The 72,089-nt window shown below is 37.9% G+C and overlaps 1 protein-coding gene and 1 pseudogene across 1 annotated transcript; both read left to right on the top strand.

Annotated features, from left to right (window-relative positions):
* Positions 1 to 17,239: 17,239 nt before the first annotated feature.
* DMP1 (dentin matrix acidic phosphoprotein 1) lies at positions 17,240 to 30,207 on the top strand. Its single transcript, XM_036096724.2, has 6 exons — positions 17,240 to 17,323; positions 22,493 to 22,567; positions 23,235 to 23,282; positions 25,666 to 25,698; positions 25,886 to 25,933; positions 27,806 to 30,207. The coding sequence occupies exons 2-6, from the start codon at positions 22,514 to 22,516 to the stop codon at positions 29,171 to 29,173; spliced, it is 1,551 nt and encodes a 516-aa protein (XP_035952617.2). The 5' UTR covers positions 17,240 to 17,323; positions 22,493 to 22,513; the 3' UTR covers positions 29,174 to 30,207.
* Positions 30,208 to 64,890: 34,683 nt separating this feature from the next.
* LOC118538657 (large ribosomal subunit protein uL30 pseudogene) lies at positions 64,891 to 65,635 on the top strand (annotated as a pseudogene).
* The last annotated feature ends 6,454 nt before the right edge of the window (positions 65,636 to 72,089 follow it).

Consider the following 72,089-nt stretch of genomic DNA (forward strand, 5'->3'; position numbering starts at 1 on the left):
TTTGCCTGGTTTGGGGATTAAGGTAATGCTGGCCTCATAGAATGAGTTTGGAAGTTTTCCTTCTGTTTCTAATTTTTGAAACAGCTTCAGTAGAATGGGTATTATTTCTTCTTTGAATGTTTGGTAGCATTCCCCAGGGAATCCATCAGGCCCTGGACTCTTGTTTTTTGGGGGGTTTTTGATCACTGCTTCAATCTCGTTACTGGTTATTGGCCTATTCAGGTTGTCAATTTCTTCCTGTTTCAGTCTTGGCAGCTTATAGGTTTCCAGGAAGGCCCCCATTTCATCCAGATTGCTCAGTTTATTGGCATATAGTTGTTGATAATAATTTCTAATAATTGTTTCGATTTCCTTGGTGTTAGTCGTGATCTCTCCCCTTTCATTCATAATTTTATTAATTTGGGTCCTTTCTCTTTTCTTTTGGATAAGTCTGGCCAGTGGTTTATCAATCTTATTAATTCTTTCAAAGAACCAACTTCTAGTTTTGTTGATCTGATCTACTGTGTTTCTGGTTTCTAATTCATTGATCTCTGCTCTAATCTTAATTTTTCTCTTCTAATGCGTGGCTTAGGCATCGTTCGTTGCTTTTTCTCTAGTTCTTTAAGGTGTAGAGTTAGTTGGTGAATTCAGGATATTTCTATTTTTTTGAGTGAGGCTTGGATGGCTATGTATTTCCCCCTTAGGACCGCCTTTGTAGTATCCCATAGGTTTTGGACCGATGTGTTTTCGTTCTCATTGATTTCCATGAATTGTTTAAGTTCTTCTTTGATTTCCTGGTTAACCCAAACATTCTTGAGCAGAGTGGTCTTTAGCTTCCACGTGTTTGAATTTCTGCCAAATTTTTTCTTGTGATTGAGTTCCAGTTTTAAAGCATTGTGGTCTGAGAATATGCAGGGAATAATCTCAATCTTTTGGTATCGGTTGAGACCTGATTTGTGACCCAGTATGTGGTCTATTCTGGAGAAAGTTCCATGTGTGCTTGAGAAGAATGAGTATTCTGTTGCTTTAGGGTGGAATGTTCTGTAAATATCTATGAGGTCCATCTGGTTCAGTGTATCATTCAAAGCTCTTGTTCCAAAGCCGGCGTTGGTGGTATAGTGGTGAGCATAGCTGCCTTCCAAAGCTCTTGTTCCCTTGTTGATTTTCTGCTTAGATGATCTGTCCATTGCTGAGAGTGGAGTATTGAGGTCTCCTACAATTAACATATTGTTATCAATATGACTCTTTATTTTGGTTAACAGTTGGCTTATGTAGATGGCTGCTCCCATGTTGGGGGCATAGATATTTACAATTGTTAGATCTTCTTGTTGGATAGACCCTTTAAGAATGATATAGCGTCCTTTTGTGTCTCTAATTACACACTTTAGTTTAAGATCTAATTTGTCTGATATAAGAATTGCTACCCCAGCTTTCTTTTGAGGTCCGCTGGCATGGAAGATGGATCTCCATCCCTTCACTTTCAGTCTGGATGTGTCTTTAGGTTCAAAATGAGTCTCTTGTAGACAGCATATGGATGGGTCCTGTCTTTTTATCCAATCTGCAACCCTGTGCCGTTTTATGGGAGCATTTAGGCCATTCACGTTGAGAGGGATTATTGAAAGATATGAATTAATTGTCATCATGTTGCCTGTGAAGATGTTGTTTTTATAGATTGTCCCTGTAAATTTCTGTTGTATATCACTCTTGGGGTCTTTCTCCTTTTATAGAACCCCCCTTAATATTTCTTGCAGGGCCGGCTTAGTGGTCACATATTCTTTCAGTTTCCGCCGGTCATGGAAGCTCTGCATCTCTCCATTCATTCTAAATGACAGCCTTGCGGGATAAAGTATTCTTGGCTGCATGTTCTTCTCGTTTAGTACCCTGAATATGTCTTGCCAGGCCTTTCTGGCTTGCCAGGTCTCTGTGGATAGGTCTGACGTTATTCTGATGTTCCTCCCTCTGTACGTAAGGAATCTCTTCCCCCTCACTGCCCTTAAGATGGTTTCCTTGGTTGTAAGATTTGCAAGTTTTACTATTACATGCCGGGGTGTTGGCCTGTTTTCCTTGATCTTGGGAGGGGTCCTCCCCAGATTCATTCCCCAGATTAGGGAAGTTCTCAGCTACGATTTGCTCAAATATATCTTCTAGTCCTCTCTCTCTCTCCACTCCCTCAGGTATTCCAATAATTCTGACATTGGAACGTTTCGTGGTGTCACTTATTTCTCTGATTCTATTTTCATGGATTCTGAGTTGTTTTTCCCTGGCCTCCTCTTTTCCCTTTTTATCTATTATATTGTCTTCCAGGTCGCTTATTCGTTCTTCTGCCTCACTTACCCTAGCTGTTAGATTATCTAGATTGGATTGGATCTCATTGATAGCATTTTTAAGTTCTGTCAATTCAGCTTTCATTTCTGCCCTTAGAGACTCTATGTTGCCATTAATTGATTTCTCCATTCTAGCTATTGTCTTCACAACTGCTAGCCTGAATTCCATCTCCGACATCTTGGTTATATCTGCATCCATTTGTAAATCTGCGGCATAAGTCATAATCTCTGAGTCTTTCCTATTTTGGGGGGTTCCTCCTCCAAGTCATTCTGTTGATGGGTGGTTGAGGGAATGTATAGAGTCCAAATTATTGACCAGAACCCAAGCAAGATGCACCTGTTTTCTAGGGACTTTAGGGTTGCTGGCCTCTTGTTCTCCCAGCCTGTTTTCTGGGGGAGGGTCTGCCGCACTGTTACTCAGGCAACCCTGTTTGGGCAGAGTCGCCCTGCCCCTTGTGGCGGGGGATGGGCTCAGTGGGAACCAGTTTTTGGGGCTTTTGTTCTCTGGCGGCTTTCCCTGGTGGCTTTCTGCGTCTCTTCTGAGAGTCAGAGCAGAAGAGACCATTTCCAACCCTCTGCCTCAGAGCAAAGAGATCGCAGTCTGTTCTTCAGTGAGCTCTCCAGGCCACGCTCTCTCCGTTTCTGTCTGTGCGGCTATAAACTGCAGCATCCTGGGTTGTGCACCTCTCTGCAGCGCTCCCAGTCCTGCCTCCAGGTCGGGGCACGTCTCTGCCCTTTGTGCTTCTAAAACCACCAGCCACCCCCAGTTTGCACGCCCGGCCCCGCTGCTCTGGGTTTCCGTCCAGGGGGGCTGCCCTAAAGTCCTTTCCCTGCTGCTACCAGTCTGCGAGTCTGTGCCCCGTCCCCAGCGCGGGAGGCTATTGCTCCCCTGTGGTGTAGGATCCCCCCGCCAGACTCCCTCCTGCTGCCATTTATCCTCTGATATCTGCCCACAGAATCATGGCTCCCCGCTTCGTACCTTGAAACCAACCGCCTGCGATATTCTGTTTGTAGAGATCCAGATCTTCTTACATCTCAGGCTGATTTCGTGGGTGCTCAGAGTGGGCTGGTAGATATCCAGCTCAATTCCAGGGACCAGCTGGAATAGGGTCCCCTACTCCTCCGCCATCTTTTCCCCCCTCCCCAAACTTTTTGTTAGAGTTCAGAAGTATAGGAATTGAGAATAAGCATTTATAACCTTTATAGCAACTTGACATTGCCATGAAATCCAAGTGTGATCATTTTTCTGGTAATTCATTTTCATTGTATTTATATAAGCATAAATCCAGGAAACATGCGGGAATAGATACTAAGGATGTGGGATAATGGTGGAAGGAATGTAAAGTTGGATCAGGCTGAAGTTACTGATATGGGCTCACTAAGCAGAGATTCTGCATTTAATGTTATAGTTCAAGGAGTCAGAAAGGGCTCTAAGAGTTTGGCTGGTTGACTGACTGAAACATGGACCAAAGTTGGCTCACAGTGAGTGAACTGGAAATACTTGACCTTCTTTGATTTTATGTAGAGGGAGAGATTCAGAAATTTAGGGATATTGGAATTTTGGAGTGAATTTGTCATTTAAGACCCACTCATCTATACTGGGAGGGTCTAGAAGACATACCTTTCATCAATACTTTAAGAAAATAAATTTGTGAGGCCCAGTGTCACTGAAAAGCTCCATGATCATTCTTTTCTGCAGGCAAGACCTTATAGTGGAAATCCCAGCCAATCAATTTGAAACCTAAATGCAATGAAGATAATTGGATCTCCAAGGTGGCAGAGGCCAAGTGGTGGCACTCAACTGCCAAAGGCAAGGTGGGTATGGTTATTGTATTGGATAGCAAAGTCAAAATAACAATTGAAATAGTCTAACTTGTGCAGACCTTTGGCATTGGCTAGTTAACCATGGTGCTCCTAGAAGTGAAATTGATGGTAAGCCTAATAAATTCTTTATCTGCATAAGCAGAAAAGTTCTATGTCGAAAGTCTAATTCAAATCATAAAAACAGAGATGGACAGTTCCTCAATCAATTCCCATACTTGAAACGGTTTACAGACCCAAAACCCCTTGAGGAAGGACACTACTGAAAACTTTTAATCTTTTTCCTACCCTTCCCCAAAGGGACCTATGGCCTTTTACTAGGATAACTGACATCATTGTGAAAAATAAAACAATGAGACATTATGGGGACCACTGGACACTGACTCTGAACTGACATAAATTCTAGGAGACCCAAAATGTCACTGTGGCTCACCAGTAAGAGCAGGGGCTAATTGGAGGTCAGGTGAACAATTAAGTTTTAGCTCGGGCCCATCTCACAGTGGGTTCAGTGGGTCCTCAAACTCATTCTGTGGTTATTTTCCCAGTTGCAAAATGCATAATGAAGTGAACATACTAGCAGATGAGAATCTCCATACTGGTTTCCTGACCTGTGGAGTGAGGGCTTTTATAGTGAGAAAGGCCAGTGGAAGCATTACAACTGACTCTACCCAGGAAACTGGTAAATCAAAAGTGATACTCCGCTCCTGGAGGGTTTACAGAGGTTAGGGCCACCATCACAGACCTGAAAGATGCAAGGGTAGTGATTCCCACCATATCCCCATTCAACTCTCCTTATTTGGCTTGTGCAAAAGACAGATGGATCTTGGAAAATAACAATGGGTTATTGTAAACTTAGCCAGGTGATGACTACAACTGTAGCTGCTATACCAGATGTGGTTTCATTGCTTGAGCAAATTACACATCCACTGGTACCTGATATGCAGCACTGATCTGGCAAATGCCTTTTTCTCCATCTCTGGTCCAAGAAAACCACCAGAAGCAGTTTACTTTCAGCTGGCAAAGCAGCTATACACCTTCACTTTTTACTTTCACTATACCTATCAACTCTCTAGCCCTATGTCATAATTCACTTTGCAGGGATTTTGATTGCTTGTTCCTTCTGGAAGATTTCACACTGGCCCATTACATTGATGCATTGATGACAATATACTGACTGGACCCAGTAAGTAGAAACTATGCTAGATTTATTGGTAAGATATTTGCATGTCAAAAGGCGGGAAATAAATCTTACTAAAATTCAGAGGTCTTTTACTTCCATGGAATTTCTAGGGGTTCAGTGGTATGGGGCATGTTGAGATATCCCTTCCAAGATGAAAAGTAAACTGTTGCATCTGGCCCTTCCTACAACCAAGAAAGAGGCACAAGGCCTAGTGGGCCTCTTTGGATTTTGTCTCCAAAACATATTGTTTGGAGACAATATATTTCTCATTTTGTGTGTGTTATTCTAGCCCATTTTACTGAGTGACCAAAAAAGCTGCTAGTTTTGAGTGGGGCCCAAAAGAAGAGAAGGCTCTGCAATAGGTCCAGGCTGGTGTGCAAGATGCTTTGCTACATGGTCCATATGATCCAGCAGATCCAATGCTACTTGAAGTATCAGTGGCAGGGATGATGTTTGGAGCCTTTGGGAGGCCCCTATAGGTGAATTGCAGCATAGGCCTTTAGGATTTGAGAGCAAAGCCCTAACATCATCTGCAGGTAACTAACCTCCTGTTGAGAAACAGCTCTTGGCCTGCTACTGGGCCTTTGTAGAGATTGAATACTTGACTGTGGGTTACCATGATACCATGTGACATTAGCTTCCTATCATGAACTGGGTGTTATCTGGCCCATGAAGCCATAAAGTTAGGCATGCACAGTGATACTCCATCATCAATGGAAGTGGTGTATATGTGATTGCTTGATAGAATGGTGAAATGGCCTTTTGAAGACTCAGTACAATGCCAGCCAGGTGGCAATACTTTGCACTGGGGCAAGGTTCCACAGAAAGCTGCATGTGCTCTGAATCAGTGTCCAATATATGGTATTATTTCTACTGTAGGATTCATGAGTCTAGGAACCATTCAAGTGGAAAGTGGCGTGGCACCATTTGCTATTATCCCTAGTAACCTACTGGCAAAACTTTTGCTTCTTGTTCCTGTGACTCTATGCTTTGCTGGCCTAGAGATCTTAGTTCCAGAGGGAGGAATGCTTTCACCAAGGAGACACAATTATTCCATTGAACTATAAGTTAATACTGCTGCCTGGCTACTTGGAGCTTCTCATGCCTCTGAAACAGCAGGCAAGAAGAGTTACGGTTTTGGCTAGGGTGACTGATCATGATCACCAAGGGGAAATTGAACTATTACTCCACAATGGAGGTAAAGAAGACTATGTCTGGAATATAGGAGATCTGTGATTAAGGTCAATGGAAAACTAGAACCACCCAATCAAGACAGGACTATGAATGACAAGTGACAAATCTTTCTTTGTCTGTCTGATTTATCTAGTTTGGCATAATGTGGCATAAAGTCTATCCATGTTGTCACAAATGGGAGGATACCTTCCTTTTTCATGGCAGAATAATATTCCATTGTGTATATGGAATCTTTTCCACATCTTTTTTATCCATTCATCCACTGATGGGCATTTGGGCTGATTCCGTATTTAGCTATTATAAATAATGCTGTGATAAACATGGAAATGCATATATCTTTTCAAAAGCCTGTTTTGATTTCCTCTGGGTATATGCCCAGAGGTAGAATTGCTGGATAGTACAGTAGGTCTATTTTTAATTTTTTGAGGAACCTCCACATTGTTTTTCATAGTGGTTGGACCAATTTACATTCCCACCAACAATGTATAAGAGTTCCCTTTTCACCACATTCTTGCCAGGACCTGTTGTCTCTTGTCTTATTAGATGGTGTCAATGAAGGTTTTCACACATTGCTGTCATGACTGCCACTGGTCTGTCACTGATACTAAGATGTATTTTAAAAGACGTACTTTCAGATTCAGCTACTCTTTTCCAGGCCAGTCTTTTTCCTTCTGCAAATTAAGAGTTGACTCTTCTGTAATTCTTTCATTGGCTCATGGAGAGTTGTAAAAAGGAAGTCCCAAGTAGGACAACTTGGAGAACTGATGCTGTGGTCTATTCTAAGCATTATTTAAGATCGGCAAAGAAAAAGGAAGGACATGATGTACTCAGTGCTATCCATTTTTATTCTACTAGCAATTTTCTCCAAGATCAGAACATCCTGAGGTCTACAGATTGGAAAAGAATCAATTTCTGTGGCAGACTAAAATCAACCTTTTTCAAATAACTATGCTGTGGTATTGTAAATTCCCAGTCTCCAAATAGTAAGATGCAATTTTCAAATGTTCTCACAAATAGGAAAATTAAAAAAAAATTTATACATTCTCAAACCTCAAAACAAAGAATTAATTTAACTACCACTATGAAGGAGAGAGAAAAATATTTTTAAAATCTCAAAAAATTCTGGTGTAAAAAAATTACAAACACTTGTTTACTTTAGAATGGTGAAATTACATCATGAGCTCACAGAGGAGCTGATCTTAATGATCACATGCAATATTAATTTTCTAAAAACAGTATTTATCTAAAGGCTTTTTACTATTATATATATATATACTTACTTTACTATTTACTATCACTTACTTTACTATTATATATAATATATAATATACTTACCTAAGACATAAAACAAATGTACAACTTCAACAAAAGTTACAAAGCAAATGTGTATGTAGCTATTAAGTTACAAAACAATACTGCTTAGCTCACCAGGAGCCACTCCCACACCTCTTCCCCACCTCTATCCCCTCCCTGCTCCCAAAAGCAACTCTCAGCCTATGTAATTGCTTTCTCTCTCTCTTTTTTTAAAGATTTTATTTATTTATTGACAGAAAGATAGCAAGAGCAGGAGCACAAGCAGGGGGAGTGGGAGAGGGAGAAGCAGGCTTCCTGCCGAGCAGGGAGCCCGATGCGGAGCTCCATCCCAGGACCCTGGGATCATGACCTGAGCCGAGCCGAAGGCAGATGCTTAACCGACTGAGCCACCCAGGCACTCCTCACTTTCTTTTCTTTTTGCTTTTACCGCTTAAATATGCATTCTAAAATACTATCATTTTAGTTTACCTACATTTAAACTTTATATAAATGGTATCATACAATATAGTTTCTTCTGTTTTGTATTGTTTAACTCAACATTTATGTTTTTCATCATACGTATTGCTATATATCTTGTTTTTGTTCTTTTTCATTTTCATTGATGTACACTCTCTCTTATATAAAATATATGACAAGTTGTTTATCCATTCTACTGCTCATGGACATTGTTTTTTTCCATTTTTTGACTATTATGAAAAATGCTGCTATGAACATTTATGTATATGTCTTTGAGTGCACAGAAGCATACATTTCTCAAGGGTGTATGCGTAGAAATTAAATTGCTGAGTTACACACTTGCATACATTTAGCATTCTGTATGACCATCATTTCTTTTTGGAAGGCTTCTTTGGTCCTTTTTTCTGTACCCAGGCTGAGCTAAATGCCTCTTCTCTGTGCTCTTGAGGCATCTGTGCATATCTGTATCACTGCTCTCATCAGAGAATCAAAGAATTGCCAACACTTGCTCTAAATCTGTGCTGCCCCATATGGTAGCCACTAGCCATGTGTTACCATTTAAGGTTAAATTAATTAAAATGAAATATGATTAAACACTCAGTTCCACAGTTCCCTTGGCCATATTTTAAGCTCAATAGCCATGTATGACTTCTGGTTGCCACACTGAACCATCCAAATATAGAACATTTCCACGATCCCAGAAAGTTCTATTAAATATGTTGCTCTAGAATGCTAGTTCCTCCAGGGCCCAGGCTATAACTTATTCATCTTATATCTCATGCCCTCTACAGTGCTGGGCCAGACTTTTGACTTGTTGAACTAGACTGCTCCCAAGGTTTACAATCCAGTGGTGAAAGCAGAAAATACAACAGGATGTTAAACGAAGTTCCAAAGGCTCAGAACACTACAATAGCGGCTGATACAATAGTTCCCTATATCCTAAAGATGTGAGGGGGCAGCTCGTCTATGCAAGGCAGACAGACCTAGAGACTGTGAAACAAGATGACCCACTTCCAGCTTATAAAGGAGAGAGGATGGGGGAGAGAGAGGAGAGGAGAGGAGGGGAAAGACTTCTCTGGAGAGAGTTGCAATACACTTGCATTACCCCCATTGCCTATTCACAATGTAAAGGGGGGAATAAGGAGACAGTTGCTTTCTCCTCAACACAGCCAAGTGAGAAAGGTATTAAGAAGACCATTCAAACAGCTTGTGGGGGAACATAAATACTTCAAAAGTATATAAAATTCCTGCTCTGTCATTTGCTGGCTGTGGGACAATGGGCAAGCTACATAACCTCTTGAAATTTCAGTTTCTTCATTTGTAATTTTGAATAATGAGAGTACTTCTCTCCTAGGGTTAATGTAAGAATTAAATGAGTAAACCAATGTAAGATACCCATAATAGCAACTTATTTAATTTTATTTGATGTGGATGTGCTGTTGGCAAATTCCTTTTTACTGTATATCTTTGAACATGTTCTTAAGCTCAGCAGGTTTTAGCAGGCAAGCAGAAAATCTAGCTATCTACTAAACATGTGTGTTCTTTCTTCTTCAATGTGGAGAGTTGTCTCTGGGAGGCACTTGCCCAGCTCAAGACCACATCCCTTCCCCCTTTGCATTCAGATATGGCCATATCACAAATTATCATGAATGGAATGTTAGTAAAAATGGTATGTAATAATTCTAGGAGAATTTTCCTTTTTTCTTCCTTCACATTTTCTACCTCATCCACTGCCGTTTTGCCTTAGGTAGCATATAATTGAGTTAACTATTTTCAGTTCATAACATGCTATTATTTTACTTTCTCCTTTTAGCTTCAATTCCCATGCTCTTTCTCTTCTTCTCTATCCCCATATTCCACAGGCAGCTGGAATCTCATATTTTGGTGTATGCCTTTACATATAACTTAGAAAACTCTATTGTGTTGTTTTGGATATGTGTTTTGAATTCATACAAATAATATGGTGCTACAGGGCTTATTAAATACATAGATATGGATTAGGGAACTGTATTATCTACTATAGACTATTAATTTTTTAAGATGTCATGTTATACTCTATTAATACTTTGTGTTTTTTTATTGGTAGAACCTAGAGTAGAGAGGTTGTGTCTGTCGCCAGTAGCTAGAACAGTTTCTAACACAAGATATGAAAATCAACAACTAAGTAAATGTTTGATAAATATGTAAACACAAACTTAAGAAAACTTGTTTCAAAGAGTACAAAAACACTAATTTGAAAAGATACATGAACTCCTATGTTTACTGCAGCATTATTTACAATAGCCAAATTAATGGAAGCAGCCCAAGTGTCCATCGATAGATGAATGGATAAAGAAGCTGTGGTATACATATACATACACACATGCACACATACACACACATACACACAATGGAATATTATTCAACCATAAAAAGATGTAATCTTGCCATTTGCAACAACATGGATGGATCTAGAGAAGTAATGCTAAGAGAAATAAGTCAGTCAGAGAAAGACAAATACTATATGATTTCACTCATATGTGGAATTTAAGAAACAAAAGAAATGAATGAAGGAAAAAAAGAGACAAACCAAAAACCAGACTCTTAACTACAGAGAACAAACTGATGATTACCACAGGGGAGGGGGTGGGAGGGAATGGATAAAATAGGTAAAGGGGATTAAGAGTACACTTACCATGATGAGCACTGAGCAATGTATAGAATGGTCAAATCACTATATTGTACATCTAAAACTAATATAACACTAATGTTAACTATACTGGAATTAGAATAAAAATTTGTTTCATTTTTTTCCAGAAACTAACCTTACTTTATCTAAATTACATGTTTTAAAATGAAAATAAGACACTAATTCATAAGAATATTGCCTGGAGAAAGATGCCACACTATTTGATGTGTCTTATTTTACCTACTTAAATTCAAAACTATAATATCACATGAATAAGAAATTATAATTGTAATTAATCTTTAATATATGTATCTTATCAGTTCATCTTATTGAATGCTTATTATTGTGTTGTTTGCATTTTAATAAATATAATTCATGTACAATAAAATGAATTATTTCATCTGCATTTCATATACTTAAGTTGTATAGATTCTACTTTAAAATCTTAAATAATTCTTCTAAGGATAACAATTTTTATAATTTTTATAATTGTTATAAGGATAACAATCTTTAATTTTAAAGAATCTGAATTCCATATTAATATTATGAAATAAAGAAGTAGATTCTCTAGACCATATAACATTTCATGACCCTATGCATACTGAAGGCCTGGTTAATTATCAGACATAATTTTTGTCCATAACTTTTTATAATGGAAAATTTCAAAATATATAAAATTAGAGAAAATAGTGTAATACAATTATTATCCATAGCTTCAGCAGTGATTAACTCACACAAAATTTCCCTACCCATTTACCCTTTCTCTTTTACTTTCAAGCAGATTCTAGACAGCATAGCATTTCAGTTTCTTTAAGAATGCTTAAATAAATACTACAATCCCATTATCATGCTAATAATAATAATTTTTTAAAACTTTTTTTTTATTTTAAAGATTTTATTTATTTATTTGACAGAGAGAGACACAGCGAGAGAGGGAACACAAGCAGGGGGAGTGGGAGAGGGAGAAGCAGGCTTCCCACAGAGCAGGGAGCCCAACATGGGGCTCGATCCCAGGGCCCTGGGATCATGACCTGAGCCAAAGGCAGATGCTTAACGACTGGGCCACCCAGGAGCCCCAATAATTTTTTAAAATCATAAATTTTAAGTCAATGTTCACATCTCCTAATAAATGTCACATTTTTCAGCATGTTTGTTAGAATTAGGATACAAATAAAATTCACATATTACTACACATGGTAGTTGCTATGTCTCTTAGAAGTCTATCTGAATCTATAGGTTTTTCTCTCTTACTATCTTACTTACAACTTATTTGTTGATGAAAGCAGGCTGTTTTTCCAATACATTTTTCCAGTCTGGGTTCTGCTGACTGAGTTTGCAGTTTGATTTGGGTTTTCAAAATGGTGGTATTCTAATTATGTCATTTCTCTTCATTCATGTCTATAAAGAGAAACCTCCTCATCTGTAACTTAGTGGTATATTTCATAAGGAAAGAGAATAAGTGCTTAATTATTTTATTTTATATAAAGTTTTAAAATAATGAGTTTTATAGTAAACTACTGGGAAGCAAAATTAAGAAAACAATGCCACTCACAACTGCATAAAAAAGAATAAAATACCTAGGAATAAATTAAAGCAAAAAGGTGAAAGATCTGTACTCTGAAAACTAAGAACATTGATAAAAGAAATTGGAGATGACACAAATAAATGGAAAGATACACTATGCTCATGAAATGGAATAATTAATACTGCTAAAAGGTCCATGGTGCTCAAAGCAACCTACAGAGTCAGTGCAAACCCTATCAAAATACCAATGGCATTTTTCACAGAGCTAGCACAAATAATCCTAAAATTTGTGTGGAACCAAAAAATACCCTGAATAGCTAAAGCAATCTTGAGAAAGAATAACAAAGCTGGAGTTCCCATGTTCTCTGATTTCAAACTATATTACAAAGCTATAGTAATCAAAACAGTATGGTACTTGCACAAAACCAGACACATAGATCAATGGAACAAAATAGTCTAGAAATAAACCCCATACTTACATGGTCAATTAATCTTCAATTGGACAGCTAAAATACAAAAGAATGAAACTTTCTTACACCATATAAAAAATAAACTCAAAGTGGATTAAATACTTATATGCAAGACTAGAAATCATAAAAATCCTAGAAAATATAGGTAATAGGCTCTTAGACATTAGTCTTAGAAATATTTTTTTTGATCTGTCTCCTTAAGCAAAAGCAACAAAAACAAAAATAAACAAGTGGGACTACATCAAACTAAAAAAGCTTTTGCACAGAGAAGGAAACCAATAAAACAAAAAGCTACTTACTGAATGGGAGAAGGTATGGGCAAATAATTTATATATTAAGGAGTTAATATCCAAAATATGTAAAGAACTCACATAACTCAATATAAAAAAATGGGCAGATGTACTAAATAGATATTTCTCCAAAGAAGACATACAGATGGCCAGAAGACACATGAAAAGATGCTCAATATCACTTATTGTTGGGGAAATGCAAATCAAAACCACAATGAGATATCATCTCATACCTGTCAGAATGGCTAGTACCAAAACAGAACAAAACAAAAAAAACCAAAACCCCCAAAAACAAAAACAAAAAACCAACCCCAAACAAAAACCTAAGAAACAGCATGTGTTGGCAAGGATGTGGAGGAGAGAACCCTTGTGCACTGTTGGTGGGAACAAAATGATGCAGCCACTATGGAAAACAGTATGGAGGTTCCTCAAAAAATTAAAAATAGAAATATGAAATTCAGCAATTCCACTTCTGGGTATTTACTGAAAGAAAATGAAAACACTGATTTGAAAATATATATGCACCATTATGTTCACTGCAGCATTCTTTACATTAGCCAAGTATGGAAGCAAACCTAGTGTCCATCAATAGATGAATGGATAAAGATGTGGTGTATATACACAATGGATTATTACTCAGCCATGAAATCTTGCCTTTTCCAATAACATGGATGCACCTAGAAGGTATTATGCTAAGTGAAATAAATCAGACAAAGAAAGATAAATATCATATGATTTCACTTATATGTGGAATCTAAAAAACAAAGCAAACAAAACAAAACAGAAATAGACTCATAGATACAGAGAACAATCTAGAGGTTGCCCGGGGGAATGGGTTTTAGGGACAAAATAGAGGAAGGAGATTAAAAGGTACACACTTCCAGTTATAAAATAAATAAGACATGGAGATACAATGTACAGCATAAGGAATATAGTTAATAATATGTAACAATTTCATATGGGGACCAGAGGTAGCTAGATTATGGTGATGACTTCATGATGTATATAAATGCTGAATCACTATGTTGTACACCTATGTTTGTATGCCTAATGTTTGTACACACTATGTTTGTACACTAATATAATATTGTATGTCAACTACACTTCAATTAAAAAAATAATGAATTGTTAGCATCTTCCAATGTTGGGCAATTAGGGGTTTTTTTGGTATTGTTTTGGTTTTGGTATCATTATGAATGCTTCCCTCTGCTTACTCCTGCATAGATGATGTAGGTCTTGTGGCAGTTGGCAGTTTTTCTTTAGCCACTCTGTTTGGAGCTTGTGGGTATAACCTGTCATGTAGTGTTGTAACCAGTCTCCAAAATGGCTTCACATTTCCTGTGTTTCCTGTGTACATTCATTCTGATCCTCACATCAATAGGCAGAGACTTTTTCTCCTTCTGAGTCTGGGATGGCCCTGTGACTGATCTGACCATAGAACGTAGACAATGACATTTGGGGCAGCTCTTGGACCCCAGCCACCACGTAAGAAGGCCAAGCCACAAAAAGAGGCCAAATAAAGAATTGAAGTGTTCAGAATAACAGTATCAGCTGAACTCCCAGACAACAACCATATAAGATAGCTGTCTTGAATATTCTATTCCAATTGAGTCCCCAGATTACTGCAGCCCCAACAACCATAATAAAATGGTTTTTTTAAGATACAAAGTATTGGAATGGTTTTTAATGTAACAATGGGTAACTACAACATTTATATTTGCTGTAAATGTTGTTCATTGTTTTTTGTTGTATTATCTAGTTGCACTTTTTAAAAAAAGATTTATTTACTTGAGAGAGACAGAGCATAGAGCATGTGCGAGAGTGGGGGGAAGGGCAAAGAGGGAGGGAGAGAGAGTCTCAAGCAGACTCCCCGTTGAGCGTGGAGCCCACATGGGGCTCCATCTCAGGACCCTGAGATCGTGACCTGAGCTGAAATCAAGAGGTGGATGCTTAACTGACTGAGCCACCCAGGCACCCCAAGTTGCACTATTTTTATGGAGGGATTTAGAGAGATTCTAAAATAATGTCCTGTAACATCCTCCACCAAAATCTTCCCAGAATCCACTCTGACATAAGATTAAAAGGTTATTTTATGATAGACCTCAGTTAAGACCTATAAAACCACCTGGCAGTGTAATTGAGAGCCAGATGGAACATTGGAAATTTATTTATTTATTTATTTATTTATTTTTAAAGATTTTATTTATTTATTTGACAGAGAGAGACAGCGAGAGAGGGAACACAAGCAGGGGGAGTGGGAGAGGGAGAAGCAGGCTTCCCGCCGAGCAGGGAGCCCGATGCGGGGCTCGATCCCAGGACCCTGGGATCATGACCTGAGCCAAAGGCAGATGCTTAACGACTGAGCCACCCAGGCGCCCCAACATTGGAAATTTATAGCTTCCTCATATGAACTCTGGTCTTCTAATCAACCTTTTATAAAAGTAGACTCCTTTCTCCTCATTTTTTGCCCCCTCCCACCTCATTGCAGTTCACACTGAATAAATTAAAAGTCCAATTATTTGGTATTAGTTTTCTTGATAAAGTTGGATACCCCAATTCTCTAGAATCAGGTTGGTAGGGGTATCAATTAAAAATTCCAACAATCATTAACACATTCAGAAAAGTTAGAGTGAGTCATATGGGTTCTGCACAAACTAATAAATTGGCCCGTTTTAAAGTCAATCTATTCAGTCATTCATAAAAGTATTTACTGAGTGCTTATTATGACTCAGGAACCTGGGTATTAGGACCCTGGGTATACACTAGTAAACAAAGCAAACATCCCCACTCTTGAGGAAGTTAAATTCTGGTAACATATTCTTTCTTTCTTTCTTTCTTTTATTTTTTTAGAGGGGGGAGGGGTAAAGGGAGAGGAAGAGAGAGAGAGAATCTTCAGCATGGTTCCATGCCCAGCATGGAGCCCAACGTGGAGCCCAATATGGGGCTCGATTTCATGACCCTGAGATCATGACCTGAGCCAAAATCAAGAGTCAGATGCTTAACCAACTGAGCCACCCAGGTGCCCCTGGTAACATATTCTTTTAACAGTTGTTCAGTGGTCATTCTATTGTGACTTGAGCATGCTCCTTGGAAGGTGCTAACTCACTTCCTACTCCCTACACCAATCTTCAGTACACCCCCTGAAGAGCCCTGGTAAATACTATTTTATCTGTTTCATTACATTTTCAGTGATGGCAGAGTCTCTTGGAAATTGGTTTTTCTGTATGCCACCCAACTAGGCTTCCCCTTAATCCGATTCTGATTTCAAAGAGTCACTAGAGTTAAATCCAAAATGTGGCAAGCAGTTGGAGGGAATAATGCAGTGTTAGATTTAATTATTTTTGGTTAAAAACGTAAGTTACTTAGAGTGGTGCTTTAACATTTCCAATCACCACAGAATTCTGTAACACTTCATTAGATTACTAAGAATTTTAGACCTTTGTGTGTATATGGGGGTAGGGAGATGAGGGGAAAAGGAGAGAAGTAGTAGCGGTTGTTAAAAGATGAGAAGGGAAAGGATAATGTTCTCATATTAATATTCTCATATTATTCTCATATTCTCAACACCAACAATTTAGGCAAATCTAGTATTTTAGGAGGTTCTTCATGTCCAACCTGGAAATGTACATTAACAGGAAACTTGCTACCCACTCCTTGACTCTCCTTTTCCCATCCATGTGTCTGCTGGGATCTATCAGTGGGCGGAAGACATTGTCATTGTTTATAATGCTCATAAGGCTGCATGGATGTGAATGACATATATTTAGAAATCAAAATAAAGCTTTCGGAAGATCTTCAATTTAATGGAAACTAGTCTAGTCATTTGGGAACCACAAGAGCTTTTTAGGGAAAATCTGCCTCTGCAAGTTGGAGGAAGTGTGGGTGTACTGGAGTCCTGGTGACACCTTGTGATGTCAGTCACCCCCAGCCTGAGGTTGATTGGCTATGAAGAGCTGAAGTAGAGTTTAAATTCCTGCACCATTAGAGAAGTGAACATCAGAACATCAACACAAGAGTGGCTTCACTGGGCATAAATTTCCTCTGTGAGAACTTCAGCCTCATTGTTGAGACTTTTGGGGAAAAGTCTTTGTGAACTGAAGAGGGTAAGAAATTTTCATTTTTTAAAAAACTTTTAAAATGATTTTTGCTATGTTTGGAAAATATTAAACATGTACACATGTTGAGAGGCATTATGCCATGCAGAGAAAGATGGAGAGAGCTGAGCCTTGGGTTAAAATGATTCCCATTTTTGTGCCTGTTGTTTATGCCACAGCAAATATTGATATGAAAATGACATGTTAAGTCAACAGAGCCAGATGTTTTTCTCTGTACTACTTTAATTAGATCTCTGTATAGTACTTCTGAAAGGAAGAGTTTACTGAACAGGAGACAGATGGAAAGTAATTTTGAAGGTTAGCTTTAATTAGCAAAACAAATAAAACTTTTACATTTAGATTTCATGGATGTAGTGTTGTTCGTGGCCTACAAAATATTATGAAAGAACCTAAACTAGACTGGCAGGACTTCCAATATATGGTCTTTTAAATTAAAAACCATTTAATGCTATTCATCTAGATAGTACCCAAAAATACCCATTATGGACTGAGTAACTAAGATGCTAAGACCACTGAAATAAACCAAGGATGTGATAATTACAATGCTTTTGTATGTTTACATAGGCATTCATGTTACCATGATGCCTCGCAGTCAGAATTCAATAAGATGTTGAATATAACTGTCTTTTAAAAACACTTTCTAATGTAGAAGACTAAGAATATATATACTCCAATCCATATTTTTATTTGCTGCATTTATTCCACTTCATCTATATCATAAGTGTCTGTCTTCCATAATGGAAAATGGGCATTGTGGTCAGGTAATGCTTTCTCTATTACATCTAGAAAATCCCACATGTCATAGCAATACTTCAAGCAACCAGTCTTCTTTAGGAACAGTAACTTCTAGTGAACCATGCTTTCTGCGTACCTGAGGGTCAAATAGACTATCCTACTTTGATGTGGTTGGTTAAAATGTGTGAACAAACAATTTTCTAAAAGCATCAGTCCACTTACCTACCCCAAAATGGTAATGTGGACCAATGTGCCTCAGATGCTTAGAGGCCTTCCAAATCTATGTTGAATTTTAGGGCACCTTGGAGTTATTTTACTATGGTTGAAGGCATATGATGTGGGATTGATTATAACTGACTTAAGACAATTACAATTGGAAGGATTGGATATTTTTATTGCCTTATTTGTTTGGTGTTCTGAATTCCTGATAGAATTCATATCCTGGCCAAATTCCATTTTATTTTCAAAGAGTAGTAATGAAACAAGTCCTAGCTAATGGAGGTTCTGGTTAGTTGGGTTTGGATAATTTTACTTTTGTAGGACCAGCTAATTATCATTATTACACACTACTGTACACTCAGCACCTAGAACAGTGCCTGGCTCACAGGATATTCTCAGTAAGTATTTGTTGACTGCTAATGGATGGATATATTGTTCATTTGTATTATTGAAGATAACAACACTAAGTTGTTTAATCAACATAATGAATAAGCAAATCAAACATAATAAAATGAGCCTATGATTTTTCAAGCTTTTATTTCCTTCTTTTGGCTTACTGCTTTCATTTCAGTTTACGTAAAAGAAGATATATACTTTACAAGTGAACCTTAACTTGGAGGAAATTTCAGAACAAGTCTCCTTTCTTGAAAGCACAAAGAATTTCTGGCTATATTTGAGAGTAGCCAGAGAGAGACTGCAATTCCCTATTTCAGATCTTAAATATTTTGAGTCTTTTCAACTCTGGGGAAAAAATGAGAAAAGTTGAAAATCTTTTATATCCACTGTCCTTCAAGCAGGTGGAACACAAGTTGAGGTTACTGATTTCTTTTTGTCACATGCTTTCACTGTAGAATGACAGCATGTACAATGTAGAAATTACATTTACCAATCACCAAAAAAGAACTTGGGGTTCTGGACTGAACTCTTTCAAGAAGGCCTGTAGCTATTTTGCTAATTTATTATTCAGAATAGAGCTACCGCATATGGGCTACCGCATATCTGCTTCTACCCTTTCCAGGATGGTAGTTACAAAGTTTATAAACGTTTGCAGCTTTCATTTGGAATACACTTCACAAAAGCATAATTCTTCTTCTAAAAATACTAATTGAAAGCCTAATATAGGGTTTAAGATCTGACTTCCTTTAATGCTCAATGGCCGACTATATTCTATGAGAGGCAACTTCAGCTCTTTTAGGACCCCAGGGTATCTTTTATTTTAGTTTGGGAAATTACTGCTGTATCCATTTAGCACCACTTAGGGCGCTAAATGGTATTTTTAGAAGCACAAACAAGTTACTGCATTTCTTTTATGTTTCATAATATTCCATCCCTAAGAAACTTGAATGCTGGAAGCACACATTTCCTTTGTAAAAAGCCCAACATTCTTTAGTGTAGTGTATCACCTAATTTTTTTTTTTTTTTTTTGCTATTTAGATAAAAGAGAAGCAAAAAAAAAAAAAAAAACCAAGAGGAGAACTCAGTATTTACTGGCCTTGTATCAAGTCTGAAATACTGCTAGCTTTCAGAACATCATGAGATTACCACCTTACTCAAGTTTCAGTTTGAAAATTAAAATGGTGAACAGCCTAATTTTCATTTGACCTGTGATGACAAAACCAATGGCATGCAGTTGAGAGTATCATATTTAGAGGAAACTTTGCTTTCCTTAAGAAATGGACCTAAGAACTTAAAAAAACAAAAAGTTTTGATTGTAGGAACTAAGGAGAAATAGAGGCGAGGAAAAATTTTCCTCTACTCTCGTAGCGTCTTCACTGGGCCTAAGAATTAAACTGACATAAGTCAGATTAACAGGAGAAAAGCACATAAGTTTTATTAAAATTTTTACATGCAGATGATAGCCTTCATAAGAGAATGAAGACCTGAAGGAGTGACCAGAGTAGAAAGCTTTTCTACCTTTTATTTTTTTTAATTAATTTATTTTTTTAAGATTTTTATTTGTCAGAGAGAGAGAGAGAGAGGGCACGAGAAGGGAGAGCTGCAGGCAGAGGGAGAAGCAGGCTCCCCACTGAGCAAGGAGCCTGATGCAGGACTCGATTCCAGGACCCTGAGATCATGACCTGACCTGAAGGCAGCTGCTTAACCGACTGAGCCACCCAGGTGCCCCACTTTTTTTTACCTTTTAGATAAAGAAACAATACTTCTGTGAAGAACTGATAAGACAAAAGGGTTTGGGCTGGGGCAGTAAATTGTAGGGAAGTGATTGGGAAGATAGGATTAGTTTAACAAGGTTTGTTTGTACAGATTTCTCTCAGCCTTGACCCCTTATCTCTGAGGATGAGAATGTCTTCCCTCCTCTGGGTACAGGGAAGCCACCTTTCACATGGGAGTTTCCTGCTTTCAGGAATAAAAAGGAGGATCAGAGCATCTTTCTTGCATCTGCTGTTTCTCAAGGGCCTTCAGCTCAAAATAATTATGTCAAGGCATATTTTAGGATGTAAAATATTCTGGTTTCTTTCAGAAGTAATATCTTTTTAAATTAGGCTTGTTTTAGATGCAGTTGAGCATTTTTATGTTTTTCCTGTTAATATTAGGCAGAAGATTTGAAAAAGAAATAAAAATATCAAAATACAAGGACTAATATGAACTATGTTGAATCAGAATAAAGAAAATAATATGAATGAAAAATAACTATGTTGAAGTACGATAATGTTCATGATATAAAATGAGAAATCTATTGGGCCATTTGGGCTGTACGAAAGTAGAAATGAGGAACATTCTCAGTCTTCTTAGGATTTCTACTGTTTTCTTGAATAAATTAAAAAAATAAGATCAAATGACTTCTGGAGCCATGTTATAGGCACTGTTCAGCATATTCAGACATTAGTGAGCAGTGTATTCTTATTTTCTAGATCAGAGGTTAAAATCATTTGCAGCACCTTAAAAACAAAACTGAAGTCTGAAATAAACTTGCAGCATTTTTCACAAAATGTCTGGAAGTCCATCTGACAAACTGGTTAGGGCAGCCACAGGGCTTACAAGTGCAGGGCAAATTATCTTCCCTTTAAATCATTTCAGTAACTTTTTACATTAGCATGTAGTACATCTATTTTAGATATAGAACAAGTTGTTTTCCAAATCACCAGTTCTTGAAGTGTGAAATGAAGCCACCATCCAGGAAAATACAGTTTGATTTGGTAGGTTTTACTCAGCATGATTCACAAGTATATCCCAAACGTCTTATCTTCCCGAGATCCTTCAGTGACATGAGTGACATTTAAAAGAATTCAGCACAATCTGTGTATAATGTATGACCAACTGTAGCAGAGTAGATATGAAGAGCTTTCTGGAGTTGTAATATGAAGCCTGCCATACTTCAGATCAAGAAAAAAAAGCGCAGAACCATTCTATTTTGTCTAAATATTATGAAGTTATAAATGTGAATGAGAAGCACTTTGTGTCTGTGTGTGTGTGTGTGTGTGTGTAGACAAATGTAGATGACCTATCAATGGTATCACTAAATTTTGTGTTATGTGTATATTTGCCAGGTTGCTGTGCCACACTAAGGTGCATAATTACCATAAAAGTGATTGGTCAGAAATTTCTCTATTCCTCTTTCTTTACTTGTTCCTCCATTTATCATATTTTATGTGTTAGGGAAGAAGTGTTTATAGACCTCCTCATTGAAATGTTTCCAATTTATCTCTTAGAAGTAAAGTTTCTTTTTAACCTGTTTATTGAGATATAATTCAATATACACTTTACAAACCTGAAGTGTACAGTTCAATAATTTTTAGCCATTGCACAGAGTTGTGCAACCTTCACCAAAATCAATTTTAGAACACTTTCATCACCTCCAAAATTCACCCCTTAACTGTCATTCCCAAACTCCCATCTCTTCCAACCCTGGGCAAAACACTTACCTACTTTCTGTCTCTATAGATTTGCCTATTTTGGACAATTTATATAACTGTAGTCAAACAATATGTGGTCTTTTGTGTCTGGCTTCTTTCACTCAGTATAATGTTTTCAAGGTTCCTCTACTTTGTAGCATGTATCAGTACTTCATTCTTTTTTATGGCTGAATAATATTCCATTGTATGAATGCAGTACCTTTTATTTATCTATTCATCAGTTGATGGACATTAGGACAAGTTGTGTTTTTTAATAGGAAGAAACTGTTAAAAAGTTAAAACTTCTATATTTCTTTAGCATAGAGGAAAACATCTTCTGTCCTTATCACAGGTAGAGGTGTCACACCCAGCTATGAAGACCAGCATCCTGCTTATGTTCCTTTGGGGGTTGTCCTGTGCTCTTCCAGTAAGTATCAGGGTAGGGATATATGAAATAAACCTTTGATACCTAAAATTCCACAATGTTAATTGGCTATAAGCCAAGGTGCCTGTATAAGTTCTAGTCAGATGAAAACAGTAGTTTCTTAGGAAGCTGTTTGCTTTCAAATATTATCCGAGGGGCACCTGGATGGCTCAGTCATTAAGCGTCTGCCTTTGGCTCACGTCATGATCCCAGGGTCCTGGGATCGAGCCCCGCATCGGGCTCCCTGCTCCGCGGGAAGCCTGCTTCTCCCTCTCCCACACCCCTTGCTTGTGTTCCTGCTCTTGCTATCTCTCTGTCAAATAAATAAAATCTTCAAAAAAAAAATTATCTGAGTTATTCCTTATTCTGTTCAATCATATAGCTATGATTCTCATTTTTCTTCATCAGCAGTGGTTCTCAAAGTGTCATCCTCCAACCAGCAGCATCAGCATCAACTAGAATTTTGTTAGAAATGTAAATTCTTGGGTCCTACCTCAGACCTACTGAGCCGGACTCTGTAGGGATGGGGCAATCTGTGGTTTAAAAGGCCTCCAGCTGATTCTAATTCATGCTGAAATTTGACCATCACTGCTCCTACATATGTAAAGTGTTACTAGCTACTGCCTTGGAAATTTCTCTGTGAGTTAACCCTGTGTACTAAATTTTCTAGGTAGCCAGGTATCAAAATACTGAATCTGAGAGCTCTGAAGAATGGAAGGTGAGTAGAAATAAGGTTTTTAAAAAATATTTTTAATTTAATATATTATTAAATATATTAACTCCACCACAAATACTGAAACTGCTAATGATTTAAGGAATACCTTAATAACCTAAGATATAGGTAGTAAGGGCTATAATTTCTAGTTCATGTGAAAAAATTTAGTTCATATAATGCTTCAACTTCAACTTAGTAGTATAATTTAGTGAGAAGGCTTTTTTTTCCCTTTAGCTTTATTTTCATAATGATGTCCGCAGTAGTGGAAGGGAAGGGATGACAGTGAACCAAGGCTGCTTTTAAAGGATTAGGACTAGAAATCTGTTTACCAGGAGATGTCTGGCAGGCAGGAGGTCAAGTTCTGGAAAGTGAGAAAAGACAGAAGAATGAGAGGATACTAGAGTCTCTGGAATAATAGCTAATGTTGATTGAGTGTTAACTCTGAATAACCCAACAGTTACTAATTCTCAAGAACTCCATTGCTAGGCTGTTTTATGTGCTTTACAAGAGAACACTGAGACACAGAGAGTAACCTAGTCTGTTTCGGTTATGTGGTAAGTGTTAGAGCCAGACTTTAAACCTAGGTCACTCTGGCTCCAGAATCCACATTCTCTTATTAGGGTGTTATATCCCTCTCAGGAAGGGGCCAAGTCTAGGAGGGCAACAGGTTCTCAAGATTGAAACTACAAGGAAGGCTTAAAATCTTATGCTAGGTCAGAGTGTTTTGTTCATGACCTTGTTACCTGCTGGCTTTTGCATACACTGCAGCTTGGGCACAACATTATTATTTTTTTTTTTTTTTTTTAAGAATTTTTTATTTATTCATTTGAGACAGAGAGATACAGAGAGAGAGAGAGAGTAGGAGCAGTGGGGAGAGGTGGAGGGAGAGGGAGAAGCAGACTCCCCACTGAGCAGGGAGCCTGATGCGGGGCTCGATCCCAGGACCTGGAGATCATGACCTGAGCCGAAGGCAGATGCTTAACGACTGAGCCACCCAGGCGCCCCTGGGCACAACATTATTAGCAGTTGCCAGATAATGTCAGAGGCTTGAGATGGGGTTCTGTCCCTGCCTGAGATTGGAATTGGCCTTGCAGCATTTCTCAGATGAACTCTCATCAGAGATGTCCTTCGGCTGGTTAATTGAAAAGCAGCCACTATAGATCCTCTCTCTCATTGAACCGAAGACTCTAAGAGTACCACAAACACGTTAGGTTCTCAAGTCTAGCTTTGGTATGAGAAAAATACCAATGTCTCGCTCCCTCCTAGCCCTTAATTCCAAATGATAACTGACGGAGTTCTCTCTGAGAGTCTGCCATTGTGCCTGCTTGCACTGTCACAGGGCAAAGACTAAGTGATCAGAGCTCCTTCCTCTGGGGAGATACCCCTGCCTCGCATGCTGGGAGGCTTGTTGAAGACACGCTGATAGCAGCTCCTCCCTGCTTTTCTCTGCACCTCAGGTCTTCACACTCATGGCTCAGCAGCTTTGAACCAAAAGGGATTTTGGGATCTTGCTGTGCTTCCGGGGAAGGGGGAGTGTAGATGCGGAGAAGGCACCAGAGGTGGCACAGGCAATCTTAAGAGTTCTTATAAGATCAAAAAAAAGTGAAATAAATCAGAACGATGCCTAATTAAGTTTCAGACTTAGTTTTGTGTGTGTGTGTGTGTGTGTGTGATCTTATGCGATTCGAGAAAGGTTTAATGGCTTTCTCAATTCAGTTTTATCTATCGCTGAATTTTATAATGTGATATTCTCAAAATGGATTATTTCTTTAGTTTATATCATATTAAATAGTTCTCAAGATGCTTCCAATTTCGTCCTCACAGTAACTCTATGGAGTATGCACAGTGGTTGCTAATATTCTTAATTTATGAAGAAGAAATTGACGTTGGAAAGGTGAAGTGAATTGCCCAGATTCGCATAGAGTGACCAAACATCACAGTTTATCCAAGACTTCGGGGTTTCCTGGAACATGTGAATTTCAGCACTAAAACCAAGACAGTTGGTTTTCAGGGCTAAAACCAAAACCAAGGAGCTAATTGAGACTTAAATCTGGGTTCTAAATTCCAATGCTGTTTTTTTTTTTCCTATGTTACATTTTATCTAGGTTGTACAAACAACCAACTTCAAAGAAAGTATGTTTTTCTCTAAGTGAATATCAGAAACACAACGATCTTCTACGTCTTTTAGATAACAAGATCTTTCTAGGCCATCAGGCCATCTCACATTCTCTTTTTAGCCATTTCACCATAAAATGTCATTATTACTCATGTAAACGTAAACTCTGTATCAAGAAACCAAAAAAAAATCAACTAAAATTATTTTAAATATCTGCAAGACATGATCCGTCTCTAAAGGAGTAACTTGTTTTCCTTCCTTTTTTTACAGGGTCATTTGGCACAGACACCAACACCACCTTTGGTAACTATCTCATTCAATTTTTGTTATAAACACCTCATACAGTAAATTTACTTTAACACTCTTCTCATCACCTTAGGCCATTTGGACAGCAGTAAATCCAAACCGCAAGCAATTTATGTGTATCATATTTTTCTTTCCTTGGGAATTGCTAAAAGGAAAAATAAACAACTTTTTTTTTTCCTTTTAGGAGAGCAGTGAGTCATCAGAAGAAAGTAAAGTTAGCTCCGAGGAACAGGTAATTAAACAGACCTTTCTTAACTTTTCAGGCTACTTAGGAATCGAAGGAAATGATGTTAGATTAAATTACCTGCAACCATTCTAAATGTAATATTTTCTAACCATTGGTTATGCTAGCTAAATCATCCCATAAAGTAAGAAGAGAAAAATGAGTGGGAGAATTCAGATGTGGACATGCTGTTCATTCCATATTTATCACTGGGGCCAGATTATAGACATTGTGGCCCCAGATGTCCTCTAGTTAAAAAGAACACACACACACACACACACACATACACACACTCACACACACACACAAATGGTCCTAGACTATGCTAGACAAGTAATAGCTCATTTATCACTCTAAAATACTGCTTTTACAATTGGAGCAGTTCAGATCAGACAGAGAAAGCTTCCTGGCTAACATGAAGTACCTGCTGGGTGTAGAGATCTCCTCCATGTCAAGGATCTTGTTGGAGCAGAAAGTAGGAAAGCCCTGAAGAAACTTTACTGAAACAGCTTTTTTAGTAATGATTTGTCTTTAAAACAGTCTCAGTGGTGACCCTCGTAATAAGAAAAGCTGACTTATAATTATAATCCTTTAAGAAAAAAATTGGTTTTCTTTCTCTTTTGTGTGCACTCTTTTTTTTTTTTTTTTTTCATTTTCCCAAGACTAAATGTCATTACTTTCTTGGCTGTCCTATCATTTTGATGAAACTCAAACCCGTGGGGCTCCAGAGATTCCAGGAACCAGGTTTCTCCTTGAAGCTTTGATCCATGTTGTATTCTATACTCAACCAGTTGGAAGATGAATTATTAGTCTTTTACCACTGTTTACTAAAGGTTTGTCTGAGGAACATTCTAGGAATTTATAAGCATAGAATTGGGGATGTTTTCTGGAGATGTTATGATTTATTGCCTTAATATTCTCCGAGCTCTCAAATGAGAATAATAGTACCTGCTTGAGAAGGGTGCAATATGTGCCTTTTGAGGTATGGGGAGCTAAAAAGATGCTTAGTTCCAGCATACCAGTGTAAACTCTAGCAAGGGGAGGAGATGTCATCATTATGTACTCCCAACTGCAAAGTCAGATATTGATCAGTAGGGACAAGTGGAAAAATAAAAACAAAGTCAGCAAGAATGCTCTGCTATGGGGTATGGTAAAGAGAGCAGATTTTTCCATAGCATAATGAATGAAGACTCACTATCCTTCCTTATCTGTGTAGTGCTTCCAATTGTTTGACTTACGGGGATAATCTCTCTGAGCTCACACTTAGAACTAAGCCTTCCTGGTGGTCCCACTAGTTGCAGTCTCCTAGCTAAGCCTTCTACAGGCAACCCTCTGCCAGTGTGAATGAAGTATAAATATGGTATGGGTGAGATGTATATCTTACCACAATATTTTACTTTCATTTTAGCTAAAAGTTTCATTCTACTGCCCTAGTACATCCCCCCCCTTCCCCCAGAGTTGATAAGAAAAAAATATTTGGGTCATTTTAAAATCTGTTTTAAAGATTTTAAAAACTGTTTTAAGCCAAACAATTTGATGAGTATTTCAAACATCTCTTTAATGTACAAAAAAAAAAAAAAAAAATTCTCTGAGAGTTTCTTCCAGGAATCAGACTTACAATATGATTTGAGTTTCATGAATGTGATTTCTATAGAGCTTTTTAAGAAAGTTTCTGTAGCACTGAATGAATTGTGCCTATATAAAATGGAATGACTTGAGTTTCAACTCCTCTACTTTCCTCTTTAACCTCTGGTAGACATGTTATTGAGCAGGAAAACTGACCATGGATTAGAAGGAGGGACATAAGAAAAAAGAGAATAGATAACACCCTCTATATCAGCTCCTGGAGTACTGACCATGTTTGTTAACCCCAAACTTCAGGCAAATGAAGACCCCAGTGACAGTGCTGAATCAGAGGAGGGCCTTGATGATCATCAAAATATGCACAGGGCAGCTGATGGCCTCTCTAGGAGTGGAGGAAAAGAAGGAGATGATAAAGATGATGATGAAGATGACAGTGGAGATGACACTTTTGGTGATGATGACAATGGCCCAGGACCTGAAGAGAGACAAGGAGGAAACTCCAGACTCAAAAGTAATGTGGACTCAGCCGACGTCACACAATCCAGGGAAGATAGTGCCCTGCAAGGAGAAGACAGTACCCAAGATACCACCAGTGAGAGCAGGGACCTTGACAATGAGGATGAGGTGAACAGCAGGCCTGAGAGAGGTGACTCTGCTCAAGAGAGTGAGAGTGAGGAGTACTGGGTGGGAGGAGGCAGTGAAGGGGATAGTAGCCATGGGGATGGCTCTGAGTTTGGTGATGAAGAAATGCAGAATGATGATCCAGACATTATCAGGAGTGACAGAGGCAACTCCAGAATGAACAGTGCTAGTGTCAAATCAGAAGAATCGAAAGGAAACAGTGATGAGCAAGCAAGCACTCAGGATTCAGGTGACAGCCAATCAGTGGAGTATCTCAGGAGGAAAATTTTCAGAAAGTCCCGTATTTCTGAGGAAGACGATATAGGTGAGCTTGATGATAGCAACACAATGGAAGAAATCAAGAGTGACTCAACAGAAAACACCAACTCCAAAGAAGCTGGCCTCAGCCAATCCAGGGAAAACAGCGAGAGTGAATCTCTAGAAGAGAGTGAGGAGACTCAGTCTCAAGAAGACAGTCAAAATGTACAAGACCCCAGTAGTGAGTCTAGTCAAGAGGTTGATCTGCCATCTCAGGAAAATAGTAGTGAATCTCAGGAAGAGGCAGTGAGTGAGCCCAGGGGTGACAACCCAGATAACACCACCAGTCACTCAGAAGATCGGGAAGATAGTGACTCCAGTGAAGAGAATAGCTTGAATAAACCCTTCAGTTCAGAAAGTGAATCCACAGAGGAGCAAGCTGACAGTGAATCCAGTGAAAGCCTCAAAGACTCAGAGGAGAGCCCAGAGTCCACTGAGAACAGTTCTAGCCAGGAGGGCCTCCAGTCTCACAGTGCCTCAGCAGAGAGCCAGAGTGAAGAAAGCCAGTCTGAGCAGGACAGCCAGTCTGAGGAAGATGATGCCAGTGATTCTCAGGACAGCAGCAAATCAAAAGAAGACAGCAACTCTACTGAGAGCGAATCAAGCAGTGAAGAAGATGGCCACTCAAAAAACACTGAGATAGAAAGCAGAAAATTAACAGTTGATACTTATCACAACAAACCCATTGGGGATCAAGATGACAATGACTGCCAAGATGGCTATTAGCAACAACTTTCCCAAGAAGTGGCTCTCAGCTTCGGAGTTGGAGAACAGGGAAATCATTATAACAATAATTTATTGTTTTTTTTATCAGAAGGACAAACAGAGGCCACTTCTTTCTGAAAGGAAATGCTGGATATATTTGTTTCTAGGGTGTCACCAATTTATAGGGGTTTAAATACTGTCAGAGGACACCAGAACACACTCAATGAGACTGGAAGCAAGGAAAGATGTGCATTATAGCTTCACACCTGAAATAGTTGCTAACTCATTAACATAACAGTTATTGAGGTTCTATTATGTACCATGCACTGTGCTAGGTGCTGGGATATAAAGAAGCTTAAGGCTTGTTTCTTGCTCCTGAGGAGCTTATAGAGGGATAAATAAACTTAAAAAGCTAAACAGGGATACATATGAGAGAAACAAGAATTATTACAATGCAGTGTGGTAAGTGCTGTAGGAGGTATGAACAAAATATATGGGAGCACAGAAGATGGGCCCAACTTTGCCTTGGAAAATCCGGGAGGGCTTCACAGCAGAAAAGACACTAGAGTTGGAGCACTGCATAAGATTTCTCCATTGAAGACAAGAGAATTCTGTTCATTCTTGGGATAAGCAATAGTGAATCCTATATGATTCAGTATTTAGTTTTTGAAAGCACTTTCAAATTATGGCACAGTGAGGTATTCTGGATAAACAAAACTTTGTTTTCAAGTAACTTACCCTTTTTGATGCTTTTTGTGGAACTCTCATGAACAGTGCCTCACTCACCACTGGTGATATGATATGGAAGACTGGGTGGGGGAGAAGAGTAGAAAGAAATCCCTCTTTAAATAGATAACTTTTAGCTTTATTTTTTTTCTAAAATCAGTCTATGTGCAATGCTAGAAAAAATTATTCTCTGAGTCCTTTACATATGTTGCACATAATGAAATTGTGTATATAGAATTCAATTGATTTTTGCCAAATATCCTTTGAAATGTTACCTCAACATAAAATATGTTTTGTAATAAAGATAATATCTAGAAGAAGTATGTGTTTATTTTTATAGTAATATTATTAGGAAATATCTGTATTAAATCACTCTTCCTTTAAAGCATTAAAGAATAGTTTCCTTTCTTCCATTAAAATAAAAGATTTTCTTAAATTATTTCATGAAAATTTTATTTATAATTTAGGTAGCATTTTGAAAAAATTCCTTTATATGTTGCTTATGATATTTTACCAAATATACCTGTTATAGATAAGGAAAAAAGAAAATGAAGCAAGCTCTCAACATTGCTTAAGGCCATCCCAAAAGTTCATGGTGGTTGAGTTTAACATTAGTTTTTGTTGGTCTCTCAGACTGTCATTTGTGTAAACTCTAGAATCTACAGGGAAACATATTCCTTACAATTTTAAATTCTTTGTAAGAAATTATCACACCTCAGCACTTTTACTTTTCAGATGTGTTTTTAGCCACAATTCCACTATAGTACATTAGAATTCCCCTACAAATTTATTAAGAGAATCAGGAAGACTTTCTTTTATTCATTCATTCATTCATTCATTCATTCAATTTTTTTGAGAGAGTGTGCATGCATGCATGCGTGAGGTGGGGAGGGGTAGAGGGAGAGAGAGAATCCCAAGCACACTCCATGCCCAGTGCAGAGCCCAACGTAGGGCTCTGTATCACAACCCTGAGATCATGACCCCAACTGAAATCAAGAGTCAAGATGCTTAACTGATTGAGCCACCCAGGTGCCCCCAGGAAGACTTTCTAACCTTCAGTCTGATCCTTCCCATCCTTCACATGGTTCCATTCCCTCACAATGTCAAAGCTGTGGTCACTTAGAGAATAAATATATATTCTCTAATCCCATCCCTTGAGATTTTAATTTAGTAGGTCTAGAGTGAAACCCAGAATTCTCCATTTTTAGAAGGATCCCAGGAGATTCTGATGTAGCCCATCCACATACTTACATTTGAGTTCTCTGGCTCTATGGATTAATTATCTGGCTTTATTAACCTATAGGTTCCTGCCAACCCACAGCTTCTTATAAGGAGAACTATCCCATGTTTGGACCTCCTGGGTGTCTGAGGCATAGGTGATCAGCTTCTAACCATTCAACTGCCCTGCCTCACGATAGGTGATTGTACTGATGAGAACCTGACCCCAGGGCACTTGCCTATAGGCTGGCTAGCAGCCTCAGATGAGACATGTTGCAAAGGCTCTGCCTGAACATAAATGACAGTGGCTTGAGGTCTAATATGAATTTCCCTCTGTGAATATTTCAATATTTATGAAGATAGATGTCAACAAGTAATCAAAACAAAAACTGAAGGGAATACACAGAGAGCCAGAAATAGCCATTAGAGAGAGTCCATTAATGGTGAAGCACAAAACTGAAAATTATTGAGCTCTCAATGCTGAGAGGCAAAATCATAATCCTCTTGCTCTCATGCTTGGATCTTGACTCTTCTATTGCCCACTAGGCCTTCTTGGATTCCTATGATGTTCCTTCTTTTTAAGTGCCACTTGTATCCTTCCAATACACTCACCTTTGTTGAGACAAACTGAGTCAGTCTTTGTGACTTGCAAACAAAATGCCTAATCAACTCAAACTCATAACCTTAGGTTTTAAGTTTAGCAGTGTTCCTAGGTCATATAATCCCTTTACCAAGTTAACTAACAGGACTTTTAGAAGGAAGAATAATGATAAGAATTTTAGCTATGTTGGTGATAGAAATCAACTTAGGCAGATGTGGGAGAGTTTTAAGTTCTCATCGACTCATTTTATGTACTAGGTATAGACACTGGTCTATTTTGCAATCAAAAGTGGTATAAAAATATTATCCAAAGGAAAGCTGACTGGACTGGGGCTTTAGCTTTGAAGGTGTGTAAGTTTTCTCATGGAGTTCCTCACTGAAGTCTATAATGGATGAGTCCACTTGAGAAGCCAAATCACAATCAGAAATCAATTTTTAGTTTATAATGGGAAGAATAAGAATTAAAGGCTATGAGATGAGCATAAATGAGAACACAAATGAGAGCTACGTGGCACGAATGCTTAACAGCACTGGGCTAAAATAAGATGATGTTATCTATGGTGCTCCATGAAAAACCTTACAGTTGGGACTCAAACTAGAAAGCTGACTCTTTCCTGGAAAGTACTCCAAAGAGCCACGATCAAGTCTTGCCACAGTGACCCTTATTTTCTAAGCTTACTAGGGTTAATCCACTCTTCTTTAAATGGCCCATTCTTTCTTTAAATACATTATTAGTACAGTCAAGTTGGTTTCTGTGGAGTCCTGCTGGCCTGGAGCCATTCTGTCTTCTTCAGATGATCTTGCATATTTATGTAGGTCTAAAATTTTAGTTCCTAAACTAAACAATCTTAATTTACTGCTCCTAGTTCCTGACGTGATGTGGACACTGTCTGTGACTCCAAAATAAATACAAATTGATGGTTTCTAATCTTTCCCATTTACCCACTGACTCATTCAAACATTTATGGAGCACATCTTATGATCTATAGAAGGATGAATGAGATATGATTTCTGCCTTTAAGAAGCTCATCATCTATGGCAGAGACAAAAGTGTATGCATTGTGATAGATGGTTAGAGCAGTTATAGGGCTCTCATTAAATTTCCATGGGTATACATGGGAGGGAGTAATTAACCTGTTTAGAGAGTTGAAGAGCTATTGGGACAACCGATATAAACCTTGGGAAGTGAATAAGAAAACAGGGGAGAAGCACACTCCAAGCATAGGGAATAGAGAAGTAAATGTATAAATTGTATATGGCATGTTAATGTATGATAAAAAACATCTGGTGTTACCAAAGCATTGGGAAGAGAGGAAGAGAAAGGGGAAGTGATATGTGAAGGTCTCTGAATGCCAGATTAAGAATAGCCTTCACTATTAGTGAGTACCTTCCTGGAGCTAGGTTTTCATATATGATATATATATCATAAACACCTTTGACATAGATATTGTAAATTCTCTACCCCCTTTAAAAATATATAACAAATAAAGAATGGCAAATGAAAACACAGAAAAGCTAAGTTAAGCATCCTACTCCATAATCCGAGAAATAGCACAGTCTGATTCCATTTCTGTTCAGTGATGAGCCACTGAAAGTTTTGGCAACTTTCAAATGTGCACTACAATACTACTGACTGTAGTCACCATGCTGTTTATTACATCACAGGATTTATTTATTTTAAAACTAAAAGTCTGTACCTCTTGACCCCCCTTCACCTATTTTGCCCACTCCACAAGCCCACCCCCTCTGGTAACCACCATTCTATTCTCTGTTTATGGATTTTGTTTTGTTTTGTTTAGATTCCACATATAAGTAAAATCATATGGTATCTTTCTCTGACTTATTTCATTTAACTTAATCCTCTAGGTCCATCTATGTTGTTGCAAATGGCAAGATTTCATTCTTTTCTTTATGCCCGAGTAGTATTCCATTGTATATATACACCACATCTTCTTTTTTTTTTTTTTTTTAAAGATTTTATTTATTTATTTGAGAGAGAGAATGAGATAGAGAGAGCATGAGAGGGGGGAGGGTCAGAGGGAGAAGCAGGCTCCCTGTTCAGCAGGGAGCCTGATGCGGGACTCGATCCCGGGACTCCAGGATCATGACCTGAGCTGAAGGCAGTCGCTTAACCAACTGAGCCACCCAGGCGCCCACACCACATCTTCTTAATCCACTCATCCTTTGATGGAGACTTGTTTCAATATTTTGGCTAATATAAATAATGCTGTGATGAGTGTAGGGATGCATATATATATTTTTTTATTTACAAAATTTTTTAAAAGGTTTTATTTATTCATTCAAGACACAGAGATACAGAGACAGAGAGAGAGCATGAGCAGGGGGAGAGGCAGAGGGAGAGGGAGAAGCGGGCTCCCCGCTGAGCCAGGAGCTGGATGTAGGGCTCGATCCCAGGACCCTGGGATCATGACCTGAGCTGAAGGCAGACGCTTAACCATCTGAGCCACCCAGGCACCCCGCATATATCTTTTTGAATTAGTGTTTTCATTTTCTTCAGATAAATACCCAGCAGTAGAATTGCTGGATCATATGGCAGTTATATTTTTAATTTTTTGAGGAACTTCTATACTGTTTTCCATAGTGGCTGTACTAATTTACATTCCCACAAGCAGTGTATGAGGATTCCCTTTTCCCATATCCTTGTCAACACTTGTAATTTCTTGTCTTATTGATAACAGCCATTCTAACTGATATGAGGTGATATCTCACTGTGGTTTTGATTTGCATTTCCCTAATGATTAGGGATATTGAGCATCTTTTTTAATGTGCCTGCTGGCCATACATATCTCTTCCTTGGAAAGAGTGTCTGTTCAGATCCTCTGCGCATTAATCAAATTACTTGTTTGTTTGTTATTGAGTTGTAAGAGTTCTTTATGTATTTTGGATATTAACCCCTTACTAAATACATCACTTGCAAATATTTTCTCCCATTCAGTTAAGTTGCTTTTTCACTTTCTTGTTGGTTTCCTTTGCTGTGCAGGAACTTTTTTAGTTTGATGTAGTCCCACTTGTTTATTTTTGCTTTTGTTGCCTTTGCTATTAAGAGTCAGATTCAAAAACTCATTGTCAAGAACCATGTCAAGGAGCTTACTCTTATGTTTTCTTCTAGGAGTTTTATGGCTTTAGGTCCTACCTTCAAGTGTTTAATTCATTTTGAGTTAATTTTGTATATGGTGTAACACAGTAGTCTAGTTTCATTCTTTTGCCATGTGGCTGTCCAGTTCCCCAACACCAGTTATTGAATAGACTGTCCTTTCCCCATTGTATATTATTGCTTTTCTGTCATAAATTAATTGACCATCTATGCCTGGGTTTATTTCTAGGCTCTCTATTCTGTTTCATTGATCTATATTTTATGCCAATGCCATACTGTTTTGATTGCTATAGCTTTGTAACATAGTTTGAAATCAGGATACATGATGCATCAGGATGCATTTCTCAAGTTTGCTTTGGTTATTCAGGATCTTTCATGGTTCCATACGAATTTTAGGATTTTTTGTTCTATTTCTCTGAAAAATGCCATTGATATTTTAATAGAGATTGTCTGAATCTGTACATTGCTTTGGGTAATATGGACATTTTAACATTAATTCTTCCAATCCATGAATATAGACTATCTTTCCATTTATTTATATCTTTTTTTTTAAGATTTTATTTATTTATTTGACAGAGAGAGAGACAGTGAGAGCGGGAACACGAGAGGGAGTGGGAGAGGGAGAAGCAGGCGTCCCGCTGAGCAGGGAGCTTGATGCGGCATCGATCCCAGGACCCTGGGATCATGACCTGAGCTGAAGGCAGATGCTTAACAACTGAGCCATCCAGGCGCCCCTTAGTTATATCTTTTTCAATTTCTTTCATCAGTGTCTTATAATTTTCAGGGTACAGGTCTTTCACCTCCCTGATTAAATTTATTCCTAGGTATTTTATTCTTTTTGATGCAATTGTAAATGAAATTGTTTTCTTAATTTCTCTTATAGTTTGCTGTTAGTATATAAAAACACAACAGAATTTTGTATAATGATTTTGTGCCCTGAAATTTTACTGAATTCATTTATTAGTTCTAACAGTTTTTTGGTGGAGTCTTTAGGGTTTTCTGTACATAAAATCAAGTCATCTACAAATAGTAACAGTTTAACTTCTTCCTAATTTGGGTGATTTTTATTTCTTTTTCATGCCAATTTCTCTGGCTAGGACTTCCAATACTATGTTTAATAAAAGTGGCATGAGTGGGCATCCTTGTCTAGTTCCTGATCTTAGAGGAAAAGCTTTCAGCTTTTCACCTATTGAGTATGATGTTAGCTGTAGGCTTTTCATATATGGCCTTTATTATGTTGCAGTGCACTCCCTCTATACCCACTTTGTTGAGGGTTTTTATCATAAATGGATGTTGAATTTTGACAAATGCTTTTTCTGTATGCACTGGAATGACCATATGATTTTTATCTTTCATTTTGTTAATGTGGTGTATCATGTTGATTGATTTGCAGATGTTGAACCATCCTTCCATCCTTGGAATAAATCCCACTTTATTATAGTATATGATCCTTTTAATGTATTGTTGAATTTGGTTTGCTAATATTTTGTTGAGGATTTTTGCATCTATGTTCATCAGGGACATTGACCTGTAATTTTCTCTTTTTTGTGGTATCCTTGTCCAGTTTTGGTATTAGGGCAATGCTGGCCTCATGAAAAGAGTTTGGAAGTATTCCCTCCTCTTCAATTATTTGGAAGTTTGAGAAGGATAGGTATTACAGCTTCTTTTTTTTTTTTTTAAAGATTTTTTAATTTTTATTTATTTCACAGAGAGAGCGAGAGCGAGATAGGGAACACAAGCAGGGGGAGTGGGAGAGGAAGAAGCAGGCCCCCCGCTGAGCAGGGAGCCTGATGCGGGGGTCGATTTCAGGGTCCTGGGATCATGACCTGAGCCGAAGGCAGACGCCCAACGACTGAGCCACCCAGGCGCCCTGGTATTACAGCTTCTTTGAATGTTTAGTAGAATTTATCAGTGAAGCCATCTGGTCCTGGGCTTTTTTTTTTTTTTTTTAAAGATTTCATTTACTTGACAGAGAGAGACACAGCGAGAGAGGGAACACAAGCAGGGAGAGTGGGAGAGGGAGCAGCAGGCCCCCCGCTGAGCAGGGAGCCTGATGCGGAGCTCCATCCCAGGACCCTGGGATCATGACCTGAGCCGAAGGCAGACGCTTAACGACTGAGCCACCCAGGCACCCCTGGGCTTTTGTTTGACGGGAGGTTTTTGATTACTGATTCAATTTTCTTACTAGCAATCAATCTATTCAGATGTTCTGTTTCTTCATGACTCAGTCTTAGAAGATTGTATGTTTCTACAAATTTATCCATTTCTTCCAGGCTGTACAGTTTGTTGGTGTGTAATTGTTCATAGTAGTCTCTTGTGATCCTTTGTATTTCTGTGGTATCAGTTATAACTTCTCTTTCATTTCTAATTTTGAGTCCTCTCTTTTTTTTCTTGATGAGTCTAGCTGAAGGTTTATCAATTTTTCAAAGAACCAGCTCTAGTTTCATTGATCTTTTCTAATGTCTTTTTAGTCCATATTTAATCTATTTCCACTCTGATCTCTATTATTTCCTTCCTTCTACTAACTGGGCAACCAGAGCAAGGTGATTAAAGATTGTCCTCCATGTGGACTATGTGTGTCTGCCAGCTTTAGTGGGGAAGTAGAAGAGCATAGAGCCGGGGTGCTCCCCCTCTACTTTCGCAGAGTAGCAGGAGAATGCAGTGACTGTTCATGTCCACAAGTGCCAACAAGAGAGAAGTAACAATGCAAAAATGGTGCTCACCAGCACCTATGTCCCCGGAGAGAGTCCCAACAGGCCCCTGCCTGTCCATAGACATTTTAAGTTTTGCAAATCAATCTCCTTCACATATAGTCTAGGTGCTTTTCAAACAGAACTTCAAAGCTCCCTCACCTAAGTACTTTTCAAATTGCTGCTTTTGCACTGGACCCCAGGGCAAGTGAATCTTCAATGCAAGCCCTTTAAGAACAGTATCTCAGTGCCCTAGAGCTCTCTGGGTCTCCTAGACATAAGCTTCATTGCTTTTCAAATCCTCATGTCTTTCTGGTGCAGGTCCCAAGGACTGGGGTGCCTGATGTGGGGCATGAACGAATCCCACACTCCTCAGCGAGAAGCTCTGGTTTGTGCGATCCCTCCTAATTGGGATCAGAGGTGGATTTTTGGTGAGACTGTATCTTTGCCTCTCCTACCCATCTCAATGTGGCCCTTTTATTGTTTGTTGTGAAGGAGTTTTCAGCTACTTTTCAGGTCTTTTTCAGAGCGAACTGTTCCATATGTAGCTGTAAATTTGGTGTGTCTGTGGGAGGAGGTGTCTCAGGATCTTCCTATGCCACCATCTTGGACTGCCTTCCCTCAAAGGAATACAAATTTTAAATTTCTCAAATGTTAATAGGATACATAATAAAAATAAATATTCTCAAAATAAAATTTTAAACCATAAGGTTCCTTTGTATTCCAAGTATATTTAGATTCCGTGTTATATGTAGATATTGTAGAGATTGAGAATTGTCCCAGTGTCCATTCTCCTCCTCTTTGTGTTAGTAACAGAAATCTTTGGTTTTCAGTTGGGTACATAGCTGCTCAGAAGACTCCTTTCCTTCTCAGCCTCCTTGAAGCTAGGCATGCACATGTGGCTAAGTTCTGGCCCATGGAAAATGAACAGAAGTGGTGTGCTCTGCCTCTTTCCTTTCCTCTCTTCCCACTGGCTAGAAACTGGCAACTATTGAAATAGCCTCTTTGTAACAAAAGGTGCCCTCATCTTGGTTATTTCATGAGAAAGAAATAAAGTTCAATCTTATTTAATCCACTGTATTTGGGGGCCTCCCTATTACAGCAGCTTAATCCATATTCTCACTAACACATGTATAAGTGTGTATATTCAGGGACTATGTGAAAATAATTTTAATTGCATAATATTTTAGATTCTTACCAGAAACATTGGGCACCTTTCCTTTACTTAATAACTGAAAGAAACATATTCTTCATTTGTGCTCTCATAATATTTTTATGTGTACTCCATAGGCTTTAGTATTATTTAAATGAAATTAATTTTTAGACTATAAATTATTAATGTGGTACAGAAAAAATACACAATGAAGTCAGTTAAAATAAATGAAATATTTAGCCTTGCCAAAATGGGTAATGAAGAAAATGCTCCAGCATATAAACTATTCCTTGTGAATAAATGGTAGTTATACCAATGTTTCATGAAACTGCTAGATACAGTTGGTCTACAACAAGGACTAAAACTATTGGTCAAAATTTCGTTTTGAGATATTGATTATTCAAGTACAATTTTCAAACCTGGCCATTATGGATGAGTGTAATGAAAATGAGATAAGGATGTAGACCTGCTTCTATTCCGCTGTAAACTAATAGTACTGGTTCTCAACCCTGGCTGCACATTACCTGAGGCGTTTAAAAAAAAAATTCTCTGCCCAGGCTCTATCCCAGTCTATTCAGTCTATTCTGACTTAATTAGTCTATGTTTGGGCTTTGGGACTGGTAGTTTTTTAAAGTCCAAGGTAATTCTATTTTTTTTTTTTAAAGATTTTATTTATTTGACACAGAGAGACACATTGAGAGAGAGAACACAAGCAGGGGGAGTGGGAGAGGTAGAAGGAGGCTTCCCGCAGAGCAGGGAGCCCAATGTGGGGCTCGATCCCAGGACCCTGGGATCATGACCCGAGCTGAAGGCAGACGCTTAACGACTGAGCCACCCAGGCGCCCCAAGTCCAAAGTAATTCTAAAGTGTAACCAACATTGAGAACTCCTGCAATGATATAATAGTTAATTCTGGAAACTTTGGGCCATTCTTGGGTCCCAGTTGTAGGTCTAATTTTGGAAATAAAACACTAAACAAACTTCAACCCTATTTTACACAATGAGTTGAATTCTTACATCTGTTACAGAGGCTTCTCTGCTTCCTCTGTCAACACATAAATAGGCCCAACATTTGAGTAACTGGAGCATATAGTTATCATCAACTCCCAGATGGTAACTAGTTAAGACAACCAGTTATCATAAAAAAATGTAAGGATATTTCTGCTTTTTGGGCAACTGCCCATCCCAAGGTCAGTCAGAATATAATATCTCTTGAGTTTTACTTTCGTTGGCTTTCTATCAGCATGTGTCTTGTCATTAAAATAAATCTTGCTTAAGCTCATGAATGGTTTCCGTCTGTGCTTGCACTGCAATATAACAGATATAACAGATGGAAGAAATTATAGCAGGAGAAATATCTACAGACTGTAGATCTCATGGTGAGACACACAAAACAGAAATCTTGGCTTTCACTTTTTGGCACAGATTATAACTATTATTTTAAGCAACTGAATATAAATGTAGTGTTTAGTGAAAGACTACTTTGTAATTGATATGAAAGAGACCATTACCCTTCTTTTCTGTAACACAAGCCATCCTTTATAAATTGTAGGTGTAGCAGATTGTCTGGAAGCCCCCCCATAGGGAAGAAGAAAACCAGCAAAAGGGAGGGTGCAGGAAGTCTGACTGGGATATTATTGGGTTATTGGGATTTTATTGGGTTCACCTCAAATAGAACTTCAAAGCCCACTCTTCTCCTTCCTGGGGTGGTTGTTTCCCTACCCCAGCCTCCCTCTCCCCAAGTTGATACCAAGCTAGGGTAATAAATAAGGCGTTCACATTCGTAGATAAAGGATAAACTCTGCTATACTTTAAAATGGTGACAATTTTAGTAAAAGAAAGTTTTGTTTGTCCTTTAGATGTTTCACTCTGAGGATGAACCTCAAAGTATTTGTCCTTTATCCTGCCCTACACAGGACTTAAAGAATATGAATTACTCTCTCCACTTATCTTAGCTCCAGCTTCACTAAAGGGAAAGCTTGAAGGAATCAAATGACCCCAAGGTATAAAAAAGGGCTAAAATAATGGCAGGGATAAAAGAAGAGAAGAGAAGAAAGAGGAGGACAGAGAAGGGAGACCAGAGAGAAAGGCCCCCTTTATGTCCATGAGAATTGGATTCCATATGGGTTGATAATTATCCTGAAGGGCAAAGTAAAGAACTATTTTTCACTGTCTCCTAGAAATCGTTTGTGTACTTGAAGGGGCAATGTTAAGATTTTCTCTGTGAGAGTAGACTGTACCTTCCTGACTTTTCAAATATTAAGGAGAGGAGTAAGGGGACTGCAGCAATTCTGAGGGATTATGGCAAATTGAAGTCCAATACATATAAGGTCACAGGCCAAGGAAATGTTGTATTTAATAAAGTGGGACAGAATACTTCATACCTTGGCCAAAACTATATTCATGTAGTTCAGAATCTGATACAGAACAGCAGTACCACAGAGAAGATGCAAATGTTTACTAGCTCACCCTAACATGACTTGACATGATGAGTTCCATCAGTGGGTACATAGCCTGACCTCCTGGTCACCACTCTGTAAGCATGCATATTTTTCCATAGTTACAATTATAGTGACTTTTAATTTTTCTCACTTAACTTACATATTTTTAATGTTTTACAGTTTTCAAGTTATCATTAATTACCTACTTATACACCTTCCTTTCTTCTTTTTGCCTTTTATTAATGGAAATGAAGCACCGAACAAGTTTATGCAAATATTATTTTGCTACTTATCAACCTTAGATTATCTACTCTCAATTTACTACAGAAAAGACCAATCCTTACCAAGAGCAGCAGTGAAAAAATCTTTTTGGCTAGATGCCTTTTAACTATATATATTCTTCCACCCAGTCTGAATGGAGAATCACACGTGTCTTTTTAACCTCCCTCTATTGCCATGTACATATAACTAGGAGTTGCTTGATTTAATGTTTGTAATTTAATAGCACCAACTAGAGTAAAAATGTAAATTACTCAACAAGAACAACAATTTCTAAACTGCAGCCTTTCCAGAGTTCAGATCTGAGAGTCATAACTGAACAATAGGATTATGAACTAGAAGATAAGAATTATAATTAAACACAATGAGAATTTATGTTTATATTTAAAAAAACCCCAAAAAACTAGGGTTCTGTAAGATAGTTTCAAACCCTGGACTTCAAGAATGTTTGAATAGATAACAGAGCTCTGTAATTTCTCTAACTCCCAGCAGGTGGCAATGTTGCTTGTTGTTGTGGCCCCTGCGTAGCTGGACGAGTGGAAATCAGAACACAAGTCAATCTCAGAAATGTGGGCCGCCCTTGCCTTACAGAGATACACTCCCTTGTTTGCCACTAATAACTTTCCAAGTATTTCTTATACTGCAGTTAGCTTTACTCCTGAAAAATGTAATTCCTCCCCGCCCCCGTCACCTCTCCCCTGCAACTGCACAATGGTTCCCTTTGTCTGTCAGTGGTATGTGGGATGGATAAGAACAGGACTCAGGGAAAATAATTAGGGGACTCCCACAGTTTTAATTAGGCCTCCTCCTGCAGGCCTAAGGAACTATGTAAACCAGGAAGGTGGCCACTACCAGACTTCTGCCTCTGACTTTTGTCTCTGCTTCTGCCTGTGTATTTGATTCTATGTCTCCCTCTTGAAGACAGGGGCTCTCTCTTTCTTTGGTATATGTGGGAGAAGGATAGCCTGACCCTACATTTTCTGCCACCACCAAAATGGACTTTTTGTCAGCCATAGGGAAAGATTTATTGGCCTAGTCTAGACCAAGTACCTGTGCCCAGTGGAATAGGATCAAATTGTGCAAAATGGATGTGCCCTAGCCATGCACACAAGAGAAGCAGGTCAGTTTCTGGAAGATGGTGGTTGGGATGCACAGACTTAATAATGCATCTAGTACATAGTGAGGCCTACGTATAAGGTAATGGTAGAATGTAACCATGGTAATGTTGAGGGAATAATGAATAGGGGTAATAGATGAGGAATAATCTGTACAACATGGAGAATGATTAGATAGAAGGTGAAAGAAAGCATCAAAAAAACCTCCAAGTCCACACAAGAAAACAGAGAAGTGGGAGGTATGGGGGAAGATGGTGATCATGATAGTGACGCAGACCATTTTAACCGGCTTGGAAAGTCCACTAGGATTGTTGTGGCAGATTAGAAAATAGGTCAAGAAGGGATTTAAATTTAGTTTTACTCAGATTAATAATTTGGGAAATTGCTTTAAATTTTGAAACTTAATTTTCTTAAAGCCAGAAATGAACTGAAAGAAGCACCACAGTGAATCATATAACCTTAAAAAGAACCGAAGAGTGGCAATTTTCTTTCCAGGAGCATTAGTTCTATTTCTAATAGGCATTTTTTCCCAAACCCAATGCCACAAACCATAAAATAAATCATAAATATAATTAACACTCAGAAGGGAGACTAATAGGGCCCCTTTAAATATTGAAAATATAATGAAGTCAGGATTTCAGTCCAAAGTAAGTCCTTTTACTTGCATAAATACAGACAGCATGGAGGACTAAATCAAGGAATTCTTGATTCAAGTCTAATTTGGCTCCACTGAACTCTAAACTTCTGTATTTATTTAAGAAACATTGCCTTGATAGATGAATGGATAAAGAAGTTGTGGTATATATATATAATGAAATATTACTCAGCCATAAAAAACAAGGAAACCCTACCATCTGTAACAATATGGATGGATCTTGAAGAAATTACATTAAATGAAATAAGTCAGAGAAAGACAAATGCTGTATGATCTTACTTATATGTGGAATTTAAAAAACAGAACAAAACACCCAACTCACAGAAAAAGAGATCGGATTAGTGGTTACCAGAAGCAAGAGGCAGGAGATAGGAGGAGGGACAACTGGAGAAAGGTGGTCAAAAGGCAGAAACTTCCAGTTTCTTCCAGTTATAAATAAGTAGTAGAGATGTAATGTACACCATGATGGCTACAGCTAACATTACTGCAGGATATATAGGAAAGTTGTTAAGAGAGTAGATCCTCAGAGTTCTCATCACAAGGAGATTTTTTTCTTTTTATTGCATCTATATGATATGATGGATGTTAACTAAACCTATTGTGGTAATCATTTTACAATATTTGCAAATCAAACTATCATGCTGTACACCTTAAACTTATGCAGCAATATATGTAAATTATTTATCAATAAAACTGAAATAAAAGGAAAAAAAGGAAAAGCAAGAAACATTACCAATATTACTCAGACTAAGCAATAAAAGATAGAAAGGAATCATAACTATATGCAATGTGTAGGTATACTAAATGCCCTATATATTCTATTAAAGTTGAAAGAACTGATGATATTGTTCCTGTTGCACTAAAAGATCTTGTGGTTTAGCAGAGCAAAGGCACTAAACCTAAAGAACTTAATCCAGCGCTCTATTCCAGTAGAAAGGCACTAAGCAATCTTGAGCAACTGATTTGCTTCTACATCACAATTTGCCATTTCACAGTCCATAAGAATCAAACAGTATACATTGTGGAATCTTGCCTGATATATGGCAAGCATTACTTATTCAGCCCTTCTTTCAAAAAGCATTGAGTACCTAGCAAGTTAGGGAGGGTTTGGTCCCATTATGCCTATATTTCTTTTGATCAAAACCCTCCTATTTTTCTCCTTTACTCTTTTGCTCCTATGGGTTATTTTATATCCTATATTGGTTCCCATGGAGGTGAGATTACTGATTTATACCACTCAGTTTTCCTTTAAACTGCTCTTCCATTTTCCACCCTGTCCTTGACCATCCTAAACAATGTATTTATTTTGTTGTCACCACAGAAAATACTTGGGAACATGGGTAATTTTTTATTATTTGAAGGAGCCTCTAGACTCAGAAACAGAAATTTAAAACCTCTGAGTGTTATCTATTGCTGAGTAACAAATCACCCCAAATGTAGAGGCTTACAACAAAAACAGTTATAATCTCACAGTTTCTGTGGGTCAGGAACCTAGGCTTGGCTTAGCTGAGTCCTCTGCTTTAGGGGCTCTCACATGCCATGATAAAGGTGTGCTGCAGTCACCTCAAGTCTGAAAGGATCTGTTTCCAAGCTCACTCATGTGCTTATGGGTAAGATTCAGTCCCTCACAGGTTGTTGCTCTAAAGTTCTTAGTTCCTTGCCGGCTACCGGCTGGAGGCAGCTCTCAGTCCTCATTATTTCCTTACCTGTCCTTGTACATCCTCTTTACTTAATTAGCTGCTATTGCCCAAATTTGCCATGCATTTCTCAATTTTGTGCCTTTCCACAATATGTTCTATGTTTGAAGCACTGTATTCTCACTCTGTGCTTTTCCATGGGCTATTTTCTATACTCTGTACTCCTTCCTCTCTGTTCAGCAAACTCTCAACTATCTTTCAAAATTCATCTTAGTCATTCTTTTTCTATGAAGTTTTACCTGAATTTCTTTTGCAAGAAAAATGCTGTTTTTGTTGACTTGTATAGTATCATAGACTATACTGGAAGAACTGTTTACATATATGTCTGTATATCTAGGCTTTTTGGGCACTAATTATGTCTTCCTCATTATTATATTCCCACTACCCAAGACAGTGCTTAATTTATAATAGGTGATTAATTAATGTCAGAGTAAAAAAAGAAGAAAGGAAATACTGCACACTCTGGAAATCTATTGTGTCAGTTCAGCCTCTACTCAAAAAGCTTCTTAAAAGAGTATAAATTGGAAATAAAGGGAAATAGCAATAGAATATTTGTAGTAATTCTGTCATTAAAGATTTCTTGTGTTAAATTTGGCTCTTGTAAATCCGCAGTTTATCTCTTATAAAGACACGATGGTCAATTGGCCAACCACATGTCTTGGTTGGGCTTACTTAGGTCACAGATGCTGGAAAACCCATTTGCCACCATTTAAGTGATAATCAAAGCATATGGTTTAGTTCAGCAACATCAAACGTCTACCCTCTAAGTTGTTAAATTAGATCCTAAGAATACCAACTTAAATTCCTTGCTAATTCTTAAGGGTGGATATGTATTACATTAATTTTCTCTAGGTGTTCTAATTTTGCTCTCCTACTAAACAAGACCACACATATCCTATGAATGTTGACTATATCATTTGGCCTTCATAGAATAACTTTAAATAAATACATATAGGAAAGTTACATGAAATAATTACATGAAATGATACTCTTATATTTATTATAAGGAATGTTGTGAAAGATAATTTCCTGTAGTCCTCCTTATGTTGATACATAAAGAAATTGCTCTTGGTTTTCATTACCAGGAAATGCTGTATCTCCTGGGCAACTGATTTATTTTATTTTTTTTTAATTTTTAAAAAGTTTTTCAAAGATTTTAAAGGTTTTATTTATATGTCAGAGAGAGAGAGAGGGAGAGCGCACAAGCGGGGGGAGCTGCAGGCAGAGGGAGAAGCAGGCTCCCTGCTGAGCAAGGAGCCCGATGCAGGACTTGATCCCAGGGTCCTGGGATCATGACCTAAGCTGAAGGCAGATGCTTAATCAACTGAACCACCCAGGCATCCTGCAACTGATTTATTTTGAATCCTGTAACCAGTAATGCTTCTCTCCCTTCTCTGCTACCAGAAAGTTTAGAGACATACTTAGGGCCCAATGTTAATAATTGCATAATAATTTATGACTTATATTTTTTAAAGATTTATTTATTTTAGAGAGAAAGAAAGAGAGCCTGTTGGTGGGGGGGGGGGCAATGGGAGAGGGACAGGAGAGAATCTCAAGCAGACTCCCTGCTGAGTGCGGAGCCGGAAACAGGGCCTGATCCCAAGACCATGAGATCATGACCTGAGCCAAAATCAATAGTTGGCTGCTTAACTGACTGAGCCACCCAGGGGCCTGCCCCATGACACAGATTTTTTAATGCACTAACCATTTCCTTGGCTTTATTTTATTTTATTTTCCTACCCCTTCCCCTTCACTCAGATTCATTTTCTATTTAGTTTTTCCCCATTTGGTATTTTTGTAAACTGTCAAATCCTTTTATAGTATCAAGACAGAGCTAAACTAAATTAAATATAAGTACAATTATCTTATTGGGCATTTGTGGTTCTTTTAGGGGGAAAATAATCCCTACGTACTTCAAAGCGAGTATAGACTTTATCAGCAGCAAGCAAATTGCAAAGCACATGAGGTATCTGGAATGCCAAGGACCCAACATCTTCCCAATTAGTTATTGCCAGAATTTTGATATTTTACCTCCAAGAAAAATGATCAAAAAATGACTTAGTAAAACATCTAAAAGAACAACCATGTTCTTTACAAACTCTCTCATAAATCATGCTGTACCAGCCAGATAACCAGGATGTCACTGATTTGATCCACTGTGATTTCCACCATGCTGTGAGGATAGTGTAGGTTGTTAACACTGGATGGCTCTTTACAATCTAGCAGAAATTACCATTACCATGTGAGATGACATAGCAGCCTTTTCTTCAGTTATTAGACTGGTATGATTTTTTAAAAAGTGAGTGATCATAAAGCAAATGCTTTGACAAAGATTCTATAGTTTGAATGTTTCCAGTGTTTAGATTCCTGGATAAATGATCCTTTACTGTACTTCTACAGCTAATGAAATAAAATTTATTACACCCTCAGTATTCTAGGTGCTTCATATATTATCACACATTTTTTCATTTAATCATCACAATGACTCAATGAGATACTATTATTTTCTTCATTACAGATTAATAAATTGAGGTGCAAAGAGGAAAGGAATTTACTCAAAATCAGATAATGATTTATGTTTCAGATTATGTAATTCCAGAGATAATCTCCTTCCCACAACAGCACATTATTTCTCTCAACTCATCCAGGCTCCTTTCCTCCTCCCGGCATTAATAATCCTGGATAATGGGAATACTCGTGTGTGTGTGTGTGTGTGTGTGTGTGTACTTATATGCCCACATGTGTGAATGTATTTTATGCAGTGACTCAGTCAGAGTCCCAGCAAGTAGCAGATAGCTCACTCACTCAAAAAAATTTAACTGAAAAGAATGTAGTAAAGAAATTACCTACAGAGGTACGGGCAGGGTTAAGGATCCCAAAAGGATGGTAAGGTCTAGCAGGGACTAGCAACAGTGGGACATCATTGTCATTCTTAGGTCTGAAGGCTCCAAGGGAGAGTTTTGTTAGCAGAGCCCAGTGAGATCCTGAGCCACCTGCTTATGTAATTTATTTGTTCTTTATGGATTTGCTTACACCTGGTCTCATATACCATTTCCATGTAATAATAGAATGATGCTCTACAAGTCCAACTTTATGATTTGTGGAACAGATAACATCAGGATCAGGTTACATAATTGCTTGGCATGCCAGGCTCAGACATTTGATCTCTTCCAGTCCTAGTGGCAAACCAGACCTGCTCTTCAGAGATGCTTAGTGCTACTTTCACCAATGAATGTCTTGGTGCAGAAGGGTCTACCAGTTCTTCTGGAGAGTATCACTAGAGAGTGGGTGAGCAGATTGAATATAATAGGTACATTCCAATATTCTTACATCTTTAAGGCTTGCACTCCTCTCTCTAAAGTATGTCAGAGAAATCCTGGCATCTCAGGCATATTAGCTATAGCCATTGAGACAAGGTTTCATTTAACAACAGAAAATTGCTGGCATCATTACCAAATGCTTGAAGAAACACATTAAATTCCAAATCTCAAGAGATGTGTGTCCATATTGACAAATTTGGTCCAATCCAATGTATATTTCATTCTCCTTTTCTAACATCCTAGGAATCCACTTCCATGCAAGGTCTCTGGAATTGCCACCATGAATTAGTAGACCCTACAAACTTCTTACAAAAGACCCTACAATGTCTTCAGTGTTTGTGCTATCTCCTCCTGGAGCAGATCTTCCCTCTTTGGACTATGCTGATTTCTACTATGGATCTGGAAGCAAGGTGGGGTGGTAGGAAGGATCCTGAAGAGAATTAGTACCTCTTCTTGAAAGAAAATGACAGGCGTAAATGCTTTGAATTATTTTATGCAGGGGACATCTGTTCCTTCACAGAAAGTGAAAAGCTGCTTCAATTGGCAAGGAAGATTCAGAGAGATTTTGGGTTTTTTGAGTTCCCATTGTTTCAGAGATCCATTTCTTCACACCCAAGGCCCTTACCTTAGTATAACTTGATAAAGCTGCTTATATAACTGGTTTTACACCTCCGCAGCCTATATAATTAGATCTTGGGTAGATCCTTAGCCATGTTTTTCTTATAGCTACATGAGACAAGGATTAAAAAAAAGACATCATGGGGCGCCTGGGTGGCTCAGTCGTTAAGCGTCTGCCTTCGGCTCAGGTCATGATCCCAGGGTCCTGGGATCGAGCCCCACGTCGGGCTCCCTGCTCCGCGGGAAGCCTGCTTCTCCCTCTCCCATTCCCCCTGCTTGTATTCCCTCTCTCGCTGTGTCTCTCTCTGTCAAATAAATAAATAAAATCTTTAAAAAAATAAAAAAAAATAAAAAAAAGACATCATAGAGGCATTCTGATTCTCCCCTCAAAACTTGATTCTACTTTGAGGGTCTTTCCTGGGGTCATGCCTAGTACCAATCACCATGTCAGCTGGTGGTCAAGGAGGAAACAGCACCCTTAAAAAGATGCAACTGAAAAGAACTTAGTGAAAAGACTTTTTACAGAGGTGTGGGCATAGGTAAAATAGAAGGGATGGTGAGGCAGTCAGGTTTTTGCAACAGTGAGAAGTTGTTACTCATGGACTTGAAAGGTCGAGAGGAGGAAATAGGTTTGCCAAACCTGGGAAGAGACTGAACTGTCTGAGGCTCTCTGATAGGGGTTGCCTGGTAGGTTTTGGTAACCACAGCAAGACAAGGAGGGAGTAGGCAGATTAATACCATGACCTCTCTCTTCTCTCACCGTCTGATCTCCTGATATGCTCCTTCCCATTGGCCAAAACCAGACGGTAATAGAGCAAGGATGATACAGAGACTATCAGTTATAGGCAATTCATCTCTCTTCCATTTCCAGGTAAGATGAAATGGAGAATATGGCCACTTGAAATATTTTCCTAAGGCAAAAACTTCCATTATATATGTGGAACATATTTTAGGTGCACTCTCAAATTACAAAACCTGATATATTTTCATCAAAGTCTATTAAAGTTTTTTAGTTAAAAATTTGCAATATTGATAGATTAATATAATCTTGAAGAACAATACAGAATAGAGAGATAGGAGAAAGGAAATACATACTCTAAAGCTCTAGGAGAATATCTATTTTAAAATGAGATTTGCTCAAGTTACAACTCTGAATTAAACAATCTGACTATAACTTTGACCTTTTTACTTTTACTTCCTTAAGGGGAAAAGCTTAGAAGAATATTTGCATATAAGCAATTACTTGAAAATTACGTTTTGACAAGCATAAATGAACATAAAACAACTTGAAAGGCTTTCATATTGCACTTAAAATGCTCACATGTTTAAGGGAGTTAAGATATACCAGTTGGGAGAAAGCATGTTTTGAATTTGATTCATGTTTGAAAAACACTTCAAGAAGGTCACCCTCTGTAATCCAACAAAACCACTTGTAACAATAGTAATTATAATAGCTTATTGCAAGTACCTCTTTTAAGTCTCTCATCTAAATATAGACCTGTGCTGTTTTCCTTAACCTTGACTGACAGATACATTTTGATGAGGTGGAGATAAAGACTGATTTGGAAAAGATTAAAGAGAAAATGTGTATCTGGGGTAGCCGAGGATCTCAGACAGATGAGGAGAGTATATTTCCACTTTGTACTTCCACTTTATAAATATAAAAATTACACCTGTTAACAAAGTAATGTTTATTAAAAGGATAGATCATTGCTTCTCGGGCTTTTGGCTAAGATCAAGTGTATTTAAAGGATAGATCAATTGGGAAACTCATAAATTACACTTTGTTTTGTCATTCAATGTTTTAATATTTGTGACATTACTTAAAATAGTAACAATGTCTTACCCAGTCATAAAATAAAAACACTGAGCATTAAAAAATGTGTAGTATTAGAAACTCCAGCAATCTGTTCTCCCTTTCTCTCCTTCTTTAGAATAAATAAACCCTAAAATTTCCAAAGAAATTTAAAATTTTCATATTCCAACTGCCTAGTTACCACTTCTAACATCGTATCCAAAGCCAGTCCTTTATGTTTTTAGTATATTTACAAACATTTCCACATATTATCTTACCAGACATATTTTTACAACTTTTAATGAAAATTTTGGTTGAGAAATAATAACAAAAGCAAAACTAAAGTTTAAAAAGATTTTTATTAAAGTGCACTTTACATATAGTAAATGCACATATCTTAAGTGTACAGTTTGATGAAATTTGACAAATATATACACACATATAACCCATACTGCTATTAAGATAGAACATATTTCCGTTACCCCAGAAAATCTCTTTTGTGCTCCTTGCCAGTCAATTATCAATTGCCCACCCCACCACAAGAGGTAACTGCTGTTCTGATTTCTATTATCATAAATTAGTTTAACCAAATTTAGAACTTCAAATTAATGGAATCATACAGTAAACTCTTTTATGTCTTTTTTTCTCAGTATAATGTCTTTGAAATTCACCTATATTCTTGCATGCATAAGTAGTGCATAGTGCATATGGTACAAAACAGAACTCTAAATTTTTTTAATTTTTATTAATTTCTTTTATAGCTGATGGCTAAACATTTACTAAATACGTTTTTTTGCCCCCTTGGGGTAGACACATAGGAGTGAAATTACAGAGTCATATGTTCCAGTCTATAAGTTGATAGTTTTTCAAAGTGGTCGTACCATTTTGCACTTTCTCCAACAATGCATGAGAGTTAAATTGTTTCACATCATTGCCAACATTTGGTGGTGTCATTCTAGCAGGTGCTTAGTGGTATCTCATTATGGTTTTATTTGCATTTTACCAATGACTATTATTATGTTGAGTACTTTTTTGTGCATATTGGCCACCATACACATTTTGGCAATTCTCTGTTCAAGTCTTTTACTCATTAATTTTATTGGATGTTTTGTATCATTGAGTTATAAGACACATATATTCTGGATACAAATCATTATCAGGTATATGTCTTGTGAATACTTTATTTTTTTATATTCTAAAACTATCTTTTTTTCATTTAATTCTTTAAAAATATTTTTAATTCCAGTATAGTTAACATACAGTGTTACATTAGTTTCGGGTGTACAATATAGTGATACAACAATTCTATACATTACACAGTGTTCATCATGTAAGTGTACTGCTAATCCCCATCACTTATTTCCCACATCTCTCTACCCACCTCCTCTCCTAACCATTAGTTTGTTCTCTATAATTAGGAGTCTGGTTTTTTTTTTTTTTAGTTTCTCTTTTTCTTTGTTTTGTTTCTTAAATTCCACATATGAATGAAATCATATGGTATTTGTCTTTCTTTGACTGATTTATTTCACTTAGCATTATACTCTCTAGATCCATCCACGTTCTTGCAAATGGCAAGATTTCATTCCTTTTTATGACCAAGTGCTATTCCATTTCATATATATATATATACATATATGTGTGTGTGTGTATGTGTATATACATATACACATACACACACACAAACACACACACCACAGCTTTATCCATTCATCTACTGATGGACACATGGGCTGCTTACATAGTTTGGTTATTTTAAATAATGCTGCATTGAACATAGGAATACATATATCTTTCCAAATCAGTGTTTTCATATTCTTTGGGTAAATACCCAGTAGTGGAATTACTGGATAATATGATAATTCTACTTTTAATTTTTTGAGGAACCTTCATATTGTTTTCCAAAGTGGCTGCACCAGTTTGCATTCCTACCAACAGTTCATGACAGTTCCTTTTTCTCCACATCTTCACCAAAACTTGTTTTTTGAGTTTCTGATTTTAGCCATTCTGACAGGTGTAAGGTGATATCTCATTGTAGTTTTGATTTGCATTTCCCTGATAGTGAGTGATGTTGAACATCTTTTCATGTGTTTGTTAGCCATCTATATGTCTTCTTTGGAGAAATGTCTGTTCACGTCTTCTGCCATTTTCATTTTATTTTTTTAAAGATATATTTATTTATTAGAGAAAGAAAAAAAGAGAGAGCATGCATGGGGATGGGCAGAGGGAAAGGGAGAGAGAGACACCCAAGCAGGGATTCAGAATCACCATGCAGGGAGCCTAATGCAGGGCTTGATCTCACAACCTTGATATCATGACCTGAACTGAAATCAAGAGTCAGACACTTTAGTGACTAAGTTACCCAGGTGCCCCTGCCCATTTTTAAATTGGAATGCTTCTGTTCTTTGGCGTTGAATTCTGTAAGTTCTTTATATATTTAAGATACTAATCCTTGATCAGATATGTCATCTGCAAGTATGTCCTCCCATTTAGTAGGTTATCTTTTAATTTTGTTGATTTCTTTCCTTTGTTGTGCAGAAGCCTTTTATTTTGACTTGGTCCCAATTTTTTTTTTTTTTTTTTTGCTTTTGTTTCCCTTGCCTCAGGAGGCATTTCTAAAAAAATGTTTCTATGGCTGATGTCAGAGAAATTGCTGCCTAAGCTCTCTCATAGGATTTTTATAGTTTTGGGTCTCACATTTAGGTTCTTAATCCATTTGGAGTTTATTTTTGTGTATGGTGTAGTGTAAGAAAGCAGTCCACGTTTTCTTTTGCATGTAGCTGAACAGTTTTCTCAACACCATTTGTTGAAGAGACTGTCTTTTCCCATTGTATATTCTTTCTTCCTTTATTGAAGATTAATTGGCCATACATTTGTGGGTTTATTTCTGGGTTCTCTATTCTGTTCTTTTGATCTATGTGTCTGCTTTTGTGTCTGTACCACACTGTTTTAATTACTACAGGTTTGTAGTATATCTTGAAATCTGGAATTGTAATACCTCCAGTTTTGTTCTTCTTTTAAGATTGTTTTGGCATTTGGGTATCTTTTGCGGTTCCATACAATTTTTAGGGTTATTTGTTCTCGTTCTGTGAAAAATGCTGCTGGTATTTTGATAGGGATTGCATTAAATCTGTAGATTGCTTTTGTTAGCATGGATATTTTAACAATATTAGCTCTCCAATCCATGAGCATGAAATATCTTTCCGTTTGTTTGTGTCATCTTCAATTTCTTTCACTAATGTTTTATAGTTTTCAAAGCACAGGTTCTTTCACTTCCTTGGTTAAGTTTATTCCTAGGGATTTTATTATCTTTGGTGCAATTGTAAATGTCATTGTTTTCTTAATTTCTCTTTCTGTTGCTTCATCATTAGTGTATAGAAATGAAACAGATTTCTGTATATTGATTTTGTATCCTGTGACATTACTGAATTTGTCAGTTCTAGTAGTTTTTTGGTGGAATCTTTCAGGTTTTCTATATAGAGTATTATGTCATCTGCAAATAGTGATAGTTTTATTTGTTCCTTACCACTGTGAGCACCTGTTAGTTCTTTTTTATTGTCTGATTGTTGTGGCTAGGAGTTCCAGTATGTGGTGACAGTGGACATCTTTCTCTTAATCTTGATCTTACAGGAAAAGCTCTCAGGTTTTCACCACTGAGTATAATATTAGCTGTAGGTTTTTCATATATAGACTTTATTATGTTGTGGTATGTTCCCTCTAAACCTACTTTGTTGAGGGTTTTTATCATGAGTGGATGTTGAACACTGTCAAATGCTTTTTCTTCATATATTGAAATGGTTTTTATTCTTTCTCTTATAGATGTGATGTATCACATTGATGTGCAAAGATTGAACCACCCTTGCTTCCTAGGAATAAATCCCACTTGATCGTGATGAATGATTTTTTTAATGTATTGTTGGATTTGGTTTGCTCATATTTTCTTGGGGATTTTTCATGTTCAACAGAGATACTCACCCATAGTTCTCTTTTTTTTTACAGTATGTTTATCTGGTTTTGGTACCAGGATAATACTGGCCTCATAGAAGGAATTTGGAAGCTTTCCTTTCTCTTCTATTTTTTGGAATAGTTTGAGAAAAACAGGTATTAACTCTTTAAATGTTTGGTAAAATTCACCTGTGAAGCTGTCCGATCTGGGACTTTTGTTTGCTGGGAGTCTTTTGATTACATTCAATTTCTTTGCTGGTAATTGGTCTGTTCAAATTTTTTATTCTTGATTCAGTTTTGGGAGGTTGCATATTTCTAGGAGTTCATCCATTTCTTCTAGGCTGTCCAATTTGTTGGCATATAATTTTTCATAATATTCTTATAATCCTTTGTATTTCTGTGGTGTTGGTTGTTATTTCTCCTCTTTTGTTTCTCATTTTGTTTGAGTCCTCCCTCTTTTTTTTTGATGAGTGTGACTAAAAGTTTATCAATTTTGTTGATCTTTTCAAAGAATCAGCTCATTTCATTAATATGCTTTTTTTTTAGTTTCTATTTCATTTATTTCTGCTCTAATATTTATGATTTCCTTCTTTCTACTGGTTTTGGGTTTTGTTTGTTGTTCTTTTTCTAGCCCCCTTAGGTGTAAGGTTAGGTTGTTTGAGATTTTTCTTGCTTCTTGAGGTAGTCCTGTATTGCTATAAACTTCCCTCTTAGGACAGCTTTGTTGTATCCCCCAAATTTTGGACCACTGTGTATTTGTTTTCATTTGTCTCCATGTATTTTTTTATTTCCTCTTTGAATTCTTAGTTGAGCCATTCATTACTTAATAGCATGTTATTTAACCTCCATGTATTTGTGTTCTTTCCAGATTTTTTTCTTGTGATTGATTTCTAGTTTCATGCATCGTGATTGGAAAAGATGCATGGTATGACTTCCATCTTTTTGAATTTGTTTTGTTGCCTAATATGTGATTTATTCTGGAGAATGTTCCATATACGCTTGAGAAGAATGTGATTTCCACTGTTTTAGGATGGAATATTCTGAATATATCTGTTAGATACATCTGGTCCAATGTGTCATTCAAAGCCACTGTTCCCTTGTTAATTTTCGGTTTAGATGATCTATCCAGTGATGTAAGTGGGTGTGAAAGTCCCCACTATTATTGTATTACTATTGATTACTTCCTTTATGTTTGTTGTTAGCTGTTTTATGTATTTGGGAGTTCCCATGTTAGGTGCATAAATATTTACAGTTGTTATATCTTGTTGGATTATTCCCTTAATGATTAGTGTCCTTCTTTGTCTCTTGTTACAATCTTTGTTTTAAAGTCTATTTTGTTCAATATAAGTATTGCTACTCCAGCTTTCTTTTCACTTCAATTTGCACGATAAATGCTTTTCCATTCCTTCATTTTCAATGTGCATGTATCTTTAGGCTTGAAATTAGTCTCTTGTAGGCAGCATATAGATGGGTCTTGCTTTTTTTTTTTTTTAAACAACCCTGAGATCAAGACCTGAGCTGAGATCAAGAGTTGGATGCTTAACGGACTAAGCCACCCAGGTGCCCCAAGGATCTTGCTTTTTTTATCCATCACTTTGTCTTTTGATTGGAGTGTTTAGTCCATTCACATTCAAAGTAATTACTGATAGATATGTACATATTGCCTTTCTGTTCCTGTTTTTGTAGTTCTTCTCTGTTCCTTTCTTGCTTTCTTCTCTCATTTAATGCTATCTTTTGATGAATGAATCTTGAAATCAAGCAATAAAAGTCCTTAATTTTTTTCTTCTATTACAAGATTTTTTTAACTATTCTATATCATTTTTATTTTCATATATAGTTTAGAATCAGCTGGGACTTTGGGAGTGCATTGAGTGTATAGGTTAATTTGGGGAGATTTGACACTAACATTGTGCATCGGCTTGACATCTGTATTTTGTAATCCATAAACATAGAATAGCTCCCTGATTTTTAAGAATTTTAATTTCGTTAGCAAGGTTTCATACGTTTTAGCCAAAAAGTTTTTTTTATGAACTTTCACACATTATTTTTATTACTTTTTTTTATTATGTTATGTTAGTCACCATACAGTTATTACTATTATTTTTTAAGTGAAAAAAATGATCCCAATTTTTAGAGTATTTTTTATAATAAATGAAGTGAAAATACAAAGATTATTTTTCTTTAGTCTTCTTTTCTTTTATTTTTTTTAAAGGTTTTATTTATTTATTTGACAGAGAGAGAGACATCGAGAAAGGGAACACAAGCAGGGGGAGTGGGAGAGGGAGAAGCAGGCTTCCCGCTGAGCAGGGAGCCTGATGCGGGGCTCGATCCGAGGACCCTGGGATCATGACCTGAGCAGAAGGCAGACGCTTACCTGACTGAGCCAACCAGGCACCCCTCTTTAGTCTTCTTTTAATTAATAATTTCAGTAACAGCATATAGGCTTGCCAAATCAACTATGTAATTACTTCTTCATTCTATTGTTATCAATATATTATCTGAAAGCTAAGATAATAGAAAATATTCACGCATTTTTTTTTTTAATTTTATTATGTTATGCTAGTCACCATACAATACATCATTAGTTTTTGATGTGGTGATCCATGATCCATTGTTTTCGTATAACACCCAGTGCTCCGTGCAGTACGTGCCCTCCTTAATACCCATCAACGGGCTAACCCATCCCCCTTACCCCCAAAAACCCTGTTTGTTTCTCAGAGTCCATAGTCTCTCATGGTTCATCTCCCCCTCCGAATTCCCCCCCTTCATTTTTCCCTTCCTTCTCCTAATGTCCTCCATGCTATTCCTTATGTTCCACAAATAAGTGAAATCATATGATAATTGACGTTCTCTGCTTGACTTATTTCACTTAGCATAATCTCCTCCAGTCCCATCCACGTTGATGTAAAAGTTGGGTATTCATCCTTTCTGATGGCTGAGTAATATTCCATTGTATATATGGACCACATCTTCTTTATCCATTCATCTGTTGAAGGGCATCTCGGCTCTTTCCACAGTTTGGCTATTGCGGACATTGCTGCTATGAACCTTGGGGTGCATATGGCCCTTCTTTTCACTACATCTGTGTCTTTGGGGTAAATACCCAGGAGTGCAATTGCTGGGTCATAGGGTAGCTCTCTTTGTAAATTTTTGAGGAACCTCCACACTGTTTTCCAAAGTGGCTGTACCAAATTGCATTCCCACCAACAGTGTAAGAGGGTTCCCCTTTCTCCACAACCTCTCCAACATTTGTTGTTTCTTTCCCTGTCCATTTTTGCCATTCTAACTGGTGTAAGGTGGTATCTCAATGTGGTTTTGATTTGAATTTCCCTGATGGCTAATGATGATGAACATTTTTTCATGTGTCTGTTAGCCATTTCTATGTCTTCTTCAGAGAAGTGTCTTTTCATATTCTCTGCCCACTTTTTGACTTATTTGTTTTTTGGGTGTTGAGTTTGAGAAGTTCTTTATAGATCTTGGATACCAGCCCTTTATCTGTAGTGTCATTTGCAAATATCTTCTCCCATTCTGTGGGTTGCCTCTTTGTTTTGTTGACTGTTTCCTTTGCTGTGCAAAAGCTTTTTATCTTGATGAAGTCCCAAATGTTCATTTTTGCTTTTGTTTCACTAGCTTTTGGAGATGTATCTTGAAAGAAGTTGCTCTGGGCGATGTCAAAGAGGTTACTGCCTATGTTCTCCTCTAGGATTTTGATGGATTCCTGTCTCACATTGAGGTCTTTCATCCACTTTGAGTTTATCTTTGTGAATGGTGTTAGAGAATGGTTGAGTTTCATTCTTCTGCATGTGGCTGTCCAATTTTCCCAGCACCGTTTATTGAAGAGACTTTTTTCCATTGCATATTTTTTCCTGCTTTGTCAAAGATTATTTGACCATAGAGTTGAGGGTCCATATCTGGGTTCTCTATTCTGTTCCATTGGTCTATATGTCTGTTTTTGTGCCAGTACCATGCTGTCTTGGTGATCACAGCTTTGTAATATAGCTTGAAATCGGGCAACGTGATGCCCCCAGCTTTGTTTTCCTTTTTCAACATCTCCTTGGCGATTCGGGGTCTTTTCTGATTCCATACAAATTTTAGGATTGTTTGTTCCAGCACTTTGAAAAATGTCATTGGAATTTTGATCGGGATGGCATTGAAGGTATAGATTGCTCTGGGTAGCATAGACATTTTAACAATGTTTATTCTTCTGATCCATGAGCATGGAATATTTTTCCATCTTTTTGTGTCTTCTTCAATTTCTTTCATGAATGTTCTGTAGTTCCTAGAGTATAGATCCTTTCCCTCTTTGGTTAGGTTTATTCCGAGGTATCTTATGGTTTTTGGTGCTATTGTAAATGGAATCATTTCTCTAATTTCTCTTTCTACAGTTGCGTTGTTAGTGTATAAGAAAGCAACTGATTTCTGTGCATTGATTTAGTATCTTGCCACATTACTGAATTGCTGTATGAGTTCCAGTAATTTGGGGGTGGAGTCTTTTGGGTTTTCCACATAAAGTATCATGTCGTCTGCGAAAAGAGAGAGTTTGACTTCTTCTTTGCCAATTTGAATACCAATTTATTTCTTTTTGTTGTCTGATTGCTGTTGCTAGGACTTCTAGTACTATGTTGAACAATAGTGGCGAGAGTGGGCATCCTTGACGTGTTCCTGATCTTAAGGGAAAGGCTCTCAGCTTTTCCCCACTGAGGATGATATTCGCTGTGGATTTTTAATAGATGGATTTTATGAACCTGAGGAATGTTCCCTCTATCCCTATACTCTGAAGACTTTTAATCAGGAAAGGATGTTGTATTTTGTCAAATGCTTTTTCTGCATCAATTGAGAGGACCATATGGTTCTTATCCCTCCTCTTATTAATGTGTTCTATCACATTGATTGATTTGCGAATGTTGAACCACCCTTGCATCCCGGGGATAAATCCCACTTGGTTGTGGTGGATGATCCTTTTAATGTATTGTTGGATCCTATTAGCTAGGATTTTGTTGAGGATTTTGGAATCCATATTCATCAGGGATATCGGTCTGAAATTCTCCTTTTTGATGGGGTCTTTGCCTGGTTTGGGGATTAAGGTAATGCTGGCCTCACAGAATGAGTTTGGAAGTTTTCCTTCTGTTTCTATTTTTTGAAACAGCTTCAGTAGAATAGGTATTATTTCTTCTTTGAATGTTTGGTAGCATTCCCCAGGGAATCCATCAGGCCCTGGACTCTTGTTTTTTGGGAGGTTTTTGATCACTGCTTCAATCTCGTTACTGGTTATTGGCCTATTCAGGTTGTCAATTTCTTCCTGTTTCAGTCTTGGCAGCTTATAGGTTTCCAGGAAGGCCCCCATTTCATCCAGATTGCTCAGTTTATTGGCATATAGTTATTGATAATAATTTTTAATAAGTGTTTCTATTTCCTTGGTGTTAGTCGTGATCTCTCCCCTTTCATTCATAATTTTATCAATTTGGGTCCTTTCTCTTTTCTTTTGGGTAAGTCTGGCCAGTGGTTTATCGATCTTATTAATTCTTTCAAAGAACCAACTTCTAGTTTTGTTGATCTGATCTACTGTGTTTCTGGTTTCTAATTCATTGATCTCTGCTCTAATCTTAATTTTTCTCTTCTAATGTGTGGCTTAGGCATCGTTTGTTGCTTTTTCTCTAGTTCTTTATGGTGTAGAGTTAGTTGGTGAATTCGGGGTTTTTCTATTTTTTTGAGTGAGGCTTGGATGGCTATGTATTTCCCCCTTAGGACCGCCTCTGCAATATCCCATAGGTTTTGGACCAATGTGTTTTCATTCTCATTGATTTCCATGAATTGTTTAAGTTCTTCTTTGATTTCCTGGTTAACCCAAACATGCTGGAGCAGAGTGGTCTTTAGCTTCCAAGTGTTTGAATTTCTGCCAAATTTTTTCTTGTGATTGAGTTCCAGTTTTAAAGCATTGTGGTCTGAGAATATGCAGGGAATAATCTCAATCTTTTGGTATCAGTTGAGACCTGACTTGTGACCCAGTATGTGGTCTATTCTGGAGAAAGTTCCATGTGTGCTCGAGAAGAATGAGTATTCTGTTGTTTTAGGGTGGAATGTTCTGTAAATATCTATGAGGTCCATCTGGTTCAGTGTATCATTCAAAGCTTTTGTTCCCTTGTTGATTTTCTGCTTAGATTATCTGTCCATTGCTGAAAGTGGAGTACTGAGGTCTCCTACAATTAACATATTGTTATCAATATGACTCTTTATTTTGGTTAACAGTTGGCATATGTAGATGGCTGCTCCCCTGTTGGGGGCATAGATATTTACAATTGTTAGATCTTCTTGTTGGATAGACCCTTTAAGAATGATATAGTGTCCTTCTGTGTCTCTAATTACAGACTTTAGTTTAAGATCTAATTTGTCTGATATAAGAATTGCTACCCCAGCTTTCTTTTGAGGTCCGCTGGCATGGAAGATGGATCTCCATCCCTTCACTTTCAGTCTGGATGTATCTTTAGGTTCAAAATGAGTCTCTTGTAGACAGCATATGGATGGGTCCTGTCTTTTTATCCAATCTGCAACCCTGTGCTGTTTTATGGGAGCATTTAGGCCATTCATGTTGAGAGTAATTATTGAAAGATATGAAATAATTGTCATCATGTTGCCTGTGAAGACATTGTTTTTATAGATTGTCCCTGTAAATTTCTGTTGTATATCACTCTTGGGGTCTTTCTCCTTTTATAGAACCCCCCTTAATATTTCTTGCAGGGCCGGCTTAGTGGTCACATATTCTTTCAGTTTCCACCGGTCATGGAAGCTCTGCATCTCTCCATCCATTCTCTTGACAGCCTTGCCGGATAAAGTATTCTTGGCTGCATGTTCTTCTCATTTAGTACCCTGAATATGTCTTGCCAGGCCTTTCTGGCTTGCCAGGTCTCTGTGGATAGGTCTGACGTTATTCTGATGTTCCTCCCTCTGTACGTAAGGAATCTCTTCCCCCTCACTGCCCTTGAGATGGTTTCCTTAGTTTTAAGATTTGCAAGTTTTACTATTACATGCCGGGGTGTTGGCCTGTTTTCCTTGATCTTGGGAGGGGTCCTCTCTGCCTCTAGGACACAAATGTGTGTTTCATTCCCTAGATTAGGGAAGTTCTCAGCTACGATTTGCTCAAATACATCTTCTAGTCCTCTCTCTCTCTCCACTCCCTCCGGGATTCCAATTATTCTGACATTGGAACACTTCATGGTGTCACTTATTTCTCTGATTCTATTTTCATGGATTCTGAGTTGTTTTTCCCTGGCCTCCTCTTTTCCCTTTTTATCTATTATATTGTCTTCCAGGTCGCTTATTCGTTCTTCTGCCTCACTTACCCTAGCTGTTAGATTATCTAGATTGGATTGGATCTCATTGATAGCATTTTTAAGTTCTGCCAATTCACCTTTCATTTCTGCCCTTAGAGACTCTATGTTGCCATTAATTGATTTCTCCATTCTAGCCATTGTCTTCACAACTGCTAGCCTGAATTCCATCTCCGACATCTTGGTTATATCTGCATCCATTTGTAAATCTGCAGCATAAGTCATAATCTCTGAGTCTTTTCTATTTTGGGGGTTCCTCCTCCTAGTCATTCTGTTGATGGGTGTTTGAGGGAATGTATAGAGTCCAAATTATTGACCAGAACCCAAGCAAGATGCACCTGTTTTCTTGGGACCTTAGGGTTGCTGGCCTCTTGTTTTCCCAGCCTGTCTTCTGCGGGAGGGGCCTGCCACGCTGTTACTCAGGCAACCCTGTTTGGGCGGAGTTGCCCTGCCCCCTGTGGCGGGGGATCGGCTCAGCGGGAACCAGTTTTTGGGGCTCTTGTTCTCTTGCGGCTTTCCGCATCTCTTCCGCAAGTCAGAGCAGAAGAGACTGTTTCCAACCCTCTGTCTCAGAGCAGAGAGACCGCAGTCTTTTTTTCAGTGAGCTCTCCAGGCCACACTGTCTCCGTTTCTGTCCGTGCTGCTATAAACTGCAGCGGCCTGGGTTGTGCGCCCCTCCGCAGTGCCTCCAGTCCTGCCTCCAGGTCGGGGCACATCTCTGCCCTTTGTGCTTCTAAAACTGCCAGCCGCTCCCAGTTCGCATGCACGACCCCGCCGCTCCGGGTTTCCGCCCCAGGGTCTGCTCTGAAGTCCTTTCCCGGCAGCTACCGGTCAGCGAGTATGTGCCCCGTCCCCACCGCGCAAGGCTGTCGCTCACTGGTGGTGTAGGATCCCCACGGACAGGCTCACTCCCACTGCTGTTTATCCTCCGATATCTGCCCGCGGGATCAGGGCTCCCCGCTTCGTACCTCAAAACCACCACCTGCGATATTCTGTTTGTAGAGATCCAGATCTTCTTACATCTCAGGCTGGTTTCGTGGGTGCTCAGAGTGGTCTGGTAGATATCCAGCTCAATTCCGGGGACCAGTTGAAATAGGGTGCCCTACTCCTCCACCATCTTTCCTTCTCCCGAAAATATTCACTCGTTGAATAAATAAAAGAACAATGAATGAAGATGTCTTGGATATATATACTATATTATCATGCTGATTATATATATTTTATATTGAATATATATATGTTCCCATAGGGAATTTATAAAGAAAATACAAGATCCAAAGGAATGGATTAAAGACTTAAATGTAAGACTTGAAACCAGTGATTTCAGGTCTTACATTTAAGTCTTTAATCGATTCCAAGTTCATTTTTGTGAGTGGTGTGAGATAGGGGTCCAGTTTCTTTCTTTTTTTTCCATGTGGATATACAGTTTTCCCAACACCATTTACTGAAGAGACTATCCTTTCTTCATTGTGTGTTCTTGGTAACTTTTTCGAAAATTAGTTGACTGTGTATGTGTGTGTGGGTTTATTCCTGGGCTCTCTATTCTATTTCATTGATTTGTGTGTCTGCTTTTATGCTAATACCATGCTGTTTTTATTACTATAACTTTGTCATATAGTTTGAACTCAGGAAGCATGATGCCTTCAGCTTTGTTCTTTCTGAAAAAGATTGCTTTGGCTAATTGGGGTCTTTTGTGGTTCCATACTATTTTAGAATTATTTGTTCTATTTCTGTGAAAATTCCATTTGAATTTGATAGGGATTACACTGAATCTGTAGGTTTCTTTGAGCAGTACTGACACTTAGTATTAATTCTTCTAATCCAGAAGCACAGAATATCTTTCCATTTATTTGTGTCTTCTTCAATTTTTTCATCAGTTTCTTACAGTTTTCAGTGTTTAAATCTTTCATCTCCTTGATTAAATTTATTCCCAAGTATTTAATTCTTTTTGATGCTATTGCAAATGATATACTTTGTCTGATATTAATACAGTTATTCCAGGCTTCTTATAATTAGTGTGTCATGGTATATCATTTTTCTATCCTTTCATTTTTAACTTACCGATGTCTATGTATCTTGAAAACAACATATAAGTAGATCTTCTCTGCCTTTTAATTGGTTGTCTTGTGCTTTTACATTTAATATAATTATTGATATGGTTAGGTTTAAAGTCTACTATCATATCATACTATTGGTTTTCCATTTTTCCCATCTATCCTTTTTCTTTTTCCATCTTTTTGTGTCTCCTTTTAAATTATGTATTTCTCAGTATTACATGATATCTCCTCTCTTGGCTTGTTATTTCATTGTTCTATTTCTTTAGTGATTCCTTTGGTGGTCACATTATACATCTTTAACCTATCATAGTATACCTTCAATTGATAGTATAACATTTCACATATAATGTAAAAACCATATGTAAATATATTTCCATTTATCTTCTCCTCTGTGCTGTCATGTGTCTTCTACATATTATAAATTCCATGCCACATTGTTACTTTTACTTCAAATAGTCAACTGCTTTTTAAAGAAATTAAGTAGAAAAATATCTAGTGTTCTTTATTCATTTATATTTGAGTTTTTCCCTTTAACCTGAATAAGTTTATTTAACATTTCTTGTAGTGAAAGTCATCACTTCTGTCATCTGAAGATATTTTATTGGGTTTAAGTTTTGAAGAAAAATTTTGCTTAATTTTAATTCTAAATTCACAGTTTATTTCTTAGCATCTTAAAACTGCCATTCTACACCAGAAGTCATAGGTGTATTGTGGGAAGCGTTTCTTTGTTTATAGCCCAGCCTCCAGTATTAAATGAACATGGTGTAAATAAAGAGGGTGGGATTTTGAAGATGACATGGCTCTAAAATGCAGGGAACAGTGCGAAGGAATTTTGTGCAACTTTTGGCAGCAATCAGCATTAGCAAGACCTCAGCTGTTCACAATAGCTAACTGGGCATTGGCTGTCTGGGTTGCCAGCTGTGAACTAGAAGTGATGTCTCTTGTCAAGTAAACATAAAGTGGTTCTCTTTTCCTCAGGTGGTGGGGCTGCACATGAGCAGTAGTTGCAGCTTTGGAAAGATGGAGCAAGAGCAAAGGAAAAAGATCTCTTCAGTTCCAGAAAGTCTCTTGAAAAATTGGAAGGCTTATCAGGCCCTCAAAGCCACTCAAGCAAAGCAGGCACTTTTGGATAAGAAGGAGCCAAAGAAAGGAAAATAACTCAAGTTTAAGCAACTGAAATGGTTCCTAAGCAATTCCTCGCTACGACAACATGACAGGGCCCACCTCAGGCCACTAGAAAGAAGTGAAACCTCACGACTAGGAAGTGCCAGATAAACATTTCTTAGTCTTTATTATATGCATCTAAGGATTAATGGAGTGAGTTTAATGGTGCAGAGGATCATTGCAAGGTTCACCTGAAGAAGATTTTTCAGTGGTGTCTTTGTCAAAGTGACCCCCCAGACCATATAGTGGAATCTTAAATGACCTGAGGATTTCCAAATCTGAAGTCTGTCTCGGAACTCATCTTGAAATGTGGACAAGGCAAGATCAAGAATGAAACCATCCTTTTGACAGACATAGTGATTTAGGAGCACCTGGGGAAGTATGGTGTTATTTGCTTGGAAGACCTCATTTATGAAATTGCCTTTCCAGGGAAGAATTTCCAGGTGATCTCTGAGTTCTTAATGCCCTTTCCATCTCTCATGCTACCAAGAATAGAGTGGGCTTCCTCAAGGAGGTGGGCTTACCTGGCTATGAAGGTGAATGCACCAATCAGCTCATTTGGCCACTGAACTAAACCCAGAATATCTGAAAGCACAGCGTGTTGGAAGCATGCGTTTTGTCTTTTGGAATTGTTATCCAGTATTTTCAGAGAAGACTATTTTCTGTTACATCTTCAGTAACTAGAGGGAAGGGTCAGGAAAAAAATGATGATGTTCCTGGTAGGCACTTCTCATTTTATATAACCGGCACTTCCTGTTCCAAGGAAAAGTTCCAGTGTGTTTTCCACGTTGGCTGCCACCACCGCCTCTGAAATCAGCAGAGGACTCATGCCATGGAAGAGGGAGTCCTGCTATGTCACATTTTCTATACTGAGGATTAATGTTGATGAATGAATACCCAAGCATGAATACAAGACAGCAGTGGAACAAACCCAGGGATATACTTGAACCTGGGGGGCTCCTTGGGTCTTGTTTTAGAAGGAACTTGAAATACAATTACAAAGAAGAGCACAAAACAGTGCTCAATTGTCTCTGCTATGAGTCCATCGTTCTAACTTCTCAGGGATGGCTTTGTGAGTTCTCAGACTTGGCTGACTCTTAAGTGTATCTGGTGGCTTCCTTATCCTAGCCCACAGTTGGACTACTTCTTTTCTCTAGTTCAGGATTTTAACCTATTCGTGGGTCTACGAAAAGGGAAGAATCCTTTTCCCAGGAAAATGCATACACTCAAATTTTTACTTGGAAGTTTGTATGTTCATAGACTCTTCTCAGGGACCCATGTACCTTATGTGAGGAAGTCCTGCACTATCAGGATTGGTCACCTGGGCCCTGACCTTGTTAGTCTCCTGTGGTTCCATGTCTGTGGAAGACCAAAGCTTACCAAGATAGCTTTTTTCCTTGGAGCCAATTGGGTGTTTCCTATTAGGAACACAGTGATAGATTCCTGATTCTCCTAACCATCTAACTAAGGGAAATATCCACCATTTATTTCTGCTGGGTTCAAGATGGCATTTTCTTGGCTTGGCATGGATGAAGTTAGTACTCTTAGGTCTTTTAGGCCCCAGACAGGCTTAATTGGACTCTCTCCTTGCCTAGTCTAGACTCCAAAAGTACTGCTCTCTACCCTGCTGGTAATGACGTACTAGACCAACACTAAGGCTCCTGGGGACATTAGACCTAAAAAGGGGACCTGATCCTGCCTGTGTTTATCATCAGTGTCCCCCCTTCGTAGGTGGGTCTTCCTCTGCTACTGTCACTTTGTTGCCTCAATTGCTATCTGAGTAATTGGTGAGGTGTGCCAGGCATAGGTTAAGAGTTGAAAACATACTTAACCATTGTGTCCCCTGGGCCCTTAAGATCAGCTTTGCTGCACTTTCAGCTCATGTGGCCCTCAAACATAGCTGTGAGGTTGAGTTAGAAGTATAACAATGCCTTAAAATGTACCAGCTTACAAGGTGATTAATTAAGTTGGTTGGCTCAAGAGTTAACTTGCCAGGAAAAGATGTTAGAGCTTACTCTAATAATTTAAAACACTGTGAAATCAAAGTACTTTAAAATGATGTATAGGAAAAGAGCAGTTGTGAGTGTGAAAGCCCAGGGTTTCTATCCCAGATCTGTTTTATACTAAATATAGGAATAATGTTTCCATTCTTACCTGCAAAATGGGGCTAATACAGTCTAGCATGTGTGCCTCACTCACACAATTGTTCAAGGGTTTTATGCAAAATAATAGTTTTTCACTTAGAATTCTATTTAAGTAAATAAGAGGTTATAAAAATTTTAAAAACCTCTCATTCCATTGTTTTCTAGCTTACATTGTTTCTGATGAGAATTCAGTGGATAGTCTATTGTTCCTTTCCTGTATATAGTATGTTTTTTTCTTATGGATGTTTTGAGGTTTTTATTTTTAATTTGGTTTAAAGCAATTGTGCTATAATATTCCCAGATGTGGTTTTCTTTGTGTTTATCTTGCTGTGGTTCATTCCTCCATCATGGCCAGAATGAGAAGTTGGGATTTTCAAAGCCAAATTTTTAAATGTTCACTTCTTGGCTGAGGAGATGAATATAAATATCCTTGGGAACATTAGTTATTGGGTAATAGACAATGTTCTCTGGGGGTTATTTTTCATTAAATTTGGAGACTTCTTTGACTATTATTTCTTCTAACATTTATTTTCCTGTCAAAATCTCTCTTCTCCTTCTGGAATTTTTATTCCATGTATGTTAGACGTGTGACTTTATAATACTCAACCAGTCATTGAAGCTCTGATCATTTTTTTTTTTTTGCCAGTCTTTTTTTCTTTCACTGTTTTCTATTTACCTGTCTTACAGAGCTTTTCTTTTGCAGTATACAAACAGCTTTTAAAGCTCAATTCTGCTAATTAAAAAAATTCCAGACATTTTTTAGTTCTACAACTTTCATTTGCTTTCCTCTCTCTTGTTTCCTTTTATTTGCTGAGCTTCCTCCACCTGTTCACTCATTTATTCATCTTTATTCTTAGATTTTTGACCATATTTAAATAGCTGCCTAAAGTCTTTGTCTACTAATTCCAACACGTCTGTCATCTCTTGAGTCTTTTTCTGTTGTTTCCCCCCTCTTGTTTTGGTCAGATTTTCTGATTTTTCAGATGACTAGTAATTTTTACATTTTTTAAAGATTTTATTTATTTGAGAGAGAGAGAATGAGAGAGAGAGAGCATGAGATGGGTGAGGGTCAGAGGGAGAAGGAGATTCCCTGCTGAGCAAGAAGCCAGATGCGGACTCAATCCTGGGACTCCAGGATCATGACCTAAGCTGAAGGCAGTTGCTTAACCAACTGAGCCACCCAGGTGCCCCTAATTTTTAAATTTTTATGATGGACAATGGAGTGCTATTGTTTAGATTCTGAATTTGTCTTCCTATAAAGAATTTTGGGCTTTATTCTGATAGAGAATTAATTTACTGATAGCTCCACATGTTTCTCCTGAGGCTTGGTTTTAAACTTTGTTAGAATGGGTCCAGAGTATCCCTTATGCTAGAGCTGGAATAATCCTCCTCCTAAATCATGACTTTTCCGGTTGTTGCAGAAGTGGACTGTCTCCCAGCACTATGTATTCTCTGGTACTTACACTCAGCTCACATTCCTGAAGTAACTACTCCTTACTAGGCTTCTCTGAGTTTGACCAAATGCATGCACAGGTACTAAGTCAAAGACTCAAGAGGACACCTATGTAGATTTCTGGGGCTTCCCTTCTGCTAAGCTTTCTTATTTCTGGTACCCTGATATGCAAATTCCAGCTGCTTCAGTAGTCCTAAACTTCACACTCTGTTTCATATGGCCAACTATTTCATATGGCTGTTCTCTGTTCAGGCTCCATTCCCCTGGGTCAATTATAGGTAGAGCCAGAAGTTGGGATTTTCAAAATTCAGTTCATTTCCTGCTCAATAAATGACTGAATGTTCTCCAACACAGTTATCTGGTGACTGGACAATATCCTCCATCACAAAAATATATATTTATTGAGCAGTTTCTTATGCCAGGACTTATACTACATGCTTTATGTACATTTTCTCACTTAATTTTGCAAATAAATCAATTAAGTATGGGTATTCCTATTAACTCCATTTTAGAAAGTAAGAAAATAAAACTTAGAGTATAACAAAGACTTGTCTAAGAATCTGTGTCCGATGATTGGTTGAGCCAGAAGTTGAACCCAGAATTGTAACTCCAGAGCAAACCTAAAAACCATGCTATGGCTGTTCTATTCCTAAACAATCTGCCTATATAACAAAAGCTGTTCTTCTAGTGAAAACTGTTTTCCACAATGGAAAATACAGCAATCTGTATGGGCTCACTACCTCTGAAAAGCCTGGTGGATGTATGTAATTGTTCCAAAATCATCTTTATTATACCCCCAGATACCCAAGAATGGAGAAACTGAAAGTCCTGCATTAGATTTTTTTCTAAAGGGAAAATATATTGATTTCATTAAACTGAAATAGGAAGGAAGGAGGGTAAGTGTAGTTTATTTACTATTTGTCAAAAAAAGTGCAAATACAATTTTAAAAATTAATACTTGATTTTTTAGAGCAGTTTTAGGTTCACAGTAAAATTGAGCAAAAAATACAGAGTTCTCACATACCCCGTTATAGCACACAGGCAGCGTCCCCTATCATCAACATCCTGCACCATTGTGGTAAATTTGTTAGAGTCAATGAACCAAAATCCACACATTATTATCACCCAAAGTCCATCGTTTACATTTGGTTTCACTCTTTGTGCTGTGTGTATATTCTATGAGTTTTGACAAAATGTATAACAACATATATCTACCATTATAATATCATAACTTTCTAGATTAGTGAAAAAAATAAGTAGCTCTATGCTTAAGCTCAGAGAAGGCTCACTTCTACCTTACATTGAAAGCATTGTGGGAGCTCAATTATTGAGCAAAAAAGGGAAAGTGACTGCAGTCTTCGGCAAAAGCTATCAGAAAACTAAAGAATTTGTGTAGAAACACACACTTAATATTAAACAGTTTGTCACTGACTATTATTATTACTATGTACTCACTTCCAGTAACTTTTTTCCTTAGTAGAAAGGAGCAAACAGCAGAAAATAGGCTTTCTTCATTCCTGGGCCCCATGGCTTCTTGTTTTGTGTTATTTTATGCACCTTCCGCTCAAGACTTACCCTTTCATATTCTATCTCAATACATGCCATCACCATTAACCTCAACTCCCCATGCTGAAATATTAGAATCACATTTTTTCTCCCTCTTCTCCCTCTTTTTCGCCCTGCACATAACTGAGTGCTCAAGTCCTGTGAGTTCTGTCTTCAATCCAGCCCTGTTCTCGCTCTCATATTGCCCTAATTCAGGCCATTAAGTCTCTCACTACTAAAACAGAAAATTAACAATTTTCCCCACCAGCAACCTTGCCCCATTTCTGTTCCTTTTCCAGACTAGTGTTAGTGAGAATTTATGTTCAGCTTATTTGATCAGGACATGAAAATGAGTGGTCTACAAGACAGAAACTTATTTCTGTTTCACATGAATTCCGGGATTGTATAAGAATTCCATTCTGCAAAGTTGCTAGAGGTCTGGAGCCCTTCTGACCTGTGGATCTACAACTACCCTGATTATCCTTTCTGCACCATGTAAGAGGGCTCACTACCTTGCCCTGACTCAGATTTGTGGAAAGGAAAGAGTACACTCCTATACTTTAAAGACATGAGCCATAAGCAGAACACATTACCCTCCTCAAACCCAGAACTTAGATGCCCACACTGGGCTACAATGGGACTGGTAAATGGACTTTTTATTCAGGGTACCCATGGACCTAGCTACACTCAGGAGTTCTATAACTGTAAGGGAAAGGAAAAGAAGAGGTATTAGATACAATTAGTAGTCTCTGCCATAACTCTGTAGCCAATTACTGGAGGTAAATTTTAGTCTACATACGCAGTAAAAGATCACATTTTACTTTTTATTTAAATTAGATGCCAAGCCCCCATCTGGTTGGGCTTGTGGAAAATTAAACCTTACTCATTCTTAACATCCACTTCTCTGACTGGGTTTGTACCAAGCATTTAGGGTCTTGTCTTATGTAGTGCCAAGGCCTGATGAGGTCCCTCTGACTGTCAGTCATAAGACCATGCTCAGACTGTTGCCCCAGCTTGTAGGGATCTTTCAATCTGATGCTCTGCTGCACTGCTCCTTGCCTCCCCTGGCAGGCAATAATCAGTGAAGCTGGAGCCTCAAACCCAGGACCCAACATCCCAGGTGCAACATATGTTCATTTATTCTGTACTGCTCTCAAATCATCAGTCTCATTCTAATTCTCCAAACTGGGAGAAAAACTTTTTAGCCTGGGAAATCTGTCTATTTACCTACTATCAATGAATCAATCAGTTATCTATCTTTATGTCTCATTTTCCAAGAGGTACCTTTCCCAAACCCTATTCTCTAAGTACATTTAAGATTTTGAAAACAATAGCTAGGAATCCCTGTGCCCCACACCTTCCTGAAGGCAAGGAAGATGCCTTGATCTACATGAATAGGGGGGAAAAAAAGAAGAAAATACAGGTAAAAATATGTATTAATAACTAAGAGAAAAACCCCACTAGAGTTATTTTCCTAAAATTAACTTGGATCACGTCCTTTTACTAATTATAATTCTCCACTGTCTCCCCATGCCATCTCCCCAACCCCTGATATTCCAGCAAACATCTTAGTGCCCTTTCACTCAATGCCATAACTTCTTTTTTTTTATTATGTTATGTTAATCACCATACATTACATCATTAGTTTTTGATGTAGTGTTCCATGATTCATTGTTTGCATATAACACCCAGTGCTCCATGCAGAACGTGCCCTCCTTAATACCCATCACCAGGTTAACCCGTCCACCCACCACCCTCTCCTCTAGAACCCTCAGTTTGTATTTCAGAGTCCATCGTCTCTCATGGTTTGACTCCCCCTCCAATTTCCCCCCCTTCATTCTTCCCCTCCTGCTATCTTCTTCCTTTTTTTTTTTTTAACATATAAT

This window comes from Halichoerus grypus, chromosome 3, assembly GCF_964656455.1.
Source record: "Halichoerus grypus chromosome 3, mHalGry1.hap1.1, whole genome shotgun sequence".
Classification (NCBI taxonomy): Eukaryota; Metazoa; Chordata; class Mammalia; order Carnivora; family Phocidae; genus Halichoerus; species Halichoerus grypus.

Coding starts and splice junctions, on each gene's coding strand:
- DMP1 (XM_036096724.2), top strand. CDS start 22,514: ATGAAGACCAGCATCCTGCTTATGTTCCTTTGGGGGTTGTCCTGTGCT. Junction 22,568..23,234: donor GGTTGTCCTGTGCTCTTCCA/GTAAGTATCAGG, acceptor TAAATTTTCTAG/GTAGCCAGGTATCAAAATAC. Junction 25,699..25,885: donor AGACACCAACACCACCTTTG/GTAACTATCTCA, acceptor TTTTCCTTTTAG/GAGAGCAGTGAGTCATCAGA.